Source organism: Lactuca virosa, chromosome 8 (assembly GCF_052849685.1).
Source record: "Lactuca virosa cultivar CGN04683 chromosome 8, Lactuca_virosa_CGN04683_v6, whole genome shotgun sequence".
NCBI lineage: Eukaryota > Viridiplantae > Streptophyta > Magnoliopsida > Asterales > Asteraceae > Lactuca > Lactuca virosa.
Window position 1 is genome coordinate 17,785,553 of NC_136433.1, and position 72,089 is coordinate 17,857,641.

The window sequence follows — 72,089 nt, forward strand, 5'->3', positions numbered from 1 at the left end:
TAATACCGTAATTAAACGTTTAGAAACCTGAGCGCATAAAATTTCCAGATCCGGTCGGCAACAGACCATAGATCGGATCATACATTTAGCATCATAAATCATTTAGCACATAAAAGCATGTTAGGCATTTTCCCTAAATTAGCTAGTGCTTGTGTCTATTCAGGTGTATTACCTAAATTTTATTAGACACACTCCTCACAATCATTGCTTAACATTCTAAGTTTAAGTCTAGAAATAAATCCATATTCCTAGTTCGCTAAAACTAATGCTCTGATACCAACTGTGACATCCCCATTTTCACGGCTAGAAAAGACCGATTTTGTTTATGCTTTATAAAAATCAGAGTACCTCTTTTAATAAAAATTTTGCGGAATTTGTTCCCAGTAAAACATGATAAATACGTTATCAAGGCATTTCCGAAGAAAAGTATTTTTTTTTTCATTTTAAAACATTTGGGATGTCATCGTCAATACAGAAACATAAGCATAAACAGAACTTACATTCATTATCACTAGGGATTTATATCTCCTTAATCTTTGAGTGTAATGTAACTTCATATCGACACCTGTGATAGAAATGAGCTGGAGTGGGTCAGGTTGGGAAACTTGGTGAGTACATAGGGTTTTCAACCCACAATAATATAATTATTATGTTTAAACATCAAACAATCAACCCAATTACCCATCCCCATTATCTTCTTTACTCTTAAGGATCTACCCTAAGAATCAACTATTCCTCATTCATTGATTCCTAAGGATCATCCTAAGGAATCGACACGAAGTCCATCGTTGCCATGATTTACTCAATAGGCACTAAGTCTCATAGTCGCCAGGGTTATTCTCTTTTATCGATTCCGAGACTCCTCTCACAACACATGTCAAGGGGTTTAGGCACTACGTTGCATAGTCGCCAGGGTTAATCTCGTCTATCGACAATGTCGTTTCTGAGAATCCTCTCACAACACATGTCAATGGGTTTTTAGAGTACAGCTGGTGAGCACACAGTTCAAAACACCTACAGGTTGCGAGCCTGCTAGTGTCCACTGGATTGTCTAGAATAGTTCGTGGTTGTCATCCATACTCTGCTAGATGACGGGGCCAACACTTAGGTAAAAGGCTTCTCTCATGGTTCACCTCTCACCCTTATCTCATGGTCTATATCACCTCTCACCCTTATATCATGGTCTATATCACCTCTCATCATTTTGTTTTTGTCACACAACAACTATTTCATCTACCCATATTTTACCCAACACATTTTGTAGATATAAAATACATATACATTTTAAATCATTTAAAACATCTATAAAAATCTTTCACCCAACATAGACGGCAAGTATACACACAATATGCACACATAGCATGTAATTTACATTAAATACTTCATATCTATGTGTAAGATGAAAGTAACTATGCACTCACTTGATAAGGTGGTGACTCGGTACTCGGACATCACTTCGTTATCTCAAAACAATTTTCCCTTGACAAAACCTAGTATCAATACCACTAGGGTTTAGTCTAACGTTAACCGCGACTAATTAATAGTCTAACTATTATTACTATTATATAAGCGTTAAGCAACACTCTTATATAACTCATAATAATAGCCCAAATAATTATTTTAAGGTCCTAATAATGTTAGTATAATTAATTAGAAGCTATATTAAAAATAGCGTAGGCGTAGCTCACTTACATCGGGTTTTCTCGAAAACCGGGCTTTGCTTAGAGTAGCATTTCCGAACCGAAAGACCCTTTTTCTCAGGACTACGGGAGCCTCGGGGCTTCCTTCGGGTGCTAGGGGGTTTACCTAGGGTTTAGGGGGGGCGGGTTTGGGATCCTAGAGAGAGAAACTAGTGAGAGAAAGAGGTGGATTTGGAGTGAAGAAGTCGGCAACCCTCGCTGCCCTTTTATAGGCGCGAGCCTCCTCGGAACGCTGGGCATTCAACAGCTCTACGTGGGGCGTAGCTCGGATAAGACTGCCAGGTGTCGAGGCTTCGGTGGGGCGACGTGGCTTGTTCTCGGACCGCATGAAGGATACGAGTACGTGCAGCGTTCCCTTCCGACGCGAGGCGTTCTTCGCACGCTGGGTGTTCTACTTGTACGCGCTGCATTTGCGAGCCAGGTGTCCGAATCTGAAGGCTGAGCCGTGATCAGCAAGCGACAGCCCAGATGCTGCCACGTCATCCAGTTCGCATCAGGTTTCACAAATTGCACACTCGACTTCTAAAATTCGTAACTTTCGCATACGAGCTCCGTTTTCGACGTTCTTTATATCCATGCGTAGGCGGGAATGTACTCTACAACTTTCGTTTAGACTCCTTCGGCTAATTTTGAATTTATTTTAAATTTATATTTTTAACAGGCCGGGACAGGATTGGTCCGTTAAAAATTCATAACTTCTTCATCCGACATCCGTTTTCATCTGTCTTTTTATTGTTACGCTACTATTAACGAGATCTTAGATTCTCGTTTAGGTTATGTCGGCTAAAAACCGCTCGATCTAATATTCGAACTTCGGGTTGTACACTGCTAAGCTGAAACTTCGAAAAATCATAACTTCCTCATACGAAGTCAGATTTGGGCGTTTTTTTTATGGATGCTCTCGGTTTAACATATTCTACGACTTTCGTTTAGATCGCTAAGTTTAAAAATCGCTCTATCGTAAGTTCACTATTTACGCTTCCCGCTGCCGTGCCGGTTCCGTCGCGAAACTTCGACGGGTCATAACTTCTTCGTTATAATTCGGATTTCGGCGTTCTTTATATGTACGGAACCCTTGAGACATATTCTACAACTTGGTTAAGATTATTTATTCTAAATAATCTTTTGTCGAAAAGTCGTTTTCGACCCCTATTATCACTAAATTGACTAACCCGGATCTACGGGCGTTACAATTATCTCCCCCTTAGGATGATTACGTCCCGGAATCATCAATAAAACAGGGCTCACATGATGACTCCATACGTTATCTCTTCATCCTAAGTAATAACCGTAACTTTGATGTTTCTTCGTACGAGTATCTAACTCTAAGACTTCCTGACTGCAGGCGGTGCCCGATCTTGGACCCGCTCTCTATCTCATGTTAGACTTTCAATGATGATATTCATGTCACAGTTTCGATCTTTATTGGAGACTCCTTCTTTAACAAACTTGATATAAGTTTCTTCCTTCGATTATTATAATAGACCGATGGGTCATGCTCTAATGACCTATCATCGTATGATGCATTGCTTGGACTCAGGTCTTTTAGAGTCAAATTCCAGAACAGAATATACCTTCCTTCATGTTCTAATCATATCTTAAATGGTAGCATTTCTAGCTACAAGCAACTATTGCAATACCTCTACCGATCGCTTTGATTATCTTTTATTTCAATCTTCCGGCTTAAGTCAGATGTTACATCAAACTTGGTTCTCCGAACCACGTAACATACTCCTCGTAGTCGGACTCAATTCGATATGACCACTAGGGTCGGAATAACAACAATCTTCTTAGTCATTACCGAAACAATGGTAACGACATACTTGAATAAAATGGTATCAATTACTAGCTTCTTGGTAACCTTGTGACTTTCCCTGATCCAAGCGTGAGTCCTGTGCTTCCGGTAGTATAGGCCTCTACTACCATTCACACCTACTCATACTCGTCCCAAGTATTGTCTCGCAGTTTTCCAAGTCACCATACAAGAAAATCACTTAACAACTTAACACATCAGATAGCAAAACGAAGGTTTTATATTATTCCTTGAAATGATTACATATGTGTCCAAGTTCACCCCATACTATGCCTTTAGTAGGCTACATCATACGATACTATGGCTACTGCATAACTCGATCTTCGGATATGAACTCCTCATCCTCGATTCCTCGCGTCGTTTTCTGCCTCGTCGAGGATCATGGGGAATGCCCTTGGCCTTGGGGGTGTGTTTGGCCTCGCTGCCTCGTTTTTCTTTGGGCAATCTCTAGAAATATGCCCTTCTTTGTTACATTCGTAGCACACCTTCTTGTTGGACGCGCAGTTGTTGGCATAATGCCCTGTCTTTCTATATTTGTAGCAAGTCATCTCCTCGCTACACTTCCCAAAATGTTTCTTCTTGCACTTCTCGCACCACTTAGCCTCACATCCTCCTCCAAATTTTGAGAATTTGCTTTCTTTGTTGGTCTTTGGAGATCCCTCGTGCTTCTTTTTCTTGCCAACTTCGACCTTGTTGGCGGCTCTACTCTTGATCATATCTTCTACAGACTTAGCAGCCCAGATAGCCGCCTCAAGAGTAGGTGCCTGGCGTACTGGCACCGCATACTCCCATGGAAGTCCCTTGGCGTACTTGTCGATTTTCGTCAGCTCATCTGGGACAAGACGCAAGGCAAACTCCATCTTATCGGTGAAGTTGTTGGTGTATTCATCAATCGACACGCTTCCTTTCTTCAAGGTTACGAATTGGTTCTCTAGCTCGAGCAGGTTTTGGGCTGAGCAGTACTTGCGTTTAAATTGCACCAAAAACTCTGCCCATGTCAGTTGCAGGGGCTCATTGGGGCTCAGAGTCTTCCCCAGGGTGTTCCACCAACGAACCGCGCCTCCTCGGAACCGACGCACTGCAAACGTGGTTTGTAGCTTTCCTTTGCAACCACATGTCATGAAGGCTAATTCCATCTCCGAGATCCAATCCATAACTCCGATCGGATCTTCCTTCCCAGTGAAAGTCGATGGCTTGCAAGTTAGAAAATCTTTGTACTTGCATCCATTCCTCTTGACTCCATCGTCTTGGTTGTTCCTCCTAATCATCGGCGGATCAGCTTGACCAACGGTCCTGCTGTAGTTTCCCTCCTCAGACTGCCCATCATTCAATTCAGGCTCTTCAACAGGCATCGTAGGTTCATCCCTCTCTTGTAGCAGTAACGGCCTTGTTTCCTCCATTTGACGATCCAACATCATCTGGATCATCGCTTGTACCCCGGCCATCGTGATTGGCTCAGGAGCGGCTACTACAACGGGTATTTGCTCAATCACTGGTGGTTGATTCCTGTTTCCATTCGCATTCCCGACTCCACTACGGGTTCTTGCCATTTCGATCTATACACCAATTCAGACGTTCGATGCGAAACGACGAGAATTAAGATAGGAAAGATTTTACGATCGACGTGTAAATCTCCCAATTACTCCGAAAAGTTACATGCCAGTTCTAATACCGTAATTAAACGTTTAGAAACCTGAGCGCATAAAATTTCCAGATCCGGTCGGCAACAGACCATAGATCGGATCATACATTTAGCATCATAAATCATTTAGCACATAAAAGCATGTTAGGCATTTTCCCTAAATTAGCTAGTGCTTGTGTCTATTCAGGTGTATTACCTAAATTTTATTAGACACACTCCTCACAATCATTGCTTAGAATTCTAAGTTTAAGTCTAGAAATAAATCCATATTCCTAGTTCGCTTAAACTAATGCTCTGATACCAACTGTGACATCCCCATTTTCACGGCTAGAAAAGACCGATTTTGTTTATACTTTATAAAAATCAGAGTACCTCTTTTAATAAAAATGTTGCGGAATTTATTCCCAGTAAAACATGATAAATACGTTATCAATGCATTTCCGAAGAAAAGTATTTTTTTTCATTTTAAAACATTTGGTATGTCATCATCAATACATAAACATAAGCATAAACAGAACTTACATTCATTATCACTAGGGATTTATATCTCCTTAATCTCTGAGTGTAATGTAACTTCATATCGATACCTGTGATAGAAATGAGCTGGAGTGGGTCAGGTTGGGAAACCTGGTGAGTACATAGGGTTTTCAACCCACAATAATATAATTATTATGTTTAAACATCAAACAATCAACCCAATTACCCATCCCCATTATCTTCTTTACTCTTAAGGATCTACCCTAAGAATCAACTATTCCTCGTTCATTCATTCCTAAGGATCATCCTAAGGAATCGGCACGAAGTCCATCGTTGCCATGGTTTACTCAATAGGCACTAAGTCTCATAGTCGCCAGGGTTATTCTCTTTTATCGATTCCGAGACTCCTCTCACAACACATGTCAAGGGGTTTAGGCACTACGTTGCATAGTCGCCAAGGTTAATCTTGTCTATCGACAATGTCGTTTCCGAGACTCCTCTCACAACACATGTCAAGGGGTTTTTAGAGTACAGCTGGTGAGCACATAGTTCAAAACACCTACAGGTTGCGAGTCTGCTAGTGTCCACTGGACTGTCTAGAATAGTCCGTGGCTGTCATCCATACTCTGCTAGATGACGGGGCCAACACTTGGGTAAAAGGCTTCTCTCATGGTTCACCTCTCACCCTTATCTCATGGTCTATATCACCTCTCACCCTTATCTCATGGTCTATATCACCTCTCATCATTTTGTTTTTGTCACACAACAACTATTTCATCTACCCATGTTTTACCCAACACATTTTGTAGATATAAAATACATATACAGTTTAAATCATTTAAAACATGTATAAAAATCTTTCACCCAACATAGACGGCAAGTATACACACAATATGCACACATAGCATGTAATTTACATTAAATACTTCATATCTATGTGTAAGATGAAAGTAACTATGCACTCACTTGATAAGGTGGTGACTCGGTACTCGGACAGCACTTCGTTATCTCAAAACAATTTTCCCTTGATAAAAACCTAGTATCAATACCACTAGGGTTTAGTCTAACGTTAACCGTGACTAATTAATAGTCTAACTATTATTACTATTATATAAGCGTTAAGCAACACTCTTATCTAACTCATAATAATAGCCCAAATAATTATTTTAAGGACCTAATAATGTTAGTATAATTAATTAGAAGCTATATTAAAAATAGCGTAGGCGTAGCTCACTTACAACGGGTTTTCTCGAAAACCGGGCTTTGCTGGAGCAGCGTTTCCGAACCGAAAGACCCTTTTTCTCGGGACTCCGGGAGCCTCGGGGCTTCCTTCGGGTGCTAGGGGGTTTACCTAGGGTTTAGGGGGGGTTTGGGATCCTAGAGAGAGAAACTAGTGAGAGAAAGATGTGGATTTGGAGTGAAGAAGTCGGCAACCCTCGCTGCCCTTTTATAGGCGCGAGCCTCCTCGGAACGCTAGGCGTTCAGCAGCTCTACGCGGGGCGTAGCTTGTTGGATTAGTGTCTAAGTCCATAACTATAATTGGTATATACTTGACCCGACCCAGCATGGTCCATTTGGGTTGCATGGCATCAGAACAATTGGATAGACCATTTAATGAGAAAAAGATATTTGTGACATATTAATATATTATAAGTTCTAAGATATTAATATGAATTCATATTATTTAATTAGTATTGATCTAGAATTAATTTGGAATTAATTTAGTGATCAAAAAGAGACTAAATAAATATATGGGGATTGATTGTGTAAATCATAGATTCTTATATATATGGGCTCATGATCCATGATTCCTTATGTTGGGTTTAACCCATGTGGTGGCCCATGGATACTCCATGGAGGTTAAAACCCATGGAGCATAAGGAATGGGTTAAGTCATGGGTTACATGGTGTAACCCTAATGTGCACACTATATAAAGACCCCATTGTTGGTGAAATCGGCACTAGTGTATTACATAGAGGGCAAGCCGATTTCATAGAGATATAAGACTAATATCTTCTCTCATAGTTATTCTAAAATGTTCATGGTGTTGTGTGAACCATTTGAGGTGTCACACTTGGGGCGCTAGGCTCTTGAGCTCCATGGAATCAAGCACCAAACAAGAGGTATGTAATTCTACTAGATTTTATATCATATGTACTTTATATTATGCTAGTTAGAACAATACCTTGGAAAATTGATATTTGCATGTATAATAGAGAAAACATAGATCCAAGGTATTTAGGGTTGCATGTACACCATAGGAGTGTTAGAATGCTCAAAACCCAACAGTGGTATCAGAGCCTAGGCTTGTTTTCACTTATACTTGATGTAAACTGCTTAAAAAACGAAGTTTTGTGCTGTCTGAACAGGGGACTCGACGAGTCCATTAAGGGACTCGACGAGTCCAAGACAAAATGCATCCAACTCGCCGAGTTGGTTCGTGCACTCGACGAGTTGGACCCCCAAACAACATATCTTCGAGTTTTGGTGCTGGAATTGGTCTAGAATCATTACCTTTGATTGTTTTGATCTTATGAAACCTGTTTTTAATGTGGTAATGATTATGTTAAACCAATTTCAATGCTATAATCAAAGTTTCAAGTTTTATATATGTTTATGTGATTCTTGAAAAATTGTTGATTATGAATGTTCATGCTTATGAGTTTTGGTAGATCATAGGAATTATGTGCAAATTGTTTGTTAGTATAATTCTTGATCTCAATGAAATTGTATGGACTTCATAACTTGTCCTCAAGTTATGGATTACCAAAAGTTTTTTATGTTTCCTTGATTTATGAGTTAGTTTAGATTAATGAAAAAAATTGTGTTTTAGTTGTTTTTGATCCAAATTAATCTAAAAGGAGTTCATAAAATATGTTTTTGTAACTTGTCTTCAAGTCACATGAAAAGTCATATTTATGAATCTTAAAACTCATAAAAGTGCCATAGGTTACACAAAAAATGAAGAGTCTTTCATTAAATTGTTTTATGACTCCATAACTTGTCCTCAAGTTATGGATGTTTAAGAGTCATTTCTTTAAAAGTGTTATTAAAGAATAAGAGGTTACATAAAAATGAAGAGTCTTCATTTTAATGAGCCATTAAACTCATAAGTTATGAAATGAAAAGTCTTGAATAGTTTCAAAACTTGCCCTCAAGTTTTGGAATTTGTAAAGTTACTCTTCATGTATACTTTAATTCCAAATTAAACCCTTAGAATTTTAAAAGCTAAAATTCAAACTTTATGGACTTCATTAAATTAATTAAAGTGTTTAATTAAAAGAGTTAATAATTCCATAAAGACATGGTTTAAGTTTAATTAAATTAAGAGTATAGTTTAATTAATAGATTAAACCACCAAGTATTTTAAATGTTTAAAATACACCCTTATATTATTATTATAATTTTAATTATATAGATATGTATAAGATAAAGTCAATCTTACCATTAGTAGGCCTCATTCACGAAGCCGGTCTATAAGGGGGGTATAAGGTTACTGCCTATAAAATGGCAGTTTAATGGGTGTCCACTCTCACCCACCGCTTCCTTGACTGGTCGAGGGTCGTTAGTCGAACGGGTAGGAAAGGACTATAATTCTCCCTTCATTAAAAGTATAATGAAAAATACTAAGTAACTAAACACTTATAAATTCCCAATCTTAGTTACTTAGGAAAATGTGAAATAGGTGCTAACCCATGAAATTACACTTTGTACCTTACCAAGTCGTTAATGGAGCGTGTGTGGTTAACCGACACACTAATAAGGACTAGTAAGAGTGGCAAAGGGTAACTTGACTTTATTATAGATCGGTGGAGCGTGTGTGGTTAACCGGCACATCGATTAGGTGATAAAATTAAGGGTACCAAGTCAATTTGCATGGTTATTCACACCTTGTTTGTGATCCTCGGAATCCCAGTCACAAACTTGAGAGGGCACAATCGAGATTCAAACATGCCATTGAAAGTTCAATGTATCTCAAAAGATCTAGGAGTTTCAAATCCAATTAAAACTTAATTATATTTCGTTTTTTATGGTGGAAATTGGTAAATCGTCATTTACCTACCTTCAACTATTTTATAATTTGGATTACGGCATCCCTCTTCCAATTATAAATAGGTTGTTGGATCCTAGCCTTAATATTTCATATTGGGTGTTATATTAAGGACTTTAAATCAACTAACTTAAATTTCTCCCTTATAGATGTCTCCTTCAGACAACTATGGTCTTCCCAAATCTTTAGGAACAAGCTATCCTAATGAAGATGATATCCCAAATGGCAATCAAGGTGAAAGATCAATCCCTTTGTTGTGCATTAGTGGGACTAGAAATCATACTTCACTTCCTCCATCTCCTCCAATAAATCTCTCTATCCCACAAGTTTCAAGACTTGATAAGTTCTAAGTCACTCAATCCCTATTGGCAAACAAAGTCTATATGTGCTTAGGTCTTGGAGATTAAGTCACATATGTTGGGTTTTGAGCATTCTAACACTCCTATGGTGTACATGCAACCCTATAAACCTTGGATCTATGTTTTCTCTATTATACATGCAAATATTAACTATTCCAAGGTTTCATCCTAACTAGCATATTATGAAGCACCTATACTACAAAGTTCTAGTTAGATGACATACCTTTTGATGTAGCTTGATGTCTTCAAGCTTTAAGAGCTTAGCCCCAATAGTGTGGAAGCCTCAAATGGAATCACAAATCACCAAAACACCTTGGAAGAACTTGAGAGAATATGTATGCACACTAAAATCAGCCCACTCTTATTTTCACACACTTGTGCCAATTTTGTGAGCCAAGGACCCCTTTATATATTATGGAGGATTAAGGTTACATCCATGTAAACCCTAATACCCATGACCTTTCATTTACATAGGATCCATGGGTTAAAAGCTCCATGGACCATCCATGAAAGCTTAGCCCAACCTAAATGAACTTGGCCCATTCCATATATATAAGAGTCCATATTTAATTAGTTCTTTTTGATCACTTAATTAATTCTAAATTAATTCTTGATCAATACTAATTAAATAATATGATTCCATATTAATATATTAGAACTTATAATATATTAATATAAATCATAAATATACTATTCTCAAAAGACTATTTATATAAATTGTGCCGGTGAAGTGCAACCCAAATGGACCATGCCGGGTCGGGTCAAGTAGATACCAAATATAGTTATGGACTTAGACATTAATCCAACAGTCTCCCACTTGGATAAGTCTAAAACTATTATTGAGTATGACTTCAAAACCTAACTGGCAATCGTAGCTCTTAAAGCCGCTGTCGAACTCTGACCTTGTCAATGACTTGTCCATTAGATAAGGGATCATATATTTCTCCATTCTAGATATCATATGGACTGAGACATGGATTATAATCATTCTCTCTGTCCATTTGTTGTTTCCCGATTTTCGATTTATGATGACTGACTGACTGAACAAATCAAATCAGTCCTGGCTTGGCCAAGCACTCACATGTGTCATCGCTAAATCATCGAGGGGCCCACATATATCGCTTTTATCCTGAAGGTAAAAGGAATGGATAAACTTCGACTCATATGGCTTGTTCTACTACTTGTTGAATCATACACAAAGGCACGTTTTATAACATCGAGTTACCAAATGCGTTTTCGTGCAATCAATGTACAACCAACTCATAGTAACAACTCATATCTCTAGGTTTGAAGAATATAAGATATTATCGTCTCATGATCACTCGTGGTAAAATCCATGAAGTGATTCAAATGAGCGCGGGTTGAATCCAATACTCAGAACTTATGAGCACTCATGAGTGTTGTAGCAACCACTGCTATGTCTAATGCACATTAGACAAATCATACAAGCCAAATTCATGACAGTCTTAAATCAATACCTACTTCCAAAGTATGACTGACTGTGGAGAGTTTGAATAAATTAGTCATTCGGAAGAATGACCTAGTTATTCTGGAAGAATGACCTAGTTTGAATAAATTTATTCATTCAGAGAGTTTGAATAAATTAGCCATACAAGATTAGTATTATAACTAGGTCATTCTTCCGAATGACTAATTTATTCAAACTCTCCACAGTCAGTCATACTTTGGAAGTAGGTATTGATTTAAGACTGTCATGAATTTGGCTTGTATGATTTGTCTAATGTGCATTAGACATAGCAGTGGTTGCTACAACATTCATGAGTGCTCATAAGTTCTGAGTATTGGATTCAACCCACGCTCATTTGAATCACTTCATGGATTTTATCACGAGTGAATCATGAGACGATAATATCTTATATTCTTCAAACCTAGAGATATGAGTTGTTGACTATGAGTTGGTTATACATTGATTGCACGTAAACGCATTGGTAACTCGATGTTATAAAACGTGCCTTTGTGTATGATTCAACAAGTAGTCAGTACAAGCATATGAGTCGAAGTTTATCCATTCCTTTTACCCTCAAAGGGATAAAAGCGATATATGTGGGCCCCTCGATGATTTAGTGATGACAAAACGTAAGTGCTCGGTCGGGCCTGGACTGATTTGATTTGTTCAATTAGTCAGTCATCATAAAATCAGAAATCGGGAAACAACAAATGGACAGAGAGAATGATTATAATCCATGTCTCAGTCCATATGACATCTAGAATGGAGGAATATATGATCACTTATCTAATGGACGCGTCATTGATTTGTTCAGAGTTCGGCAGCAGCTTTTAAGAGCTACGATTGTTGGTCGGGTTGTGAAGGCGTACTTGCAATAATAGTTATTAGACTTATCCAAGTGGGAGACTGTTGGATTAGTGTCTAAGTCCATAACTATAATTGGTATATACTTGACCCGACCCGGCATGGTCCATTTGGGTTGCATGGCATCAGAACAATTGGATAGACCTTTTAATGAGAAGAAGATATTTGTAACATATTAATATATTATAAGTTCTAATATATTAATATGAAATCATATTATTTAATTAGTATTGATCTAGAATTAATTTGGAATTAATTTAGTGATCAAAAAGAGACTAAATAAATATATGGGGATTGATTGTGTAAATCATAGATTCTTATATATGTGGGCTCATGATCCATGATTCCTTATGTTGGGTTTAACCCATGTGGTGGCCCATGGATACTCCATGGAAGTTAAAACCCATGGAGCATAAGGAATGGGTTAAGTCATGGGTTACATGGTGTAACCCTAATGTGCACACTATATAAAGACCCCATTGTTGGTGAAATCGGCACTAGTGTATTACATAGAGGGCAAGCCGATTTCATAGAGATATAAGACTAATATCTTCTCTCATGGTTATTCCAAAATGTTCATGGTGTTGTGTGAACCAGTTGAGGTGTCACACTTGGGGCACTAGGCTCTTGATCTCCATGGAATCAAGCACCAAACAAGAGGTATGTAATTCTACTAGATTTTATATCATATGTACTTTATATTATGCTAGTTAGAACAATACCTTGGAAAATTGATATTTGCATGTATAATAGAGAAAACATAGATCCAAGGTATTTAGGGTTGCATGTACACCATAGGAGTGTTAGAATGCTCAAAACCCAACATAGCTCGGATAAGACTGCTAGGTGTCGAGGCTTCGGTGGGGCGACATGGCTTGTTCTCGGACCGCATGAAGGATACGAGTACACACAACGTTCCCTTCCGACGCGAGGCGTTCTTCGGACGCTGGGCGTTCTACTTGTACGTGCTGCGTTTGCGAGCCAGGTGTCCGAATCTGAAGGCTGAGCCGTGATCAGCAAGCGACGGCCCAGATGCTGCCACGTCATCCAGTTCGCATCAGGTTTCGCAAATTGCACACTCGACTTCTAAAATTCGTAACTTTCGCATACGAGCTCCGTTTTCGACGTTCTTTATATCCACACGTAGGTGGGAATGTACTCTACAACTTTCGTTTAGAATTCGTCGGCTAATTTGAATTTATTTTAAATTTATATTTTTAACAGGCCGGGACAGGATTGGTCCGTTAAAAATTCATAACTTCTTCATCCGACATCCGTTTTCGTCTGTCTTTTTATCGTTGCGCTACTATTAACGAGATCTTCAATTCTCTTTTAGGTTATGTCGGCTAAAAACCGCTCGATCTAATATTCGAACTTCGGGCTGTACACTGCTAAGCTGAAACTTCGAAAAATCATAACTTCCTCATACGAAGTCAGATTTGGGCGTTCTTTTTATGGATTCTATCGGTTTAACATATTCTACAAATTTCGTTTAGATCACTAAGTCTAAAAATCGCTCTATCGTAAATTCCCTATTTACGCTTCCCGGTGCCGTGCCGGTTCCGTCGCGAAACTTCGACGAGTCATAACCTCTTCGTTATAACTCGGATTTTTGCGTTCTTTATATGTACGGAACCCTTGAGACATATTATACAACTTGGTTAAGATTATTTATTCTAAATAATCTTTTGTCGAAAAGTCGTTTTCGACCCCTATTATCTCTAAATTGACTAGCCCGGATCTACGGGCGTTACAATAATCATTAAGATGATTATAAAACATGATACTAAAGTACTCTCCCATCTTTTCATATTCGAGAAACTTTTATCTTTCTGTCTAATTTTATTCTTCTCATCCTTCCTGCCATACACTGAAACTTTTCCAATGTTTCAGAATTACACTTAAACTTGTAAGTGTAACCATATTTACTAACTTTTAGTAAATCATGACGAATAGCCTTATCGATCTTTGTGGTGGACCTGACCAGCGCACAACCAAGTGTACCCGGTCCCTTTGTCCTTCACTTGACTCACATATACATGTGAACAAGGAATTAGTCTTAATTTTCCAAAGATGAAAATTCTCATTCATCATAGAATACAACTTGCATGATTCCAAGTTTCGGTCCAATTGAAAACTTGGGTGATGAGAATATTTCCTTATTTGGTAAATTTAGACACTACCACAAAAGAGTCAAATTCATATTACCATTATCGCTAGAAACATGTAAACATCAATTTTCCATAAATGCCATTGCAAGGAGATATAAAATAAAACAAAATTTTATTTATTTATAAAATGCGGAAAAAAACTTCTTCCTTACAATGCAACTTTAAATGAAAACTATGTTATTACATATTTCCTAGCAATCTATCATAACTCCTAAGCAGCAACTCAAAAATCCGATCTTCAAATCATGCGATTAAAATCCATCTTCGCGATCAGATTCTACATACTCTTCCTTTAAGTTTCCTTCCCTTTGCTTGATCCTGTCATACATCAAAATGTAATCTAGTCACATCATGTATTAAGAATAAACAATTAGGAACTGAACAGAGTTAGATAGTGGACTTACCTGAAGCAGAGTCAAACTTTTTGATTCTTCCTTCTCTCAGATGTTTCAGGTAGTTAGGGCAGCTTCGCAACCAATGCCCCTTCCTTTGGCAATAGAAACATATGGACCCTTTGGGAATGGTACACGGGACTATCTCAGACTTAGCCTTTCTCTTTACCATTTGGTCAACCGAGTTACTATGGCTGATCCCTTTCCATTGGGAAGAGAAAGCTTTTCTGGATTTCCAATGTTATTATTATCAATGTCCATGGAAGTTTGGAAAGTCGATCTTCCAATCATATTTGCTTTACAGGTGCTCCAAATCATTGTTGATTCAGCAGCATCAAGCAAATAGGTAAGATCATTAAGGGTCATGTCATGGTCTGTCATATAGTAGTCCTAAAGGAACTCACTATGTGACTTAGAAAGTGATTGAAGAACCTAGTCAACAACCAACTTCCTCAAGACTTTGACACCCAACTCTCCCGGCTTGTCAATATGTGACTTCATCTCCAAGATGTGAGCCCACATAGACTTTGCTTGCCAATAGGGCTTGAGTGACCTTGAACTATTCAAGAACTTGTGGGTTGGGGAGAATAATTGGAGGAGGAGGAGGAAGAGAAGTATGATTTCCATGAACCAACCACGGGCCATCATCTTCATTAGGAAAACTTGTTTCAAGAGATTTGGGAAGATCATAGTTGTCTGAACAAGACATCTAATATGGGAGATATTCAAGTTAGTTGATTTAAGTCCTTAATATAACACCCAATATGAAATATTAAGGCTAGGACCCAACACAATATTTTATAACTTGGAAGAGGGATGTCGTAATCCAAGCTACAAAATATTTGAAGGTAAGTGAATGACGATTCACCAATTTCCACCATGAAAAACGAAATAGATATTAGGTTTTAATTGGATTGAAACTCCTAGATCTTTTGAGATTCAATGAACTTTTCAATGGCATGTTTAAATCTCGATTGTGCCCTCTCAGGTTTGTGACTGGGATGCCGAGGATCAAAAACAAGGTGTGAATAACCATGCAAATTAACTTGGTACCCTTAATCTTTATCACCTAATCGATGTGCCGGTTACCCACACGCGCTCCACCGATCTATGATAAACATTAAGTCACCCTTTGCCACTCTTACTAGTCCAGGTTAGTGTGTCGGGTACCCACACACGCTCCACCAACGACTTGGTAAGGTACAAAGTGTAATTTCATGGGTTAGCACCAAATTCACATTTTCCTAAAGTAACTAAGATTGGGAATTTATAAAAGGTTTAGTTACTTTATATTTATCATTATACTTATAATGAGAGTTATAGTCCTTGTCCTACCCGTTCGGCTAACGACCCTCCACCAGTCAAGGAAGCGGTGGGTGAGAGTGGACACCCATTAAGCTGCCATTTTATAGGCAACAACCTTATACCCCCCTTATAGACCTGCTTCGTGAATGAGGCCTACTAACGGTAAGACTGACTTTGTTCTTATACATATATATAACTATTAACTATTAATATTATAATAGTATAAGGGTTGAATTTTAACTTTTAAAACTCTAAGGTTTGGAATTAAAGTGTGTGTGAGACTTTACAAATTCCAAAACTTAAGGGAAAGTTTTGAAACTATTCAAAAACTTTTCATTTCTATAACATATGAGTTTAATATGGCTTTTAATGGCAAGACTCTTGGACATCAATAACTTGAGGACAAGTTATGGAGCTCATAAAATAATTTATTGGAAGAGACTCTTCAAGTTCATAACCTAAGACTCTTTAATAGTTCTTTTAAAGAAAAACTTTTGGTTTTCCATAACTTGAGGACAAGTTATGTAATCCATTAAAGGCCATTTAGATAATCAAATAAACAAACAAACATGTCAAGAAAAAACTATGATCTAGATTAAACTCATATGAACAAGACAATTCAAATCAAACAATTTTCATGTAATTAGCCTAACCATTAAACTAATACAAAACATGAATCTATTGACAATTATCTTTGGAATTAGATTAGAATGATCATTACCACATCAAAAACAGATTTATAGGTTCAAAAACAGCTTAGGGTAATGATTCTAGTCCAATTGAAGCCTTAAAAGTCGAAAAAATGCTGTCAGGGGCTCCTACTCGTTGAGTGTATGAACCTAATCGACGAGTAGGATGAATTTCTTCATGGACTCGGCAAGTCCATCAGTGGACTTGGCGAGTCCACAGCCCAGACAGCCAGAAAATCGATTTTTTCAGCAATTTGCATCAAGTATAATTGAAAACAAGCCTAGGCTCTGATACCACTGATGGTTTTTGAGCATTCTAACACTCTTATGGTGTACATGCAACCCTATAAACCTTGGATCTATGTTTTCTCTATTATACATGCAAATATTCAATATTCCAAGGTTTCATCCTAACTAGCATAATATGGAGCAACTATACTACAAAAGCCTAGTTAGATGACATACCTTTTGATGGAACTTGAAGTCTTGGTCTCTAAGAGCTTAGCCCCAATAGTGTGGAAGCCTCAAGTGGAATCACAAATCACCAAAACACCTTTGCAAACTTGAGAGAATAGAATGCACACTAGAAATCGGCCCACTCTTGTATCCTCACACACTAGTGCCATTTCATGTGCCAAAGACCTCTTTATATAGTATGGAGGATTAGGGTTACATTCATGTAAACCCTAATACCCATGACCTTTCATTTCCATAGGATCCATGGGTTGAAAACTCCATGGACTATCCATGCAAGCTTAGCCCATCCTAAATGAACTTGGCCCATGCTATATATCTAAGAGTCCATATTTAATTAGTTTCTTTTGATCACTAAATTAATTCTTGATCAATACTAATTAAATAATATGATTTCATATTAATATATTACAACTTATAATATATTAATAAACCATAGACATACTATTCTCAAAAGACTATCCATACGAATTGTTCCGGTGAAGTGCAACCCAAATGGACCATGCTACTCTCGGTTCGAGTACATACCAATAATAGTTATGGGCTTAGACATCTAATCCTACAGAAGCTGCCTGAAGCATCTACAGGACATTAAAGATGGCAAGGTGAAGCCATCTTCAGCAGGTATTTACACTATTTCTTCTAATAACTCATTATCTTCTCGTTCTTGGGTCCTTGATACATGATGTGGTTTTCACATCCGTTCTGATTTGCAGGGGCTAAAAGAAAGTGAGGAGGTGGAGCGAGGGAGGATAATCTTGATCATGGGAAACATAAAGTCTTCACCAGTAACCAAGATCGGAGTTTATCAACTTTTGCTTAATAATGATGTTAGATTAGATTTATTGAATTGTTGCTATTCGTCGGAGATGACGAGAAACATTATTTCATTTCATGCATTGTTCAAACAAGGTTTTAAGTATTCTTTTAATGATTTTAATGGTTCAATTTCTGTTTTTAAGAATGGCAATTTTGTGTTTGAAGCTTTACCTTGTGATGGTGTGTATGAAACAGTGACTCGTGTTGATAGCTTAGGTAATAGTGTGTTTAATATTGACTTGCCTAATAATGTAGACAAGGCATGCTTGTGGAATTGTCGTCTTGGACACATTAACAAGAAACACATAGCCCAATTCCAAAAGGATGGAGTGTTAGAATCATTTGACCTAAAATCAGATGATATGTGTGAATCTTGTCTTTTGGGAAAGACGACAAAGTCACCTTTCACAGGATCATGTGAAAGAGGTGAAGGTTTGTTGGATCTCATACATACTGACGTGTGTGGACCCTTCAGATCAACCACAATGGATGCTAAGCGATTCTATGTGACTTTCACTGATGATTATAGTAGATATGGCTATATCTACTTAATCAAGCATAAGTCATAAACCTTTGAAAAGTTCAAATAGTTTAAACATGAAGTCGAGAATCAATTGGGCAGGAAGATAAAGATACTTAGATCTGATAGAGGCGGAGAGTATCTTAGTATCGAGTTCAACGACTATCTAAAAGAATGTGGAATAGTTTCACATTTAACTCTTCCTAGGACACCACAGTTAAATGGTGTGGATGAGAGGCGTAATCGAACCTTGTTTGACATGGTTCATTCTATGATGAGTCGTGCTTCACTTCCTATTCATTTATGGGGGTACGCCTTAGAGACAGTCACCCACATCCTCAATCTTGTCCCTACAAAGAAGGTTGCCAAAACACCTCACGAAATGTGGACAGGGAAAGTTCCCTCGTTAGCACATATTAAAGTTTGGGGTTGTGAAGCTTTCGTAAGACGAGAGACTCGCGACAAGCTAGCAACTAGAAGTGAGAAATGTGTTAATCATTGGTTACCCAAAACAGTCTTTTGGATATTTGTTCTATAGACCTAGTGAAAATGTGGTCTTTGTAGCACGAAGATGAGTCTTTCTAGAAAGAGAGCTCATATTCAAAGAGGACAGTGGGAGTACCATTAACCTTAAAGAAATTCAAGATTTAGCCAATTAAGGAACCTTAGATGACACTAGCACTCAACCAGAGGAAACAGTTCCTGTTGAACCAGTTGATAACTCATTACCTCTTCGAAAATCCAGTAGGGTGAGTGTGCCATCTGAGTTATATGTTTTCACATTACTTCAGACGGTGACACATTTATCAGTGATAAGACATTGGTAAATTTAGATGAACCAGTTACTTACAAGGAAGCAATGGCAGGCCCAAAGGCTTCCAAGTGGAAAGAGGCAACGGAAAGCGAGATAAAATCCATGTATGACAACGAAGTTTGGAATATGGTTGATAATGCACCAGGTCGTACGACAGTTGGGTGCAAATGGATCTTCAAAAAGAAGACATACATGGATGGAAATGTGCACACATTTAAGGCTCGACTGGTTGCAAAAGGATTCACTCAAACCCCGTGGGTTGACTATGATGAGACCTTCTCGCCAGTAACTAAGATTAAATCTATTAGGATATTGCTCGTCATAGCTGTCTTTCATGACTATGAAATCTGGCAGATGGATGTCAAGACTGCTTTCCTTAATGGGAAGTTGGTTGAGGATGTTTACATGAATCAGCCAGAGGGTTTTGTTGATGCAAAGTTTCCCAATAGAGTGTGCAAGCTGGAGAAATCCATTTATGGGTTGAAACAAGCATCTCGCAGCTGGAATCTTTGCTTCCATGAGAAAGTCAAATAGTTTGGTTTCTCTAGGAGTGAAGATGAGTTATGCGTGTATATAAAGGCTAGTGGGAGTATAGTAAATTTTCTGGTGTTATATGTCGATGACAAATTACTCATTGGTAACGGCGTTTCAACCTTGAAAGATTTTAAGTCTTGGCTTGGAAAGTGTTTTGCCATGAAAGACCTTGGAGAGGCTGCCTATATTCTTGGGATTAGAATATTGAGAGATAGAAAGAAGAGACTAATTGGACTTAGTCAGAGCACATACTTGGACAAGGTACTAAAGAGGTTTAGTATGGAAAATTCCAAGAATGGAGAGCCACCTATCCAGAGCAATACCAAATTGAGTAAGACTCAATGCCTGAGTACAGATGACGAAATAGCTGACATGAGTCGTGTACCTTATGCTTCCGCTGTCGGATCGATCATGTACGCTATGACATGTACTCGCCCTGATGTGGCTTTTTCTTTGAGCATGGTAAGACGTTATCAGGGCAATCTGGGTAGAGCTCATTGGATAGCGGTTAAGAATATACTCAAGTATTTGCGAAGGACAAAGGATTGGGTCCTTGTACTTGGTGGCAATGATACTTTGAGATTAGATGGTTACAGTGATGCCAGCTTTCAAACGGATAGAGACAACTTTCGCTCTCAATCTGGCTGGGTATTCTACTGAACGAAGGAGTAGTTACTTGGAAAAGTTCCAAGCAAGATACAGTGGCTGATTCTACTTGTGAATCAGAATACATAGCAGCGAGTGAAGCGTCGAAAGAAGCAGCTTGGTTGAGGAACTTCATCGGAAATCTCGGAGCTGTTCCAACCATTCAGGAGCCTATAGAACTGTTCTGCGATAATGAAGGAGCGATTGTCTTAACAAAGGAACCCAGAGATCATGGTAAAACCAAACATATCGACAGAAAGTACCATTTCATCATACATAGAGTAGAAGAAGACCATCTTGTCGTAAAGAGGGTATCATCTGAGGATAACCCAACAGACACCCTCACAAAGGGTTTGAGTAGGGTTAAGCATATTCAGCATACTCGGAGCATAGGACTGAGAGATGATATTAGTTTTAGCAGTTAGATTAGTTTGTTCTGAAATTTGTAACAAAGTAAAGGTAATTGACTTTTAGTGATTAAATGATAAAGTATTATTTAAGAGTTTGATTATTGCCTTTTGTCAATTGTTTATTATTGTGTTTCATATTTTGCATGTTTTACTTCCCGAATAATATGATTATTCAAACTCCACAGTCGCTCGTACTTTTGGAAGTAAGTAGTGAATTAAGACTGTCATGAATTGGATTGCAGATCGTCTAAGGGAGTTAGACTTAGCAATAGAATTGCTGCAATGTTCATGAGTACTCAGAAATGGAGATTTGAGTATTGGATAAACCCTCACTCAGAGTATTACTTCATGGAATTCATCACGAGTAATACTGAGATGATAATATCTTATAATCTTGAAACAGAGAAATATGAGTTGTAATTTCCAAGTCGGCTATGTATTGGTGATACGAAAACGCGTCAGTAACTTGGTGTTATAAAACGTATTGTCATGTATTGTTTGATGAGTAAAATATGCAAGCATATGAGTCAAAGTTTATTCATTCCTTTTGTCCTAACGGGAAAAACGATATCTGTGGGCCCCTCGATGATTTGGTGTTGGCTTATGTGTTGGGCCCAGCTAGGACTAAATTGATGTGTTCAATTAGAAGTCCTATATCATCACGAATCAGAAATCGGGAAACATAGATTCTGGATAGAGAGATTGACTGCATTCCATGTCTTATGTCTAAGGATATCTTGTATAACGAAGGACTATATGATCACTTATCTTAGGACACGTAACTGACTGGGTCAGAGTTCGGCAACAGCTTTTGAAAGCTACAATTTGCTGGTCGATTTAGAGGTCATACTAGCAATTATAGTTACATACTTATCCAAGTGGGAGACTGTTGGATTAGGTGTCTAAGTTCATAAATATAATTGGTATGTACTTGAATTGATAGCAGCACAGTCCTTTTGGGTTGCCCTCAAACCTAGCAACTGGACAAGGAAATTATGAAAGGAGAGAGATTAATTTATTATAAGATTAATAAATTAATAAATGATTTATTAATATGTTATGGAAATAATATATTAATTAGAAATCATAATATTTAATTAATAGTTAGCCAGAAATTAATTGGAATTGATTTTGGGGTTAATTGTATTAATTATAAAGTACATGGACTAGTTTGCAATTACTGAATAGTAGGAAAATATGTTCTGGAATCTCCTTGGAGGACGTGGACGAAATTCTTAGGGGAAACCCTAATAATTTTGTCCAAGGGCTTTAGATAAGGCCTATGGATTAGCTTGGGCCTCAAGCAAAGGAACATTAGGGTTTCCCTTAAACCCTAGGTGCCTCAACTATAAAAGCAGCCTTCTGGCTCTCAAAATCGGCACTCATTCTCTTGAAGAAACCTTAGGCCGAAATTTGCATACTCCTCCTCTCTCTCTATACTTTCCTTCTTGCTAGTTCTTGGGTGTGACTCCATTAGAGGCATTATAATTGTGGTGTTAGGCTTCCAATAAGATCAAGATCAAGGATTACCAATTGTTTACTATAACAATTGAAAGGTATGTGATTCTAAAACCCTAATTTGTTATTTTCGAAAATAGCCTCTTCCTTTAGGGTTCTTGTTTTGCAATTCAAAGTTATATGTTCAATAGTTAAAACATAGATCCAAAGTAGGAGTCACACGAATCTCATGAGGCCCGTATCATGATCATAACACCAGTAAGAATATTAGACAATAGTTAGACAACACATAAAGAACAATTGATACCCTTGAAAACATTCATATGCTTATGTAGATAATAAAAAATGCCAGCCTTGCACATTCCCAAGGGATTGTGATTCATAACATTTGGCCATCTTGTTTTTTCGTGTCATCATTTAGTCATGTATCGTTTATAGAATCTACATCCATGCCGGCTTGGTGTTCTTTATGTGTTGTCCATCACGAATCATAACATTTTGTATTTCATATCAAAAAACAATCGGCCTTTGAAATTATACTCTACTATTAGCAACTTCTTTGGCATGCTCAATAAGTGCTTAATTTAATTATTTTTATGGCAAGATTAGACAAAAGTCATTCAATTTTGGATAACTATCACAAAAGTCATTATATTTTTTTGTTCAATTTTGACACATAATGTGATGCCACAAAATAGTGACACGCGATCATATCATGTCAGTTTGCAACCAGAAAATGATCAATATTTAACAAAACTGAAAAACACAATATTCATATCGGAAAAAATTTGGTGTCTTTTGTGTTATTATTATTATTTTTTCAATAATCGAGAGTTACAACTTACAAAAGTTTAGCAAATATATTATTATAGACAACATTAACTGTTTTCTACTGAAAAGTTGTAATTACGAAATATTAAACAAGTTATTAGTGTGTATTTAATCCTCCATGAGGATATAAACTTTTGCCATATTATAAAAGAAATAATATATATCCCATGCAACTAAAAAGTTAAATTATTAAATTGTGTGTGATTAATATATACATATTACATGCATACATATAAAAGAACGTTGTTTTTTTATGTTTTTTTGTCTTTTTAAAAGCATAAGGCGACACTCGAATGCCACCTAAAACTGCCATGATCAAGGCTATGTATGGTAGCCGAGAATTGACAATGAAATTTACAAACAAATACGATACTTTAAAAAGAAAATGAAAAGCCTTTTACATGTTATAAGAGAAATATCAATACTTTCTATTAACACTTACCCTCATGTTTTAATGTTAATACTTTTTATTGGCTTTGCACTTGTGTGACGTTTATTTAGTTCAATAACTTCAACACCTAATGATTATGTTTTTCAAGAAGTGGTTGATTCTTTTTTACCTCTATAATAACCAAAGAAAAACTTAACCATTTATTGAAAAACTTAATTCTTAAGTCATAGGTTCTAACTTCTAATTATTTATCTATTATTTATGATATAACGTACAGCTCTTATCTTATTGACTTTGAATAGTTCCTTTTGAAACCTTTAAAAAAATAGAAAAACTTTAAATTTTTAAAGTTATTTTTTTTGTTAATGGATATATTGCTTAATTATTTGGTTGATTTGTTTTGAATTTAAACATAATTCTCATTGAGTTTTGAAATGTGGTGGTTTTCGAAGATGATAGTGGTGGTGGTGGTAATGAGACTTTGATATTGTTCCTGGCAAATAATGATCCCATTTAATTTAACTTTATTTAAATATACATAATAAATTTTAGGATGCAAACTTTAAAATAAAAACAAACTGTCTTTTTTATACATACTGTAAATTCCTGACGCATAGGTATTACATACAATAGAAAAGACTATAAATACAATAACCATTAGAAAACAAACATCACAGCAGATTCATAAGCCCTTTAGTATTCTATAAAATGGTAACTAGGATTACACAATGGTAATTTTAATAAAACTTTCAATAATAAAAGAAAAAAAGGGTTTAGAATAACATGATAGTGATTATTGCATGACTTTTGGCAATTAACATTTAACATGCATATATCGTACGATTCACATGATATTGTATATAAACTCAAAAGAAGATTTAGATATTCCAAAAGGTACAAAAGAAACCGTGTTCGATGAAAATGATGGATCACATATTGGCAATGGTCTTCTCTTCTATTGGATAAAATTGATACCTTGTGTTGGGTTGCTTGGAGTATTTTTCCTTTCTATTTTTTTTTTTTTTTTGTAATTTTGCTTTTTTTTTTCTTTTCTTTGTTGTCTCTATGCGTACTCATTTCCTTTAGCTAGCCTCTGGCTCCTCTTGTTATTATAATGTTGTTTTTTTTACTTGAAAAAAAAATCTAAAAGGTTAAGATTAAAATGGAATAATATCATATGTTCACAATTGTTTTTATGTCATCAATGTTTAATTTAAAACTTATATGGTTATTACCTATTATTGATAAAAGAAACTCATGGGGACGCGTAAGGAGAGACAAAGTGGGCAGCTGTACATGACCTAATTTTTTGGAGGACAATTTTTTTTATTATGTTATATATGTATATATATTTATTTAAAAATAAAAAACTTATAATTTCGATAAGAACTTTTTTTTCTGATTCGTCCAAAACATTTGAAGATATTTAAATCATCATAACCGGCCATGAAGAAACTTATATCTTACTAGCAAAAAATATCTAATCGTGTTCTAGGTGAAATATAAACTATATTTTACAAAATTATTGATATCATAAAAAAATATAAGTATGTTTGTATTATGATGAAAGAAATATAAATAAAAGTATAAATATGATAGTATTATAAAAAATCTGAGTATATTATCTATATTTATATCTATATCATATCATATCATACTATACTTATAAATAAGACATTTTTCCTATCACCTCATGCATTTTAAAACCCCACAAAAATTTCCAAGCACCTCATGCATTTGAAACTCCCACACATTTTCACCTTCAAAGTCATTAATCACACATCATGAAATGTTTTATAGCTTATATAATATGTTTAATAAGCAATTAATGGATATGTACTATAAAAATTCAATTCTCTTTGAGTAGACACACAAATACAAATCACATACAAAATTCACAAAGAAAACAAGTTTAAAGATTTTGTGTTGGTTTGAGGGCTTTGGACCATTTTTCGAGCCATGTTATTATGTTAAAATTTTTAATTTGTAAGTTTGTTATATACTAATTCATTTTTAAATTTTTCTTGGTTTAAATATTTTTTTAAGACAATCATTGTATGTTGTGGTTGAAACTTTAATGTAAATTAGATTAGATTCATGTTATCGATCATATGTTATGGAAAGTGATATAGATAATATTTAATTAAATATTATATATATGTTTGTATGTTTGTATTGCTTAATAATTAATTAAAAATCATAGATATGCAATATTATCCATAGTATCCATGTAAGTCTTTTTTAAAATGCAAATTGTCTATCTTATCACTTTATATTTTAATATATGTTTAACATTTTAATTATAATAATAAGTGTCTTTTAAAAGTTTTCTTTCGTTTATTAATAATAATAAGTGGTTTTAAAACTAATGAACAATAATTATAAATAATAAAATCAAAATTTAAAAATCATGGATATGTCATATTATCCATACAAGTCTTTTTAAAATGCAAATTATCTATCTTATCAGTTTATTATTTAGTGTATGTTTCACATTTTAATAGTAATATTAAGTGTTTTTCTTAAAAGTCTTCTTTAACTTATTAATAATAATAAGTGGTTTAAAACTAAAAAACAATAATTTTAAATGATAATAACATTAATTTATAAATTACATAACGTTAACAACAAATAAATGGTATTTTAAATGAACATCATTATTGAAATTAGAAAATAATCGTATAAGTAAAAATTTAAATTAATCAATCATAACAATTGTTAAAAATAATATTAAATATATAATTATATTTAATTTTATTATTGAGGAATGTGGATTGATGTCAATGAATAATATTGTTTAAAATATTATGTCAAAGTTAATGTCAATAACATAACAATTTTAAACATATATTTTAACATTTTAAAAATATATTTTTAACCTACGCTGCGCAACGCGCGAGAATTCATCTAGTATACTTATAAAGGAGACATTTTTACTTGCACCACATTCATTTGAAACTTCCATGATTTTTCAATTTCTTTTTAATAATTATTATAAATTGGTTAATTATGTTAAATTAATATAAAAACTAAATTCTAATCATAAATTAAGCAAACTATAATATTAAAATATCATATTTTACTTCTATATATAAAATTATGACTTTAACTTTTAACATATTATAGTTAACTTATTAGTTTAAATATGTTGTCTTATGTTAGCAATTGTCATTTTAAAGTCATAAATTTTGTATAATTTATGATTTTATGCAAAATAGCTAAATTATTTATTTTAATATAATCTTAAAATGGTTAACTTAAATAAAAAATTCTGTTAAACTTAAAAAAAAATCGAAAGACTATTTTATAAATAGTTAAAAGTTATAAATTATATTGTTAAACCTAAATTATAATCCTTAATTAACCACGAAACTATTTTTTATAATCATTAAGAAATTTCAAATTAGTAGCTTAAAAATAACTTACAATAAGAATAGTTAAAAGTAAAATTATATAAAAAATTATAATGTTATCTTTAAAAACAAAAATAATATTTGTTGTTTTAAATAATTACAATAAAAAAACAAATAATATTCATCAAATTAATTATAAAAAAGTTGAATTTCTAAAACCAAAATAAAATAATTAAGAGTTTCCAAATAATTTATTTTAAAAAAATTACAACAAGAATAATTAAAAGTAATATTATATACAGAATTTATATTGTTACCTTTAGAAACAAAAATAATGTTTGATATTTTAAATAATTACAATGATAGAAATTAAAATCTTAAGCAAATAAACTTTTTAAAATTAATTAATCATAACAATAATTATAAATATCATTAAACCATATATTGTATTTAATTTTATTCATAAGTAACTTGCAGTTAGAACCCATATAAACAATTGAAATTATAAAATTTTAAAAGGTGTCACATTATTTATTATATAAGAGCAAACAACAACGTTATTAAAATATATATTTGTTTTATTTTACGCAACGCTTGGGAATTCGCATAGTCATTACATATAAGAAGGTAAGTTATATATAGGAAGTTAGAGTTTATTCGACTGAAGATAAGCATGTGGCGGGGTGGATTGGCTTAGGAGATTTTGCAATGGCTTCAACTAGAGCTCTTATAAACAATGGCATATTGTTGGTTGGTAACGATTCAATCATTTGGAAGGAGCTCGTCCCCATTAGATAAGTCTTTTTTTTTCGTTTTGGAGAATTATACTGAACTAAGTGTATAAAAATCAAATCGACAAAAGAAGGATTGACATCGGTTCCCTTTTATGTACTAATTGTGGCTCAAACATTGAAACCACCAATCATGTTTTGATCACTTGCCCTTTAGCTATGATGATTTGTTCGCTTTTGCTTATTGTGTGATGATGGGATTGCGATGCCCCCTCAAAACTCATAGTTGCAAATTAGTTAACTTTGCATGCTCTTAACCTTCTAATGTGGCGCATGAAGCAAATTGGTTAATTTTGCATGCTATTCGCCTTCTAATGTGGTGCATGAAGCGTGCTTTGAGGAGGCGATCCTTGCTTTAGATGTTGAACTACAAAAAAACTTGTAAATGTATGTGGGACCTTATGTTAACTCTTCAAAAAGAGTTCTTGTGGAGCGAAGGGGGACTCCAACATATATAGCCATTTATATTACCGTGTCGTACCGATGTAGGATGCATTACAAAACTATTTTATTTAGAACTGTCAAACCAAGGAAAATGATTTTTTTGGCAGGATTTGATTTTCTACATTTTTTGGATTTTTAATAAAAGCAATAAGTTGAAACTTAATTGGGTTAAATAACTTTAAAATTCAACTCTTGTTATTTCCGTCTTGTAATGTGTTTTATTTTTCTAGCACCTTGTTAATTGATAAAATTCCAATGGTTCCAAAAAATAAGTTATATTTAGGACAGAAGAGCATAATGCAATTGATCTAAAAAATTTCTTTCAAATCCATGAAACAAGAAACGGTTTGAAAGTAAAGGATGGTCAATTGAGTTTGTTTAAATTTGTGGGATTTTGGGTCTTAATTTGAAAGGAAATCTCTATAAAAATCTCAAAATTTTGAATCAGTTTATGATATAGTCGTAAATTAAATTTCATTAACAAAAAAGTCAATAGTCAGATTTTTTTTTTGTTAATGAAAATTAATTTAGGACTACATCATAAATTGATCCAAAACTTTAGTAAATTGAATCTCAAACTTATATGTTTCCTAGTAAATTATATAAAAAAATACAAATAATAACTAAGTGATAAATATATCTCCTTATTTGTAAAAATACTTAGTAATATAAACACATACTATAAATTTTGTTGTCCACTTGCCGGTGAGTTGAACCACATTATTATATATAGATATTAAAGTTGTGGAAGAAATGAATAGTGAAGTTAGCATACTTTGTCCAGGTTTGGTCCCTTGATTTACATATCCGGTCCCTATACTTCTTTAATTAATTTATTCATGTCTTTTTGTTTGTGTTCCATTCAACTTCCCATTTTTTTGGCAGAATTGGTCTCTGTATTATTGTTGGAAGTTAGGAATACTAAATTTGGATGTTTTTTGGCAACTTTGTTCATTATTCTTTACCCATTTTGACACTTTTGGTCCTTGCAATCAATATTTTTACACTTTTTTGGAACCTTTTAATATTTAAAGTTTGGCCACAAAACTTTAACGGTTTGACAACTTTGATCCCTTTTCTAAGAAGTTGCTAATTCCTACCCCTTTAATTCTTTAGCCATTTTCACACTTCTGGTCCTTGCAGTCAAAACTTTTACATTTTTTGTCCGGGGCAAAGCCCGGACTTTTCATCCTTGCACTTTCTATGTCTGTCATATTTATCAATTCGGAAACAACATTGAAAGCTTCTGGCCTCCGCGTAGCGGGGGTAACCTTTCTAGTAAATAATAATAATAATACAATACAGTGTTGTCATTTAGCCAAAATTTGAAGCATTAGTTTTCATATGATTAAATTCGAAAATTGACATTGCTTTTAAAAAAAATGACATTGCTTTGATGATTCCTTTAATATTTAGGCAACAATTAAGAGGGTGGATTGAAATTTTCCATATTTATTACCATCTTATACCAATTTTAAATTTTTTCTAGATATATACCAGGAGTTATGAGTTTTGAAAATAGTATTTCTAGATATTTTTAGGATATTCTTTATAGTAATGGGTAAAAGTTGCAACGATTTCCCTCGGGTTTTGTATCAATTCAATTCTACCCTAATCTTTTTAGAACTGGAAGAATCCACCTTTACCTTTCGAGTTTTTTTTTTTTTCATTTTCATAACTTTGAGTTACAAGTTAACCTTCTTTGACCCTAGCCAATACCATCTCATCCATAACGTCAAGTCTAATATTATCAAATATTGCAGAACAAAAGCAAATAACTTCTATACACAATAAAATGCACACGTGTGTGTATATATATATATATATATATATATATATATATATATATATATATATATATATATATATATATATATATATATATATATATATATATGTTTTACTCAAAACACATTCAAACTCAAATCAAAAAGAGAAAAAGGAGCATCATCATTGACCTAGCTATCATTCTTTATAACAAAATTTTAGTTATAGGGTTGAGATTACCTAAGAAATGTAGATGTTATTGAGAGCTCACCACCAACCCATTATCAAGAACAACCGAATCATATTAACATGTCGATAGAAGTATGCAAAAGCCTACACAATTTTTTCTTTTAAAATGACAGACCCCCCCCCCCCCCCCCCCCACACACACACACACAACCCCTCTAATCTACATAACTTGAAGCTGTTTAAGGAAACTGTTTACATCATTTATCGTTTTTGTAGGATCAATTGCCCGTCGACCAGTGAGTCAATTGGGTTGATCCTCAACTGAGTTCAAATTCTTGGTCAACTGACTTTTAAAGATCATTGGTTGGCTGACTCATTGCTCTTATTTTTGTTCCACATAATCCCTCGTTTGAATTGCACTATAAGGCAAATGTATGTTTGTATAGTTATACGACCAAAAACACAGTTTAACATTTTTTTGTTCTTGGAACAATTTTGGCGGAATGCTAATTAACCCAATGAATCACAAGAAGAAAAACAGTAAGACATCTTCAATATATTATAAAGATATGATGTTTAGAGATCTTAAATCACCAATCTAAAGAGACAACGACTATGTAGTCTTAGCATGATAACAATATTTTTTTCACACAACCCTTAATCTACTTCTAATTCTACATTTTTATCAATAAGTAAGACTTGAACCCTTAACTTATTGGTTGGGTGAAGGAAATATCAAATATTTGTCATTATTGTAAACTTCAGGGTCTTATGGTGTAACTTACATTCTTACATGAAGTCAGCCATTTGACCAAATCCCATCATGCTAACAAGTTAAATGTTCGATTTCCGTTTTGTAGAAGAAAAGCTTTGACAGTTGGAAGGCAGCAGTCCCCCCACCTCTTCACACCACAAACACACACAAATCGTTTTCCGAGGCTACACTTCTCTATGTGCGTACATATATAGACTTCCCAAAATAAATCAAATTCCCAATAGCATAAATAATAGCTCATCTATATTTTAGCCAACTCTTTCGTAAACGTCTGTGAGTAATAATCTTTCACAGGTCTTATCGCCGCTTCGATACAAGAATCTTCCTTTCCTTATTCCTTAAGAGTCCACGCACTCTGTTTTTTTATTCACATGCTCTGTTTCTGAAATCGAACATCAATGGGGTTTCTTGGCATTTTCTTGGGAATCATTGGTGTCGGAATTGGGATTGTTATTGGTCTTGTTCTTGGGTTTTACTTGTTTATCTATTCCGACCCCCAAAACGAACCCTTCGAGGTAATCTTTCATCTTTAATTTCTGCAATTTCTTGCTTGCATGTCTCTACCGAATGTTGGATGTTTCAAGAAAAGTTTGAATTTGTGTCATTTGGGTTGTTCATCGTTTTGATTAGTTTGTCCCGATTCTTGATTCAATTTTGATGCATTTAATTAATCAAATGGGTACATTTGATTTTGTGCTAGTCTTAATAGCAGTTTCTTGTTCCCTGATTGTTGCTGCGATGATTTAAATACTAATAAATTAATTAATATTTTATTATGGAAGAACTGTGAACTGCGAAGAGCAAACGGTGAATGATTTAAAGATTTGTGTTAATTAAATTTTCACCTGTAATTCCTTTTTTTAATCTTATTTCATGATTTTTTTCTTGAAACTTACAGTGGATGTAATTGATAGATAGTGACAAATTAGTAGTTGTTATCTAGGTTTTCTCTTTTGGGGGTTTTCTCGATAATCTTTGAATTTTTGTTCAATGCTCATATGTTACAATCTTTAATTTTAAATTTTATTGATTTGATACTTTGTTAGGTTTATGCTATTATGGTATATTTATCTGATAATTAGCTTTTTTTTTTTTGGTTTTTTGTTGATAATCTTTTGATGTAAGCACACAAAAGCTAACGATTCTTTGAAATTCTCTGGTCTTTTTTGGGACGTATTTAAGCTTTATTTTATGTAAAGTGGTCACCTTTATTTACTTTTGAACTTTTGTTTATCCTTTCTGTTCTTTTATGTGATTCTCATTAAATCATTATTTTAATCTTTGATATAATATTTATTGATTTAGTAACTATTGGTGTTGTGATAACTTGTAGGCTTCTAAGAAGTAACACTTGTTTTCCTTGTTAAAAAGCTGTCTTATTAGCTGTTTTGTTTTTTTTCCAACCTAACATTTTTCATAATTTCATGTTTTATGGTTTGACTTATGCTTAATATATCCAACACAAAGTTCAAATTAACTAATTATAATGCATTTTTAATGATTTTGCTACTTCAGGATCCAATTGTGAAGCCAATTTCTGAGCTTGATACAACTAGTTTACAAGATTTAGTACCCGAGATTCCTCTATGGTTGAAGAATCCCGATTATGATCATGTACGTATTTCAAAAACTATCTTTCTTGATTCTTCAATTTATTCTTCTAGCAACCCCTGAAGTGATCAATACACCCCAAAGCATAATGTGAGATTCAAATCAAGTACACTATGGAGTGTGGACCCACTGTCTACAAGGAGTCCAATCCATATTCAAACAATAACCCTTGACTATTTTTGTCGGTATATCGTTTCTTGTTTCTTTAACTTGCCTTGTTTACAGGTTGATTGGCTGAACACATTTCTTTTGAACATGTGGCCTTATCTTGACAAGGTACATCGTAAGAAAACAAAAAATCTATAAAGTTTTTTTTACATTTTTTTTTATTATTTCGGGGAGAAAAGCGTCCAAAATGTTAAATTTCAGGCAATTTGTGCTGCGATAAGGCAAACAACAGAACCAATAGTTGCTGATTATGTTGGGCAAGGGCATCGACCTATAGAGGCAATTACTTTTGAGACCTTAAGCCTTGGGACCCTTCCTCCTATATTTCAAGGTGAGTCAAGTGGACTACATTGTAAATTCTTGATCTGATTGTGAATTCATGATGTGGTAAATGACGATTATGCCCCACGTATATTATTTGCTGTGCTAGGTATTAAAGTTTATGAGACCAATGAGAACCAACTAGTAATGGAACCGGCGATTAAATGGGCTGGAAATCCGAATATAGTCATAGTTGTGAAGATATCGTTTTTGCGCATCAAGATTCAGGTATGACAATGTGGTAAGTGACAATTATGCCCCTTTTGGTTATACAATTCTGATTGTTAATTTGTGGTTGGTTTTTAGTTGGTGGATCTACAAGTGTTTGCAGTTCCAAGGGTGACTTTGAAGCCTCTTGTCTCGGCTTTTCCATGCTTCGCTAATGTCGTTGTATCTTTGTTGGAGAAGGTACAGTTTGGGTAGTGTTTGGTATGATTGAATTTGTTATGATTGAATCAGTGTAGAATGGAATGGAATGGTTCATTCCATTTTGCGTGATGGAATGGAATAGACCATTTCATTCCATGGGCGACGGTGTCTTTTAGTTCATCATGTGGAATGGAATGGAATGATTTTTTTTTAAATATAATCTATGTTTATATATAAAATTTATAACAAGACATGTCCTTGATTTTAGTCAAATTTATACTTATATATATATATATATATATATATATATATATATATATATATTTGACTAAAATCAAGGACATGTCTTGTTATAAATTTTATATATAAACATAGGTTATATATATATATATATATATATATATATATATATATATATATATATATATATATATATATATAACCTATGTTTATATATAAAATTTATAACATGGTTATATATAAAATTTATAACAAGACATGTCCTTGATTTTAGTCAATATATATATATATATATATATATATATATATATATATATATTAAATTATCTAGAAAATATTTTATTATTATAATCTCATATATAAATTTGACTAAAATCAAGGACATGTCTTGTTATAAATTTTATATATAAACATAGGTTATATATATATATATATATATATATATATATTAAATTATCTAGAAAATATTTTATTATTATAATCTCATTTGGGTTTTTATTGAGCTTTTCTTATGTTTCATTTTAAAGTTTTGTAAAAATATAAATTCTACAGTTATAACTAAATAAATAATATGTAAATGGTGTTAAAAGTTAAAACTATACCTTGTATATTAAATAATTTTTTATATGAAAAAGTTAGTTTCTTTTCTACAGATCAACCAAATATGATCAGGAAATATATATAATACATCTTTCGTGTCATTCCTTTCATTAGTCATTAGTCATTACATTCCATTTAACAAAATAGACTCTCAATAATTTGATACTTACAGTTATTTTATCACCTTATTTTATTGGATTTATGTATCTAATCCTTTTTTTGAACTTTTTAAAGCCACATGTGGACTTTGGGCTGAAGGTACTCGGAGGAGATGTTATGTCCATCCCTGGCCTATATCCACTGGTTCAGGTTTATATTTTGTCCATTTCTCTTCCAATTAATGCTTAATTAAACTTAAAAGATTAAACAATCTCAAAATTTTATCTGGTTTTTCAGGATATTATTAAAAAAGAAGTCGCAAAACTCTACCTTTGGCCACAAACTCTTCAAATACCCATTCTTGATTCTTCACTGTAAGTCCATCAAACGTTTTAATCTTTGACCAGTTGTTAAATACCTAAACTACCCTTCAAAGAAAGACAAACAAAGGGGCAAATTGGTAAAATTCTCACAATATTTTCTGGTCAGTGGTGCTGTGAAAAAGCCTGTTGGAGTGTTACATGTGAAAGTGATACGGGCAACGAAGTTGATAAAGATGGACATATTGGGACTTTCCGATCCATATGTAAAGCTTAAATTAAGTGGAGAAATGTTACCTTCGAAAAAAACAACAATCAAGAAAAAGACATTAAATCCAGTGTGGAATGAGACCTTCAAGCTTGTAGTCAAGGACCCTCAAGCTCAAACCCTTCAAGTTAATGTCTTTGATTGGGACAAGGTAAAATGACCAAAACACCCTTGGGTAGAAATGCAACTCTTTGTTAGAAATGTGATGATATCTGTGCTTTGTTCTTTAGGTAGGGAGCCATGATAGGTTGGGGATGCAAGTAGTGCCATTGAAGATACTACAACCAAACGAGACAAAAGAACTAACCCTTGATCTATTGAAGAACACCAACGTAACAGATCCACTGAAGAAACAACAGAGAGGGCAGATTATGTTGGAGATGACTTATGCGCCATTCAGGGAGGATAGTGATGTAGTAGTAACCGGGACCCTCAATACGCCGACTAAGAAAGAGAATGGTGCAGGGTTCGGCGGCGAAACCCCAATTGGTGCCGGCGTACTTTTGGTGACTGTGCAAGGGGCTGAAGATGTTGAAGGAGAGCATCACAACAATCCATACGCCGTGATTATATTTAGAGGAGAAACAAAGAAAACAAAGGTCAATTCAGAGTTCTTTCATACCAATTCTGAAGTTGAAATCGCATTCTTTGACCTAATGATAGTAATGATCTTCAACTTTTCATAACAGATTATTAGAAAAACTCGAGATCCGAAGTGGAATGAAGAGTTCCAGTTTATGCTTGAAGAGCCTCCGATACATGACAAGATCCACATCCAGATTATGAGCAAGAGAACGCGAATGAGTTTCTATGCAAAGGTTTTCTGCTCTTAATTTACTAATTTCATGAATTTCATGGTTTTAAAGTACCGATTTGAATGATGTGCAGGAATCACTAGGACATGTGGTGATAAACCTTGCTGATGTAGTGTACAATGCGCGGATTAACAATAAGTTTCATCTCATAGATTCGAAGAACGGCCTGGTACATGTCGAGCTCCGGTGGAGAGAAACTTGATGTTACTCGATGATGGCGGAGTCAAAATCGGGAGTGGTATAGTCAACGTGATGTACTTTTGAGCTTTTTTGAAATAGTGTTTATGTTGATGAGATGTGAATTAGTTCTATACTTCTATACATATTGGAAAAAGAAAAAATACATAAATATATATAATTGGAATTTGGTTAAGATCTGAAATTCTGAATTCATTTATCGATATACTTAGATTCATTGTGCTAATTTTCCAAAAAATAAAGATAAACTGTAATTTATTTTTTTGGAACGGCAGCAAACTTTTTGACATGGGCCACAAATTGGAGGGTATCGGAGGGATGTTTCTCTCGTTTTTTGTGGGCCACATCAATTTTTCCTCATTTTTCTTTCCCTCACCTAAAACCCAAGGAATGGGTGGAAAGCTTCCCTCACTATTTTTTTTAAATATATTTCATACATATATTATACTCATTTTGTAGGGAATTAAAAACCATGAATTTATATAATTTTATAAATATTAAAAAAGATAAAAAAAAAAGAACTGACCAATAGAACGAGGAGAGAGAGTGCGGCACCCCCTTCTCCCACCTCTTTCCTGAGGGCTGCTTCCCTCACCCACGGTACGGTGTTCCAATGGGAGGGAAGCTTCCCGCTTCCATTCCTTTCGGCCTTAGAATTAAGTAAATAAAAAAAAAAAACCCAAATCTATTTGGGTTACGAGGTGTGTGTGGGTTGGTGTTTGGTGGGGATGAGGATAGGGTGTGTTGAGTGTTTGATGTGGTTTGAGTTAGGGTGTGGGTGGGATGGAGGTGAATAGGTAGGGGTACGGGTATAGGTCGATGCGTGTGGTTTGTAACTTTGTATATTTTTGAAAACTTTTGGAATTGAAATATAAAAAAATCATAATTATTAGTTTTTTAAGTCCTTTGTAATTTTGAAAAACATAACAAACATGTTTTTAAGAAAAGAATTTAGCAAGTGCGTTTTCAAAATTTCACTTTTCTTAAAAAAAAATTCCAAAAATAACTATAGTGTTTTATACAACCAAACACAACTTTAGATCTCTATATACCCTCAATTCTCTCTATTAGATGTTTCGTAGGTTTTGAGTTTTCATCTTCAAATCTAGATGATAAAATTGTGTTTGTTTTGATTTCGAAAAACCAAGATGGCATTGTTTCATGCATTTTGGTTCTCAGATGAAGACTAAAATCGATTAATCGTCGATTTCATATTTTTCATCACAACAAAAACATGGTGAGATAGTGGGATTAGGTCCATTTAGGTTTTGATTTCTTATAGGTTTGGTTTGTTTGATAATAGAGTGATAAAGGAATAGAAGGATTACAACATTACACATGATCATGTTATATAATAGAATGTTTCATTGATAAATGATAAACAGTGAAGTTAAACCTCATATAAATAGGGATACATAAGAGACCTAATCTAAACCCTAAAGGGCTTGGGCCAAAACCCTAATCACTAACATCCCCCTGCATTTTGATCGGGAGGGGACGATTAAACTGGAAAAAAGAAACAAAAGAACGAAACATAAAAATTAGATGAATACAACGGCAACGACAGAATCAGAACTCTAATGATGACGGCTAACAACTGCTGCTTGTCGGAGAATAAGTGGCATTTAGAGGCGGTTATGTTGTAGAAGAAGAGAAGAGTGACAACAACGACGATCATGGAACTGACAGCAGAGGAGTCCGGAGAAAGGCAGCGAGAAAGAAAGAGGGCTCGAGATGCGACACGATTACAGTGTTAATAGAGAGAGACAAATGCATATCATAGGTTGACTTGGAAAATAGATCTGAAGAAGACGTGGCCAACCGAGGAGGAGATAGAAGGGTCGGAGGCAGGGGCCATCAAAGGACAAGGCAATAGAAGAAGCCGATGAAGAAGCTCTGTTTGGTACCAGTAGTTGTTTTATTATTTAGGAGGAGAAGAGAAGAAAGTAAATAATATGAAACAGAATGAAGGCACCTCCGACGACTATTAGAGAAATGTCACCGGAGGTGGAAGGCGGCGGTTGGGGGTTGTGATCAGTAAGGTTTTAACCGAGAGCTGTGATACCATATTATATAATAGAATGTTTCATTGATAAATAGTGAGATTAAACCTCATATAAATAAGGATACATAAGAGACCTACTCTAAACCTTATAGGGTTTGAGCCAAAACCCTAATCACTAACAGATCGATCAAAATGTGGTGGTGCAGAGCCTTTACGAGGCAGGGGGTAGATATAGAGATAAAGAAAGGTTTGGTTCTTTCACCAATCTCAAAATTTTACTCGTGGTTTGTTCTTGTTTGATTTTACAAAGTGTTGGATAGTAAGTTTCTGAGTTTCAGTAGAGAAAATAAAAGAAGTAAAAAGAAAGTAAGGAGAGAAAGGAAGATAAAGGAAATAAAAAGAAATTTGTTTTTTATGTTTCCGAGTTGGAGAGAAATGAAAGTAAAATTAAACATTTTGTTCTTTCTCTTCAGATCCTTCCAAATTGGAAGGAAAGTTAGGAGGAAAAATGATCATTTTATTTCCTTCCACTTGCATCCTATAATAAAACTCGGTAACACTAATTTTTTTTTTTTTTTTTACTTTCTTTTCATTTCCACCTATTTCTTTTTTTTTTCTCTCGTTAAGCTGAACTCGAGAACGAGTTGTAAATAAATAAAGATGAAAAGAGTATGGATGAGTTAGGTGTGGTCTCATCTTGTTTTTAATTAAATATTTTTTTTAAATGAAACATGTCTATAGTTTTTTAAGATATTTTTTGAGGACGACCAAATTTGCAAAATTATTTAGTAGATGATTCAAAACTAATCGATAGTAGGAAGTTGATAATTAGTAGTTGAAAACAAGGTTGTTAAAATCTCAATTTTGATCTTAAAATCTTATGATTTTAAGATCCTACAACTAAAAAACGATCTCGATCACATTACGATCCCGATCTCACCTCTTTAGTTATAATATATTGTCGAGTATCAAAAAAATAGTATATTCAACTTTAAATCAAGCACCGCAAGTTGCAAGAAATCTTGAAGATAATCAAAATTTCATCAATTCATCTCAAATTAGGCATGACACACTCATAAAAATCTATTTGTGATCTTATGTTTTTAGTTGTATATGATCAAAATGATATATATATATATATATATATATATATATATATATATATAATTAAGTTGTTTTTTTTTAAAATTTTACGGTTTGTAACAACAAAAAATATGGTTCATTTAAAGTTGATTCCATATACTATATACTTCACACGAAATATCTTATGAGTAAATTTAAATATGATTTAGGATCTTTCGATCCCGATCCTAATCCCATATTATGATTCTGAAGAACCTTGGTTGAAAGTTTCTTTTCAATAGTATCTACGTACCTTAAAATAATATTTTTAAAACTCATTTTTCAACTAAAATTCAAAATAACTAGAAACTTTCTTTTCTTTGAAAATATCTTAAAGTCCTCAGAAACTTTCTTTGAAAATCTGCTAAAACCTCTCCTTTAAAGTCAAATAACCTTTATTAATTATTATATACCCCCAACGACCTCAACACTGGTCTCGATCAAATCGACTACTTTTCTCCACAACCTGAACTCACATTCATCCATATCAAGATCCGAACGAATTACAAGATTATTCACTCAAAATGATAATCGATATAGTGATGCAAGTTGCTCTAATTCTCATCACCCTCTTCATGTTCCTATGGATGCAAAAGATTCCTCAAAATCTCTTCACCAAATTCCGTTACAGAAACCGATCCAGTTACTCCGCCAAGCGTCACTTCATCATCGGCGCTCAGCTCTTGGCTAAATCCAGATCTACCAAAGACCGATCATCCGCCATTAAACTAGCCAAAACCGCCGCCGAAGAAGCTGACAAATCCATCGCTCTCGATCCAAAGGACGCCGCGTCACACATACTCAAAGCCCTAGCTCTCGATGTGCAAGGTTTTGGCACATCGGCTTTGGAAGCGCTTGATGTCGCGCTGTCGCCATTGACGTCGAAGTCGTTGAGCAGCGAAGAGAGAGGAGATGCGTTGTTGAAGAGGGCAGAGATCAAAATTAAGGGTAGTAAGAGAGGGCTAGTTGACTCAGCGATTGATGATCTGCAGCAATCAGTGAAGTTGAAAGGGGATAAAGCGACGGCGTTTCGGTTGTTGGGAGAGTGTTATGAGAAGAAAGAAATGAAGGAGGAAGCGGTGGAGGCGTATGAAGGTGCACTCAAGGTTGACCCCAAGTGTACTCCGGCTCAAGATGCATTGAATCGATTGGGTTCAAGTTCAATTTCAACACAGTGAGATCTAACAAGTAGGGAGAAAAATTCGTACTTTTATCTTCCATTTTATTATATAAATGCTTCTTTTTCTTTTCAATCAAATGACAGCCGAAAGAACACACAATATTCAGCCACGAATCTCATCTTTTCGTGCACTCTATCTATGTTAATTCCTTTGCTATTGAGTACTCTTGAAAATCTTTCTTTAAGACCTAACATATATGAATAGTGAGATGAAAGAGCAAAAGGGTGATAACTGATAAAGGAGTAGGATTCTTATATATATACATTTGGGAAATGGTAATTGAAGAATAGTTGTTAATTGAACTGATTTAGGCAGTTGTCATAGTTTTTTTTTTTTATGGATTTTTGAGAAATAGTCTCTTGCATGTTTGTTACAATATGTATTCATTATAATCAATTAACATTTTGTTTACAAAACATGTGTATAGATGGAGGCATCAACTCGTATCTTATCATATTTAATATACATGAAATTATATTACAAATGATTCTAATTTCTATCATTTAATTTTCATCATTCTATCTTCTGAAATTCTTGGGGATTGATTGATTCCAAAAAAAAAATTACGAAATCAAGCATATTAGAGTAAAAACCAGTTTTAAAAAACGGATCCAATTAGAACTATGACATATCAACTCATTCAGCGATAGGTTATTAAGAAGTTAATGCTTCAATAGAAAGGACCTTTGATAGCCACAAATAAAATTGCGCTGCTTCGTCAGATAGGAATATTGAAAATGTATCGGTAGGATCAGTAATTGTTGCAGATAGCTTGTGGCTGTAAATGTTGAAATGTTTGTTGGAGAAATGTGTATTTTGCAATCAGATATCAAAAACACACCCTTTACTATAAAACACATTTTAGTCAAATAGCATCATTATACTAATAATTAAAAATACCTTTTAATAATCAAATAATAATTACTTCATTTACTTTTACTTAATATATTTTTAATTATTCATTTACTTTCACTTAATATATATTAATAAATATCTATAATTCTATACTATTATTTAATAAAAGTAATTGAAAATAACTTGAAACCCATCCCATTTTTTCTTTTAACCCTTAAAACCCTAGCAAAGTTTAAAAACTATATTTTTCTATCTTTTCTCTTTTGAGAGAGCATCACATCACCATCAAATACCACTCAACCATCAGACCATTGTGGTCATCAGTCCACCATTGTCATTAGACTGTCGGAACACCTGTTGGATTAGGTGTCTAAGCCATAACTATATTTGGTATGTACTTGACCCGGTTGTAACATGATTCTTTTGGGTTGCCTTCACTGGAGCAACTTGACTGAATGAATAATGGAGAAAGAGGTTATTATGGTTTATTAATATATTATATGAATAATATATTAAAAGAGAAATCATATTTGTTTAATTAATATTGGTCAAAAATTAATTTAGAATTAATTTTGTGGTCAAAAGAGATTAAGTGAATTAAAGGGACTGAACTTGTAATTATTGGATAATTGCAAGATGGGCTGAGGAACCCTTGGAAAGGGGTTGGACGAAATCCTTATGGATAGCCCATAAGATTTCGTCCAAGGAGGGATTCTGAAAGATTCTTATGGGCTGCTTAGAGCCTAAGCAACCGGATAAGTGTTTGACTGAAACCCTAATTCTTCGCCTATATAAAGGATCCATAGGCTTCATAATTTTGGCGACACCAACCCTAAGAAGAGTTCCAAGAGCCGAAATTACCTTCCCCTCTCTCTCTAAGATTCTCCAATTTGCTTCGGTGTTTGTGATCTATTAGAGGCACAACATTTAAGGTGCTAAGGTTCTCAAAAGCTCAAGATCTTCAAGCTACAATCAAAGGTAACTTTCTAACTTGTTTATTAGATATGATTTTCGATTTTTATTGTATGCTAGACTAGGGTTTGTAAGTCTTGGACAATTATTGCATGTACAAAGTAGAAAAACTAGATCCAAGCATTAGGGTTTGCACGAACACCATATGAATGTTGTTTTGCTCATAACCCAACAGTAGTATCAGAGCCTATGATGTTTTTCTATTGTATTTGATGCCTTGTTAATTGTTCATAGCTGAAATAAGAAAAAATTCATTTTTTTGGTTTCTGACTCGACTCACGACGTGACACAATGCATGTCACGACGTGAGTTCTGTAATATGCTGAATCTCGAATTTTCTGCCCTAATTTTGGTTAGATAATTACCATATATTGTTTTTCAAATTTAAAAATCAGATTTTCTGTTAATTAATATCTTAATCAAATAAATGGATAATTGTCAATTTAAGATAATTACTTGTTTTATAAGATAAAGATTAATTATTTGTATTTTAATTTGAATTATCTTGTCAAGAAAAAGGATTAGGTCATATTATGTGATAATTATTGATTATATGATATTTAATTATTTTTCAAATTTGATCTAAAAGATGTTTTGAAAAGTTCAAAATATGCCCTCAAGTTTTGGAATTTAAATTTTTGATTAATAGTTTTAATTTTGAAATATTTAAATTCTAAACCCTAGAGTTTTAAAAGTTAAAATTCAACCCTTATACTATTATAATATTAAAAGAGTAATAATATATATATATATATATATATATATATATATATATATATATATATATATATATATATATATATATATATAAGATAAAGCTAGTCTTACCGTTAGTAGGCCTCATTTATGAAGTCGATCTATAAGGGGGTATAAAGTTGATGTCTATAAAATGACAGTTTAATGGGTGTCCACTCTCACCCACCGCTTCCTTGATTGGTGGATGGTCGTTAGCCGAACGGGTAGGATAGACAACCAATTCCTCATTAATAAGTATAATGATTATAATAAAGTAACTAAATGTTTTTATAAAATTCCAAATCTTAGTTACTTTAGGAAAAATGTGAAAATGTATGTTATTCCATGAAATTACACTTTGCACATTGCCAAGTCGTTAGTGGAGCGTGTGTGGTTAACCGGCACACTAATTCAGGACTAGCAAAGGTGGCAAAGGGTAACTTGATGTTTATCATAGATCAATGGAGCGTGTGTGGTTAACCGACACATTGATTAGGTGGTAAATGACATCGAGAGTACCAAGTACATTTGCATGGTTATTCACACCTTGTTTTTGATCCTCGGTATCCCAGTCACAAACTTGAAGGGCATAATCGAGATTTAAATATGCCATTGAAAAGTTCAATGAATCTCAAAAGAATCTAGGAATTTCAATTCATTTAAAACTTAAAGTCCTTTTTCGTTTTTCATGGTGGAAATTGGTAAATCGTCATTTACCTACCTTCATGTTATTTGCAATTAGATTACAGCATCTCTTTTCTGAATTGTAAATAATCATGTTGGATCCTAGCCCTAATTTCTCATTTGGGTGTTTAATTGGGGATCATTATCTAATCTAAACTTTGTTCCTTTTCTATTTCAGATGTCTACTCAAAACAACAACAACGCTTCTGGCTCGACCCCTTCTGGCCCATTCTCACTCATGAACTTGTGTGGGAGGGTGATATTCGATGGGACCAACTTCAATGATTGGATCCGCAACATTCGCATGGTCACCCGCTACGATGACAAAGAGTATGTTCTCTACAAGGAGCTGAAAGAGGTCAACGTCAACACTCCTACTCCTGAAGAAATTGTTGCTTACGAAACTTATGAGCGAGATGATACGAAGGTTCATTGCATCATGCTCGCAACAATGACTGCTGAACTCCAAAAGTCCTACGAGGACTACTATCCCTACGAGATGCACCAAGATTTGATGGAACGTTACCATCAAAGTGCCAGGTAGGAGAGGTATGAGATCATCGCCTCGATGATCACTACCAAAATGAAGGATGGAGAGTCCATCACGGCCCACTTGCAGAAAATGCAGAGATTCGTGGACCGTTTGTTGAAGTTGAATGTGAACTTTGACGAGGAGCTGGCCATAAATATCTTTCTTCACTCATTGCCTCCTTGTTATGATCAGTTTCGTATGACCTATCATATGAACAAGGAGGAGGTCACTCTGAGCAAACTTCAAGGCCTGCTAAGGACTGCTGAGTGTAGTCTGAAAGGCAAATCTACTGCATCTACTCCTACTACTGCTGCCCATGTCTTGGCTATTGGGCAAGGGAAAGGAAAGGAGATGAAGGCTCCTTCTAAGAGCCACAAAGGGTAAACCCCATGATGGATCCTCTTCTAGTGGGACCAAAGCTGGTTCTGCTACCCCCTCTTTCAACCCAAAAGAAGCAGAGTGCTTATATTGTCACGACAAAGGGCATTGGAAACGAAGCTGCCCGAAGTATCTGCAGGACATCAAGGATGGGAAGATAAAGCCATCATTCGTAGGTATTTATAATATTCAATCTAACAACTCATCACATGCTATTTCTTGGGTCCTTGATACAGGATGTGGTTTTCACATTTGTTCTGATTTGCAGGGTCTAAGAAGAAGTAGGGATGTGGAGCATGGGAAAATGAACCTGATCATGGGGAATAGGAAAACGTCGCCTGTCACAAAGATTGGAGTTTACTCTTTAGTGCTTAGTAGTGGGTTAGGATTAGATTTAAATGATTGTTGCTACTCGTCAGAAATGGCGAGAAACATTATTTCTTTTCATGGTTTGTACAGACAAAGTTTTAGATTTTCGTTTAATAATGAAATTGGTTCTATTAAAGCTTTCTTGAATGGTACTTTCTATTTTGAAACATTGCCTTGTAATGGAGTATATGAAACTATGAATGTTGTAGATAACTTAGGAGATAATGTGTTGCATATCGATTCGTCCAATGGTTTGGACAAAGCATGCTTGTGGCATTGTCTTCTTGGACATGTCAACAAGAAACGCATAGCCCAACTCCAAAAGGATGGAGTGTTGGAGTCATTCGACCTCAAATCGGATGATACATGCGAATCTTGTTTACTTGGAAAGATAACCAAGTCACCCTTCACTGGTACTTGTGAAAGGGGTGCGGGTTTATTAGATCTCATACATACAGATGTATGTGGACCTTTTAGATCCACCACAAGGGAAGCGAACCACTTCTATGTGACTTTTACTGATGATTATAGCAGATATGGGTATATCTACTTAATCAAGCACAAGTCAGAAACCTTTGAAAAGTTCAAGAGTTTCAGTAAGAAGTGGAGAATCAGCTGGGCAGGAAAATTAAGATGCTCTGATCCGATCGAGGAGGTGAGTACATTAGTATTGAATTCCACGACTACCTCAAGGAATGCGGAATCGTTTCGCAATTGATGCCACCTAGGACACCGCAGTTGAATGGTGTGGCTGAGAGGCGCAATCGAACCTTGTTGGACATGGTGTACGCCTTAGAGACTGCCGCCCATATCCTTAATCTAGTCCCACCTAAGAAGGTTGCCAAAACACCTCGCGAGGTGTGGACATAGAAAGTTCCCTCGTTGGCACATATTAAGGTTTGGGGTTGCGAGGCTTTCGTAATACGAGAGACTCACGACAAGATCGAACCTCGTAGTGAGCGGTGTATTTTCATCGGCTATCCACATAAGTCCTTTGGATATCTCTTCTATAGACCGAGTGACAATGTTGTCTTCGTTGCGAGGAGAGGGGTTTTCCGAGAACGAGAACTCATATACCAAGAGGACAGTGCGAGGCAAATTGATCTTGAAGAGCTTCAAGAGTCAAGCGATGAAGGAACCTATAACACTGGCGTTCAACCCGAGGAGGAAACTCCTGTTGAACCGATTGACGAGTCCCTACCTCTCAGACGTTCTAGTAGAGTTAGTGTTCCACCTGAGTTTTATGGTTTCCATATTACTACTGAAGGTGATACGTTTATCAGTGATAGCACACTGATAAATTTAGATGAACCTAACAACTACAAGGAAGCCATGGCAGGCCCGGAGTTTGCAAAATGGAAAGAGTCTATGGACAGCGAGATTCAGTCCATGTATAACAATCAAGTTTGGAACTTGGTTGACAATGTGCCAGGTCGTAAGACGGTCGGGTGCAAATGGATCTTCAAGAAGAAGACCGACATGGATGGGAAAGTGCACACATATAAGGCGCGATTGGTTGCGAAGGGCTTTACTCAAACTCCTGGAGTTGACTATGATGAGACTTTGTCACCAGTAGCGAAGATTAAGTCTATAAGGGTTATGCTAGCCATAGCTACGTTTGATGATTATGAAATATGGCAGATAGATGTCAAAACCGCTTTCCTTAATGGGAAGTTGGCTGAAGATGTTTACATGAGTCAGCCAGAGGGTTTTGTCGATGCGAAGCACCCTAATAGAGTGTGTAAGCTTGAGAAATCCATCTATGGATTGAAACAAGCGTCTCGCAGATGGAATCTTTGTTTTGATGAGAAAGTCAAAGAGTTTGGTTTCTCGAGAAGAGAGGATGAGTCATGTGTATATGTCAAAGCCAGTGGGAGTATATTTAGCTTTCTCGTTTTGTATGTGGATGACATACTACTCATAGGAAACGACGTCCCAACCTTGCAGGAGGTTAAGTCCTGGCTTGTGAAGTGCTTCACTATGAAGGACCTCAGAGAAGCTGCTTATATTCTAGGGATAAGGATTTTGAGAAATAGGAGTAAGAGGTTAATAGGACTTAGTCAAAGTACTTACTTGGATAAAGTGTTGAAACGTTTCAGCATGGAAAATTCCAAGAAATGGGAGTTACCAATCCAAAGCAATACCAAGTTGAGTAAGACTCAGAATCCGAGTACTGATGTCGAGATAGCAGAGATGAGCTGAGTACCTTATGCTTCCGTAGTTGGCTCAATCATGTATGCTATGACATGTACTCTCCCTGATGTGGCATTCGCTCTGAGCATGGTCATCTAATATCAAGGGAACCCTGGTAGAGCACATTGGATCGCAGTAAAGAATATTCTTAAGTACATTCGGAGGACTAAGGAATGGTTTCTTATCCTCAGTGGGAGTGATGACTTGAGAGTGCGAGGATATAATGACGCCAGTTTTCAGACTGACCGGGATAATTTCCGATCTCATTCAGGTTGGGTCTTTACCCTAAATGGAGGAGCAGTGACATGGAAAAGTTCCAAGCAGGAGACCGTAGCTGATTTAACGTGTGAATCAGAGTACATAGCAGCGAGCGAAGCGTCGAAGGAGGCAATATGGCTAAAGAACTTCATCGGAGACCTTGGAGTTGTACCGGCCATAAAGGAGCCTATGGAGATTTTCTGCGATAACGAAGGTGCAGTTGCCTTAACCAAGGAACCGAGGGATCATGGCAGATCCAAGCATATCGACAGGAAATATCATTTCATTAGACATCGGGTAGAAGAGGGACTCCTCGTAGTAAAGAGGGTATCGTCAGAGGATAACCCAGCAGATCCCCTTACGAAGGGACTGAGTAGGGTTAAGCACTTGCAGCACGCTAGGAGCATTGGGCTGAAGGACAATATTAGTTTTAGTGATTAGATAGATTTTAGAAACTTGTAATAGTTAAATTGTAATTAGCATTTGATGATTAAATAAAAGAGTATTATTTATAAGTAAAGTTACTGTCTTGTGTTAATTATTTACTATTGTTTCACTTTGCATGTTTTGACTTCCTGAATAATAAGATTATTTAAACCATCCACAATTGATAATACATTGGAAGTAAGTATGAAAGAAAACTGTCATGAATTGGATTGTAGATTGTCTAAGCGTTTAGACATAGCAAAGGTTTGCTGCAACTTTCATGAGTGCTTATGAAATATGATTTGAGTATTGGATAAACCCACGCTCACATGAATCACTTCATGGAGTTTAATCACGAGTGATTATGAGACGATAATATCATATAGTCTTTAAACCTAGATATATGAGTTGTTGTTTATGAGTCGGTTGTGCATTGATAATGTGTAAACGCATCAGTAACTTGATGTTATAAAACACATTGTTGTGTACGATTTGATGAGTAAATAGTACAAGCATATGAGTCGAAGTTTATCTGTTCCTTTTATCCTACAAGGCTAAAAGCGATATCTTGGGCCCCTCGATGATTTTGTTTTGACTTATGTGTCGGGCCCGATCAGGACTGAATCGATGTGTTCAATTAAGTTCTATGTCAGACGAATCAGAGATCGAGAAACAAACTGCTGGACAATAAGTATGACTATGTTCCATGTAATTGTCCACACGATATCTTGAGAACGGAGGACTATATGATCCCTTATCTATAGGACGTGTCAGAGTTCGACAACGGCTTTTGAGAGCTACGATTGCTAATCGGATTTTGAAGTCGTACCTGCATTTATAGTTATTAGACTTATCCAAGTGGGAGACTGTTGGATTAGGTGTCTAAGCCATAACTATATTTGGTATGTACTTGACCCGGTTGTAGCATGATCCTTTTGGGTTGCCTTCACCAGAACAACTTGACTGAATGAATAATGGAGAAAGAGGTTATTATGGTTTATTAATATATTATATGAATAATATATTAAAAGAGAAATCATATTTGTTTAATTAATATTGGTCAAAAATTAAATTAGAATTAATTTTGTGGTCAAAAGAGATTAATTGAATTAAAGGGACTGAACTTGTAATTATTGAATAATTGCAAGATGGGCTGAGGAACCCTTGGAAAGGGGTTGGACGAAATCCTTATGGATAGCCCATAAGATTTCGTCCAAGGAGGGATTCTGGAAGATTCTTATGGGCTGCTTAGAGCCTAAGCAACCGGATAAATGTTCGACTGAAACCCTAATTCTTCACCGATATAAAGGATCCATAGGCTTCATAATTTTGGCGACACCAACCCTAAGAAGAGTTCCAAGAGCCAAAATTACCTTCCCCTCTCTCTCTCTCTCTAAGATTCTCCAATTTGCTTCAGTGTTTGTGATATATTTGAGGCACAACATTTGAGGTGCTAAGGTTCTCAAAAGCTCAAGATCTTCAAGCTACAATCAAAGGTAACTTTCTAACTTGTTTATTAGATATGGTTTTCGATTTTTATTTAATGCTAGACTAGGGTTTGTAAGTCTTGGACAATTATTGCATGTACAAAGTAGAAAAACTAGATCCAAGCATTAGGGTTTGCATGAACACCATAGGAATGTTGTTTTGCTCATAACCCAACAACACCAACGTATTGGACCAACGTCGTCACTGTCATCAGATTGTCGAAACTCCAACGTCACTGGACCAATGCCGCCACCGGAGAAGACCAGACCATGCAACTCAAGCCACTCGTCGGCGTTTGGTTTCGTGTTATCTTACTCTCTCTCTGTCTCTAGATCTTACTCTCTTTCTATTTCTGGTGGTTACCGGGTATAGGTTTCTGACGACGGTGATGGTGTACGTCGGGTGGATGGTTGAAGTCGACTATCTCTCTCTCTTTTTCTCATGGTAATTTTTGGCAGTTTGATTTCGACGACGATGATTGTTGTTGTCGATGGTGATTGTGTCCGTCGGTTGTGATGGTTAACGCTGGTGGTAATGGATGTCTTTTGGGATAACTGAACTCTAATGTATAATGCGGTTCTGATGTAAACAAAAAATATTAAGTGAATTTAAAATATTATAAGATTTAAGGAAAAAACAATTCATATTTACAATGATTTTAGTTTTCAATGTTATACGTTTTTCAAGATGTGAGAGTTAAAAATAGGGTGTTTTTTTTGGTAGAAAAGAGTTGACTTAAAAAAGAGGTGTTAATGGGGTGTTTATATAGTAGCATCCTAGATTAAAACGTTTTTTTTTTTTTTTTTTTTTTTTTTTTTTTTTACATAGATAGATTTACATACACATGAGTCACTATACGCTAAGTCCAACCCATCAGATTCTCTTCAACTATTAGCAAACCCACACGTAAGTGGTGTTTTACCAAAACTTAGATCTCTCACAACTGAATCTAAACAACTATTTTCTTTGAAAATTGCATTATACATGTTCTCTATATGAACAATTAGTACTTGCACAGCTGGATGACGTTCGTGTATTCAAAAATTTAGAATACTCTATGCCGCTTCATGAAGGCAAATGTAACGATTGTCTACGGAATTTTGAATTTCATTTACATGGGCTGCAATTGTAGAACTACTGCATTGAACATTTTTCTCTTATTTATGAATAACAAATGTTCTACATTCTACACCTTTCAAAATGTATTTAAACAAGTATTTGATCGTCATGTTCCAACTGCAATAGTAGGTCAAATTCAAATGTGAATGCTAAGAAATGAAATATTTACATTTCAAATTCACATTGTGAATCTGGTCAGATCAAATTGAATTTTTTTATATCAATATTGATGTCTATTTATAGAAGACAAAAAGTTGAACATTTTTGTATATTTAGTTTTTTTTCTTGGATAAAAAAATAAACCTAAATATTGAAAAAAAACAACATAAGCAAGTGAGGTTTTTTTTTTAAAAAAATTGTTTTTTTATATATCAATATGGATATCTATAGAAAGATGATAAAAATTATGAATTTTGGTATATTTGGTATTTTTTTCGATAAAAAACATGACCTAAAAAAATAAACGAAAAAACGAAGTGAGTTTTTTTGGTATAAGGTGCATTCGTGTCCAATATATAAATCTACATCCCTTCTCTTGGGCATTGATCGTCATAACTTTTTATGTTCACGATTGGTTCCTTGTTAATAATGATTTTCTATTGAACCTCATATATATATATATATATATATATATATATATATATATATATATATATATACACACACACATACATACATACATACATACGTATGTACGTACGTACGTACGTACATACATACGTACATACATACACACACACGTACGTACGTACGTACGTACTACATACGTATATACATACATACATACATGTTGTGAAAAACGCTCGACGTTAGCTAGTCGGTGGATTAGGGTTAAGGGATAAATCGGTTAGGCGAGGACCCTAAATTGTTAATTCGTTGATTTTTAAAAAATTAAATATGACTTAATATTATAACAAAGTTCGTAAATGTCACACCCCCAAACCGGTAATACGGCGGAAACATTCGTGGGCGGATGACTTCATGTATAGTATCACAACAATTGCATAATAGTAATCAAAGTACAACAACCATGATATTGATAAAATATAGTTTTACATTCGTGTTCAAATCAATGTTTACTTGACACCAAAATGTATAGTGAAAACAAAAAGATGCAAATCAATGAATCTCCGTCTTCTCAAAACCTGTGGATACCTGTTTACTGATTCCCTGAGAATACAAGTAGTTTTGAAAAGAGTGTCAACAATTAAGTTGGTGAGTTGATAAGCATATTTATAAATTATATGAGAAATCTGTTATTTGTTCCTTGAAAATGTAAGTGTGTTCTTCCAGAAAATCCTATATTTTCTGTTGTGAATGAATTGTAGTCTTAATACTGTAAGACCAAAACGTGTAAATGTTGTTGTACTCTGAAATAGTATGATGTAGTTCTAATTCACGTAAAACCATAAAATGAATGTTTCAAGAAATGTACGTTTCTCTGTAATGGAAAATAGTATACTGTAATTGTATTTGTATGAAATTCTGTAAATGTATGTGCCTGAATCCACCAGCTGTACTGTAAAATAATGTATTATAGTTCTATATTTAATAAAACTATATAAAGTTGTTTACGTATTCGTACACTAATCGTATTGTTCAATACCCAATTGTGAGTTATTATAACCATACTTGATGACCTAAGATGGCCTGAACATGACGTTCTTCAGACGTCGGAAACGGTACGACATTTGTCACCCCAGGCCTGCCGGCCTAACTGTAGCTAACAGTTTAGGTGCAAGATTGTCAATCCCGTATAGATCTATATACAAGTGTCTCGCTCTCTCTCCAAGAAACTCTGATTATAATTTCAGGGCTTGGATGGTACTTAGATAAGTACTTGAAGTATATCTCACAAAGCTATATTGACAGTTACGTGTAGAATAAAGAAAAGCTATTTTGTATTAATAAAATCATATGTATGACTCATAAACTATACCTATTATAGTTTATATATTTGTATTGAATCCCGAACTAGTAAAGTAGTATGTATATTTTAGTAAAAACGACAAATGAAATTATTTGAATAGTTTTGATATTAACACAAGATTTCCTTGTGTTTTACTTGTATTCCCCCCCTTAAAATATGGAAAATAGTGAAAAAGTAGGGGTATGAACTCACTTGATTTGACAAAACCGCGAGTTTTTGCTGAAAACCAGGTTCTGCGTGGGCAGAGTTTCAAACCGAAAAACTCTTTTCTCGGGGGCTTCGGGTGTTCCGGGCCTTTCTTCTAATGTTAGGGAGGTTCCCCAAGCTTCGGGGGGGGGGGGGGGGGGTTAGAGTGAAGAAATGAGCTTCAATCTTTCATGCATGCCACAAATCCATACCAACTTTCAGATCGGAACAATATTATGATATAGGGACTCTTAGAATCCATAAAGTTGCCAAGTTGATAGATTTACTCCACTCAAACATGCAATAACATAAATAAGATGGACAAAACTCAAGATCTATCCATGATAAGCAATAAAGTTGGAGCCTTTGATACTTACAAAGGTCCAAAAGCAGGAAAAGACGGTGATGATGATGATACTTTGTCCACACCACTACTAGAGTACTTCTTTCTTCTTCTTCTTCTTCTTCTTCAAGCTAGAAATGCACCCAAATGACAAAGGATCTTAAGGAGAAATAAGATTAGGGTTTCTAGAGGTTTAGAGAGTGAGAGTGTAACATCCGGATTTCCAGGTATCATAATTTAAATATTTGTTTTGAGATGAGAAGAGGGACTCGACGAGTTTACGCCTAAACTCGTCGAGTAGGATCACGACTGATGACTCGGATTAATGAATGGACTCGACGAGTCGGTGAGTCGACTCGACGAGTCCACGCTGTGGATAGAAACCCTAAATCTTTGGGCATGTGCCCTATTTAAGGGTCCTTATGGCCTTCATTTGCGGCCACACGCACACCTGAGAAACCCTATCTAACCAGAGAGCATAGAGAGTGAGAGAAGGAGCTAACTACATCACCATTAGTGCATTCTTGCAAGAAAGAAGGAGGGGATTCAAGCTAGGCTGGTTGAGGGGCTCAGATCTGCTATCATTCCAACAATGGTTGCTGCTAGAGGTATGAATCCATGCCTAATTTCGTGTATATAGTAGATCTCATGAACCTAGGGTTTCTTTACCCCTTCTTTAGTTGAGTTATGGAGCACGTGGAGTCCCTTTGAGGAATAGAAATTAGATCTGGACCTTGAGAGGTCCAGAGAGTCCCAAAAACCAAGCTTTATGCTGTTACATGAGAATATTGAGCCTAGGGCACCATTTTGAGGGTTATTTCATCAAATAGAGCTAGATGTGTGGTGCATGGACATAAAGATTGGACTTTTACGTGACTTTTGGGTGCTAGAAGGTCAGATCTATAAGTTAGAGAAACATATCTGACCTCAGAAGGTCAAATGAGTGCTGCCATGGAGGAAAATCGTCGAGTCCATGAGAGGACTCGACGAGTCGGATCGGGTTGCCCCGCGATTCGTGATCAGTGGTAACCCGTCGAGTGAAAGGTTAACTCGACGAGTCGAGTGAGGCCTTAGGAGGATTCAGAGGACACGCATGGACTCGCAGAGTCAACTGAGTGCACTCGGCAAGTCTGGTCAAAGTTGGACCGTTGACTGGAGTTGACTTCAGTTGACCTCAGGGTTTGGTCAAACTGATTCAAGAGAGGCCATGGAGGGGTAGAATGATCTTCTACCCATTCTTTAAAGATGAGAACATAAGAGAGTACTGATTAGAGATATTATCATTTTGATAGGCGGAGGCTAGATCGGGGATATCGAGCACGAGAGTTTACTAGACATCATACGAGGTGAGTCTTCTCACTATACATTACCTAGAGTGGTATCTATGTGCAGACCGGAGGGTCTTATGTGTTATATGTATGTTTGAGATTATGTGCATGTGATATATGTATGCTATGTGTTGTATAGACCGGACCGGAAGGTCCAACGACTTATGAGGCCAGAGGGTCCTCGATTAGACCGGACCGGAGGGTCCAAAGATTTAGACCGGACCGGAGGGTCCAACGATTTAGACCGGACCGGAGGGTCCAACGAGCTAGACCGGACCGAAGGGTCCAACGAGCTACGGGACTGGAGGGTCCCGCTGAAACACATCGACCCAAGGGTCGTACCGAGTTATAGCCTCGAGTGGTGTATGTGCTGTATGTGGTATTTTGGGGAACTCACTAAGCATTTATGCTTACCGTGTTATGTGATATGTGTTTCAGGTACCAGCGAGGATCGCGGGAAGGTGCCGGCATGATCTGTACACACTAAAAGAGTATTATGTATTATGTATTTGAGATTCTGGGATATGTTTTACTGAGAGAACATTTGATACATTGGAGTTTTGAGATTACTTTATGAGATATGTTATGTTTTAAACATGAAAAATTGTTCTGAAAATTCACGTCGTTACAAGTTGGTATCAGAGCCTTGGTTTGAGGGATTCGGATGCACCTTCGGGCGTATCTGAACTCAAACTGAGGATTTGAGGAAATTTTTCATAAAAGAAACAATTTTTCTAAAAGAGTAAAAGGTTTTGAGGAAAGTAGAGCGGAGCAGTGTGTACGATCAGCCAACGCCCAAACGGTGATTTCCCAAAATACCCTTACATTATGTGTTATGAGATATTATGTGATGTGTTATGCATGCTAGAGTAGGCTAGGTATTCATATTTAGGACTAGAGTAGCCTGATTTGTGATGCCTTAGCCTAGGAGATTACTGCTACTATGAGATATTTCGAGAGTGAGTAAGTAGCAGCGAGGAGCTTATGAGTGGTCTACTGGAGGGTAGCCTGTGTTTAGCGAGATATAGAGTACTTGTGATCTGGGATCCTAGGAGGAGGACTTGGGGTGAATATCGATGCTTTGTGGAAGGTAGTATAGGGCCCGTACTACTGGAAACATCAGATCAGTGAGTAGTCCAAGTAAGACTCCTTAGGGTACTAAGGAATGAGTAGGGTTCGAGTTATCGAGTGCGAGTATACTCGAGCGAGTCTCTGATTTCTTTGTGTTGTGTTTCAGAGACATCATGGTTGGGACACGCCACACACCAGAGGGCAGCGGCGTTAGCGACGAGGAGATTCGTCGAATGATTCATGATGAGGTGGACGCGGCGATCCGGGAGGCTATTCCGGAGATGTTTGGGTCTATCAAGACCACGCTGATTGAGACGTTTGACGAGAGATATGCTGTTGTTACTGAGGCGGCTGCTGCTGCAGCCACTGCAACTGTCGCTGCCTCAAGGCCACAGGGGGGTGAGTCGTTGCTGTACCGAGAGTTCAGCAACACGAAGCCACCAGAGTTTGATGGGACTCAGGATCCGATAGCCGCGATGAGGTGGATCTCTGACATTGAGGGATGTTTCTACACATGTTCATGTCCGGAGCATCTGAGGGTACGGTTCGCTCTGAACCAGCTTCGCTTGGGAGCGAAGGACTGGTGGAAGTTTGTGACGACTGACTTCACTCCTGCACAGATTACAGCGGTGACTTGGGAGAGGTTCACCACCATGTTCCGAGATGAGTATCTTCCGCGGTGGAGAGGGAACAGTTGGCGCAGGAGTTCTTGTCCCTCAAGCAAGAGACGGAGTCCGTGACTGTGATTACACAGATGTTTCACGAGAGGGCGTTGTTTTGCCCTGAGCACGTGTCTACTGAGCAGGCACGCATGAGCCGATATATGAGCATACTGAGGAGAGACATTCGTGAGTTCGTGGCAAACTCGACATACCATACATTTGCCGAGCTCCAGGCAAATGCTCGGAAGAGGGAGATCGAGCTAGAGACTCAGGCCAGGGAGGAGGCCGGGTCTCAGAGGAGGGATAGACGGCCGACTCAGTCTCAGCCGACAGCCAAGCGGGCAAAGCCCGCTGATTCGAGATCTGGAGGTCCGAGGGGCCGCACTTGCTTGAAGTGCGGCAAGAGCCATGAGGGAGTGTGTAGAGCAGGGGTGTGCTACAAGTGTGGCAAGGAGGGGCATTTCGCGAGGGATTGCCCCAAGGGGTTTGCAGTTTGCTTTCACTGCAACCAGACTGGCCATCGGAAGGCCGAGTGCCCACAGCTGCTTCAGGGATCAACACAGGGATCTGCACCTGCTGCTACTAGAGCCACCGAGGCCCGGCTAGCGAAGGCCGAGGCACCGAAGGCTCGCGGGAGAGCCTTTCAGTTGACAGCGGAGGAGGTCCGCGCAGCGCCCGATGTCGTGGCTGGTATGTATTTTTTTATTTACGTATACTGAGTATGAGATATTGTGCTTATATTATGGTGCACATAGGTACTTTTATTGTGAGTTCTGTGCCTGCTTTGGTGTTATTTGACTCGGGTGCGAGTCGATCTTTCGTGTCATTAGCGTTTAGCCAACACATCAGTATCCGACGAGAGGCGTTGAGTCGACCTCTACGAGTTTCTATAGCTGACGAGCGAGCGGTGTATGCTACTGATGTGATTCGAGGATGTGTACTCGAGATTTTCGGTGTTGAGTTCCCGATAGATCTGGTACCGATTGCGATGAGGGATGTCTGTGTCATCGTGGGCATGGACTGGTTGAGCCGATTCGGAGCTGTTAACGACTGCGAGCGTCGGTTGGTGACCATACGAGACCCTAATGGGGGAGTACTTACGGTGTATGACGAGGGTACCCGATCTGGGTCAACATTTTGTTCGGCTGCTAGAGCGAGACAGAGTCTACAGCAGGGCTATAGAGGGTTTGTAGCCTATGTGATGGACACACGAGTTGCCGCAGAGAGGCCGAGTTCTGTCGGTGAGGTACCGATAGTGCGAGAGTTTCCAGATGTTTTCCCCGAGGAGTTGCCGGGTGTGCCTCCCGAGAGGCAGGTGGAGTTTCGCATCGATTTGATTCTGGGGGCAGCGCCAATTGCCAAGGCACCCTATCGCCTTGCGCCACCGGAGATGCAGGAGTTATCCTCACAACTTCATGAGCTGTTGGGGAAGGGATTTATCCGACCGAGTAGCTCGCCGTGGGGAGCGCCGATCCTTTTCGTCAAGAAAAAGGATGGTTCACACCGGATGTGCATTGATTACTGGGAGTTGAACAAGTTAACGGTCAAGAACCGTTATCCATTACCGAGGATCGACGATCTGTTCGATCAGTTGCAGGGTGCGTCTTGGTTTTCCAAGATAGACTTGAGGTCTGGATATCACCAGATGAGGGTGCGTGACGAGGATATCCAGAAGACGGCGTTCAGGACTCGTTATGGGCATTACGAGTTCGTGGTGATGCCTTTTGGGCTCACCAATGCACCAGCAGCGTTCATGGACCTCATGAACCGAGTGTGCAAGCCGATGTTGGATCGATCGGTGATTGTGTTCATCGACGATATTCTAGTGTATTCGAGATCCAGAGAGCAGCATGATGAGCATCTGAGGGAGATCCTTGGAGTGTTGAGATCGGAGAGGCTTTATGCCAAATTCTCCAAGTGTGATTTCTGGTTACGAGAGGTCCAGTTCTTGGGACATCTCGTTAATTAGAATGTGATATTGGTCGATCCAGCCAAGATTGAGGCTGTTATGAGTTGGGAAGTGCCGAGATCCCCCACCGAGATCAGGAGTTTTCTGGGGTTGGCCGGCTACTATCAGAGATTTATCAGAGATTTCTCCAAGATTGTCGTTCCCCTCACCAAATTGACCCGGAAGGGCGTTGCTTTTACTTGGGATCCCGAGCAGCAGACCTCGTTTGAGACTCTTCGCCAGAGATTATGCGAAGCCCCGGTGTTAGCCCTTCCAGAGGGAATGGAGGATTTCGTGGTGTGCTGTGATGCGTCTATATCGGGGTTGGGTGCGGTGCTTATGCAAAGAGGGCACGAGATAGCATACGCATCGAGGCAGCTGAAGCCTCATGAGACGAGGTATCCCACCCACGATTTATAGTTGGGGGCAGTGGTGTTTGCCCTCAAGATATGGCGTCATTATTTGTATGGGGTTCGGTGTACCATATACACGGACCACAAGAGTTTGAAGTATCTGATGGATCAGCCCAACCTGAATATGCGCCAGAGGAGATGGTTGGATGTGGTAAAGGATTACGACTCTTGAGATCATGTACCATCCGGGCAAGGCTAACGTGGTAGCCGATGCTCTGAGCCACAGGGCGGAGAGTGCCCCGATTCATGATATATGTATGAGGATGACGGTGATGACTCCGGTGTTGGATACCATTCGAGAGGCCCAGGTAGAGGCTGTGAGACCGGAGAACCGCAAGAAAGAGCGGGTGATTGGGCAGGTATCCGAGTTTGTTACCGATAGTCGAGGGCTTATGACCTTTCATGGTCGGATTTGGGTGCCGTATACGGGCGGGGTACGTAGCACTCTGATGGAGGAGGCGCATAGATCGAGATTCTCGATGCATCCCGGGGCCACTAAGATGTATTTGGACATGAAGAGAGATTATTGGTGGCTCTGTATGAAGAGAGATGTTGCGTGGGTAGTAGAGAGGTGCTTGACCTGTCGCCGGGTTAAGGCCGAGCACCAGCGTCCGCATGGCAAGTTGCAGCCACTAGAGGTTCCCCAGTGGAAGTGGGAACATATTTCTATGGACTTCATCACCAAATTGCCGAGGACCGCGAGGGGTGTTGATGTAATTTGGGTGATTATGGATCGGCTGACGAAGAGCGCTCACTTCCTTGCTATCAGTGAGAGCTCTTCTGCGGAGAGGCTGGCAGAGATATATGTGAGAGAGGTGGTGTCGCGACATGGAGTGCCAATATCGATTGTGTCAGACCGAGATGTACGTTTCACTTCCAGGTTCTGGAAGAAGTTCCATGAGGAGTTGGGTACGAGATTACACTTCAGTCCTGCTTACCACCCACAGACGGATGGACAGAGTGAGCGGACGATACAGACGCTCGAGGACATGCTTCGGGCATGTGTTATGGACTTCGGTGGAAGTTGGGACACATACCTACCTTTGGCTGAGTGTTCTTACAACAACAGCCACCATTCGAGTATTGGTATGCCTCCCTTTGAGCTTTTATATGGGAAGAGGTGTCGAACTCCCATCTGTTGGAAAGAGGTAGGGCAACGAGTAATGGGTAGCACTGAGATAGTGATTAAGACGACTGAGCAGATACAACAGGTCAAACAGAGGTTGCTGACAGCCCAGAGCCGCCAGAAGAGTTATGCGGATAGGCGACGATCCGAGCTCGAGTTCCAGGTTGGAGATTTCGTACTCCTGAAGGTATCTCCTTGGAAAGGAGTGATCCGATTCAGGAAGAGGGGCAAGCTGGGGCCCCGATACATTGGTCCGTTCAGGGTGACCGCGAGAGTGGGTAAGGTAGCATACCGTTTAGAGCTACCTGCGGAGTTGAGCCAGATTCATGATACCTTCCACATATCCCAGTTGAGGAAGTGTATAGCCGATGAGACGGAAGTAGTGCCGCTAGAGGATATTCAGGTGGATGCGAGCCTGAATTACATTGAGAGGCCGATCGCGATCTTGGATCAGAAGATCAAGGTTCTGAGGAACAAAGAGGTGCCTCTGGTTCAGGTCCAGTGGCAACATCGGAGAGGGTCCGAGCTGACTTGGGAGCCGGAGACGGAGATGCGGGAGCAGCATCCAGAGTTGCTTGTAGAGTAAGACTTCGAGAGCGAAGTATGGTTCTAGTGGGGGAGAATTGTAACATCTGGATTTCCAGGTATCATAATTTAAATATTTGTTTTGAGATGATAATAGGGACTCGACGAGTTTACGCCTAAACTTGTCGAGTAGGATTGCGACTGATGACTCGGATTAATGAAGGGACTCGACGAGTCGGTGAGTCGACTCGAGGAGTCCGCGCTGTGGACAGAAACCCTAAATCTTTGGGCCTGTGCCCTATTTAAGGGTCCTTATGGCCTTCATTTGCGGCCACACACACCTGAGAAACCCTATCTAACCAGAGAGCATAGAGAGTGAGAGAAGGAGCTAACTACATCACCAATTAGTGCATTCTTGCAAGAAAGAAGGAGGGGATTCAAGCTAGGTTGGTTGAGGGGCTTAGATCTGCTATCATTCCATCAAAGGTTGCTGCTGGAGGTATGAATCCATGCCTAATTTCGTGTATATAGTAGATCTCATGAATCTAGGGTTTCTTTACCCCTTCTTTAGTTGAGTTATGGAGCATGTGGAGTCCCTTTGAGGAATAGACATTAGATCTGGATCTTGAGAGGTCCAGAGAGTCCCAAAAACCAAGCTTTATGCTGTTACATGAGAATATTGAGCCTAGGGCACCATTTTGAGGGTTATTTCATCAAATAGAGCTAGATGTGTGGTGCATGGACATAAAGATTGGACCTTTACGTGACTTTTGGGTGCTAGAAGGTCAGATCTATAAGTTAGAGAAACAGATCTGACCTCAGAAGGTCAAATGAGTGTTGCCATGGAGGAAACTCGCCGAGTCCATGAGAGGAATCGACGAGTCGGATCGTGTTGCCCCGCGATTCGTGATCAGTGGTAACCCGTCGAGTGAAAGGTTAACTCGACGAGTCGAGTGAGGCCTTAGGAGGATTAAGAGGACACGCATGGACTCGCCGAGTCAACTGAGTGCACTCGGCGAGTCTGGTCAAAGTTGGACCGTTGACTGGAGTTGACTTCAGTTGACCTCAGGGTTTGGTCAAACTGATTCAAGAGAGGCCATGGAGGGGTAGAATGATCTTCTACCCATTCTTTAGAGATGAGAACATAAGAGAGTATTGATTAGAGATATTATCATTTTGATAGGCGAAGGCTAGATCGGGGATATCGAGCACGAGAGTTTACTAGACATCATACGAGGTGAGTCTTCTCACTATACATTACCTAGAGTGGTAGCTATGTGCAGACCGGAGGTTCTTATGTGTTATGTGTATGTTTGAGATTATGTGCATGTGATATATGTATGCTATGTGTTGTATAGACCGGACCGGAGGGTCCAACGACTTATGAGGCCAGAGGGTCCTCGATTAGACCGGACCGGAGGGTCCAACGATTTAGACCGGATCGGAGGGTCCAACGATTTAGACCGGACCGGAGGGTCCAACGAGCTAGACCGGACCGAAGGGTCCAACGAGCTACGGGACTGGAGGGTCCCGTTGAAACACATCGATCGGAGGGTCGCACCGAGTTATAGCCTCGAGTGGCGTATGTGTTGTATGTGGTATTTTGGGGAACTCACTAAGCATTTATGCTTACCGTGTTATGTGATATGTGTTTCAGGTACCAGCGAGGATCGCGGGAAGGCGTCGGCATGATCTGTACACACTGATAGAGTATTATGTATTATGTATTTGAGATTCTGGGATATGTTTTACTGAGATAACATTTGATACATTGGAGTTTTGAGATTACTTTATGAGATATGTTATGTTTTAAAAATGAAAAATTGTTCTGAAAATTCACGTCGTTACAGAGAGAGGCTGGGGGTGGGAAACCCTAGCCCTCTCATTCCTTTAAATATCGAAAGCTTAGTGTTTTGGTCATCAGCCGCTCTCACGTCGTGAGCATTAGACTGCTCACGTCGTGAGCCTTAAAATGATGCACGGGTCCAAATCACTCCTCACGACGTGAGCAAGCATTCCTCACGTCGTGAGAAGGTCCAATGTTGAAACTTTTAACTTCACAATAATAAAGATAATGTGCAACTGATCTGAGTGTTACAATTATTCATTTTCATATACATAAGTGACTTACGGCGGCATTGCTTGGCGGCAAGTACAAACCTTGGAGCCATGGCGGAACCATGACGAGCTTTTTAGAACATTGATTATAACTATTAGTGTATTGTCTGCACAAATCTTAGTTATATCATTACCCTGCTCGTTTAAAATGGATAATAGTTATATATTATGTCGTTATCTTGCCCGTATACTATCTTTAATTATTATACGTTGTCATTACTCTTCTCGTATAATATCTTTAATTATTATATGTTGTCATTACTCTGCCCATATAATATTTATTATACACTATCGTGACTCTAAAATATTTATGATACTATGTCGTTACTCTGCCCGTCCAAATATAAACTATTTATACCTTGTCGTTACTCTGCCCATACAAACATAAACTATTTATACTATGTCGTTACTATGCTAGTTTAATTCTTGCGAAGATAATTAAATGCTATAATTATAAACTAATGTAATTATACAACACAATATTGGTATGATAACATAAACTCATAAATTTAATGTTACAACCTTTAAGAACATTTTATTCAAATGTTATGGTACCCTGAGGCATATTCATCACCTAAGTGGTAAAGCTTAGCAAAGATCTCTGACCTATAACTATTAAATCTTAAGTGAGAGAGATATGTATAGATCTATATATATTCACACCCCCACCTATGGTTGCTGGCTACAACTTTGATGGAAGAGTCACGCGGGTGATAACTCTCTAAACTATGACGACGTCCGATGAAGCGTCGTGAGGGGGGAATACTTGGTCGTGAGCTCGGTTATAGAGACTCACAGTAACAATTAAATAGCTTTAAATACATATAATCTAAAGTAATACTTATATACAGTAAAAGAAACTACTTTGTTATAAAGGTACCTTCTCAATGAACACACTTTCGGTCGAGAAAACATATATTCATCAAATTTTACTCTTAGTATAAAAGTACACGTTCAGGAAACATACTTTTGGTATAAAGTACACTATTTGTAAACATACTCTTTGATAAAAGTACACTATCAGTAAATATACTCTTGGATAAAAGTACACTCTCAATAAACACACTTATGGTATAAGAGTACACTCTCAGTAAACATACTTATGGTATAAAAGTACACTATCAGTAAACATTTTTTGGTATAAGAGTACACTCTCAGTAAACATACTCTTAGTATAAAGGTACACTCTTAGTAAACAATGTTTGGTATAAGAGTACACTCCCAATAAACATTCTTTGGTATAAGAGTACACTCTCAGTAAACATGCTTACGGTATAAATGTACACTCTCAGTAAACATTCTTTCGTATATGAGTACACTCCTAGTAAATATCCTTTGGTAAGAAAGTACACTCTCAATAAACATATTCTTGGATAAAATTACACTCTCAGTAAACATACTCTTAGTATAAAAATACACTCTTAGTAAATATACTCTTGGGTAAAAGTCCACTCTCAGTAAACATATTTTTGATATAAAAGTACATATTTAGGAAACATACTTTCGAACGAAGACACTTTCGATTTAAACACTATAAACTTGTGACCTCATCAACATTATGTTGATGTTTTTAAAATCGCATGTATTTCTAGGAAATCAAAAGATTAAAGTTTGCACTATCGGAAGACAAGAAATCACAATCACCTATAGACTAGTGATGCAGTATTATTAAGTAGCCTACTGTTTAAGGCATCAGACTATTATAATTCCGAATATCATTGTAATTTCTTTTTATTAATAATGAATTCACTATTTATGTTAAATTTTTGTAGTGTTAAATGTATGTTCAATAACTATGATCCATGACAATGTAACAGCCAAAAATCAAGGGTAAAAATTTCATTTTTCATTATGGTCTAATACAAATGTTACTTATTTCAAACATTCAAAAACATGGTTTAATTGAAACCATTTATCAGAGTCACATCCCAAAATCACATAATGCGGAAAACATGGGTGTGTACGTTGCGATCAAGCCGGGTCCTTCCTTTCCAAACCGATGATACCTAAAACCATAAACAAAACTGTAAGCACGAAGCTTAGTAGGTTTCCCATAACATACCCCACCCAAAACCACATAAACCACATAAACCATGTAAGCCATATAAGATATGCATATAAACATATAAGGATGACGCGGACTCCATCCAGGGTCTTACTCCAGGATATCGTGGGCTCCCCCCAGGGTCTTATACCAATGTGCCATGGGCTCCCTCAAGGTCTTTACCTGAAATGCCATGGACTCCCCCATATGGTCTTTACCTGTAATGCCATGGGCTCCCCACATGGTCTGACATCCAAATGCCACGGGCTCCCCCCGGGGTCTTCCATGCAAGTATCACAGAGACAACTAGCATATCACATATCAGCGTAACAACTAACATATCACATAAAAAATAATGGGTCGGCCTTGGTGCCTTCGACTCATTGGTATGGTGAGGAGACTCACCTCGAATGCAGAAACTCCCTGAACGAAATCCTTAGCTGCTGCCCATGCCGGCTTCCCGAGCTATCAATATCAATCAATGTTCCCAGTTAGCAGTTGGGTTCCATGTTATAATCCTTAATCCATATAGGGGGTAAAATGACCATTCTACCCCTGGTCTAGTATGATCCAAAACTAAGGCCCAAGCCCCAAAACAAAAGCCCAACACTATAATGTCCATAAATCCATCAATGGCCCAATTTTCTAAATTGGGCCCCAACTCCTTACGACCTTATCCTAAGCCCATAATCTCATTCATTATAAGTTGGTTTACTCCAAGCACCCCTTGGGACTAACTCGACCACAGTCAAAAGTCAATGTTAAATTCAAAGTCAAAGTCAACGCTCCGAGTTGACCCAACTCGTCGAGTTATACTTCAACTCGTCGAGTTACCCTCAAAGATAGAATCGCGATATCTCGATCCAACTCGTCGAGTTTCCTTGCAACTCGACGAGTTGCCCCCTTTTTCATTAGGATCAGGATATTCCCAAACCAACTCGTCGAGTTCTTCAGTCTGCCAGCCCACTTAGTGCATTAAGCCATTTCTATTGAATCCATGGACTCCAAACCTCATATCTTTTCCAAAATGATGTCTAGAAGGGTAAAGTTTCCAACATTACCCTCAATAATCACCCATTAAGCTTCCAACTCAAACCCTAGGTTCTCAAAAGAGGGTCTTGAACCATTAAGCCCTTAAATCCTCACTACCACGTCCCAAAACACATATCTGGTGTCCCAAGGTGGACAAATCACGTAAAGTTTCTAACTTTACGTCCATGCATACTTGAAATACTCTCTAAGATCCATTTTAGGCTTCATGATGAACATATGGCAAGCATGGGGCATGGAGGTCATAAAAGTTTGCAACTTTAAGCCTCAAGAGGTCATTTAGGGGTCAGATCTACTCCATCAACCCCTGGAAACCTCTTCATTTTGGACAACTCATCCAAGGTCCCAAAAATCAAGCTAAAAGAGATCTAGATGGATATAAGGCAAGGTGTCGACTTTATACCTCAAAGAGACTGATTCTGAAGAAGAGATTCTGGATCTACACTCCTTCTTCCAACCCAAATGCTCCTAGCCTTCAAGCTCCTTCCAAGGAATCACCAAAACCACACATTTAAGCTCACCACACTCAAGATGCAAGATGGAATACGAATCTAGGGTTTCTCTAGACAAGGAGGCTGGTAGGGAGGCCAACCCTAGAAGTTAAGTCCTTTAAATAGGGTGCAATACCCGAAAAATTAAGGTTTTCCAAACCCCGTCCAACTCGTCGAGTTGGTCTTAAAATCCGCGTGCCCAATTTATTCCAACACGTCGAGTTCTCCCCCTTGAACTCGACGAGTTGGCCTTTAAATGAATATTATTCTTTCCTTAATCGGCCTTCTAGATTCCGGGTATTACAGACAACGTTTTCTGCCGTCGTCTGGGGGCGTGACATTTAATGGGCTTGAAGGCAACATGTGCGTTGAGGGTAGCAAAAAAGGAGAAGCCCGACAATTGTGGGCTATTTGCGATGGATCTAGGGCTTAGTATAGGAAACAATAATGATGTAGAGGGTGTGGGGATGAAGGCATTGTATAGGGGAGTTTGGTGAGGTGTTTAATTATGACCAAAATGTCATGTGGACTCTCCAGCAATGGACCCCTTCATTTTGGGATATTCTCCTATTTAACCTATAATCTAAAAATTGAAGCATATAGAATACAAAAAAAAAAGATTGGGAAAATTTTGTAGGGCTAGATTAATGAGTTTTCATGTTACATCAAATGTTGCAATTTGACTTCTGTAGAAACTTTTAAAATCATATTTGGCAGATGATAATAAATCGAAACTAAACTAAAAATTCTACCGTTCATAACAAAATATGGAAGAAGACAACTGGAAGTTTATTCGGCTGAAAAGTCAAAGTTGGGACGGTAAACTTGAGAAAAACTATCAGGACAACCTGAGTTACTGGGCTGGCTCTTGCCGAATATGGAGAGGATTGTAACGCAATATCGTTTCACAAAATGCACTAAATCAGATAAGCTAATTTACATATGTCTTGAAAACATGGAAAGATGGCTACATCTAATCTCATCCCATCAAGGATTTCTATCAAAATACTTTTGATACCCAAGTCATTTACCATTCAAGATTGGTTGATTTTTTCCTCAGATCTTTTACCAAAAATGCAAAAACTACTGAACATTGACAAAAATCATAAAAATAATAGTAATAATGCAACCATTCATTTTTACTCAGATCCTATTATATTTTTTATATCACATTCGAGAATCAGATTATAGATCTTATATCGTACCGCAAGGCCGGCCCTAGGGGAGTTCAAGATGTTCGACCGAACAGGGCCCTGAAAAAAATAGGGCCCGAAAATCATGCTATTAACTAAATAAATATATATTATATATAATGTTATTCGCTTTTTTTAACATAATTGTTCTAGTCCAGTTGGTTATCGGCGCAACTCTTAAATGTTTATACACCCGTGTTCGATTCTTCTCCACGTTATTTGTTTTTTTTCTATGAGTAATTTATATTATATAAGTTAAATAGAGCACATTAAGAACCAATCCTATTATTAGTTTAGTTGGTTTTACTAATCCACCTTAGTTGGATTCCAATACTGGCCCAATTTTTTAATATGTTTTGCTACTTTAATATATTTAGGAATTTTTTATATAAACCTAATTTTAATATACATTTTTTTGTGTTTGCATAGGGCCTAAGATCTGTCACACCCCGATCCTTGTCGGAATCGATCGAGGCGTGATATATTGTTCAAAGTCTCATGACAACTATGTTATAATATGATTATATTCAATTAAGTACTAAGTATGCAAACAAGATCCACAACATACAAATACAAATCCAAATACGAACAACATTTATTACATCAAATTTAAATAGTCTTGTGGATTTCTAAGGCACAACCTATTTTTCATCAACTTCATTCTTCAAATCTGCATCATGGGTAAAAACAGGTCAACTACGAGAGTTGGTGAGTAATCTAATTTTAGTAGAGAAAATTGTGAAGTTGAAACCTTTATAATTGGAAATTTGTTTTCTTTTGAAGTCGGCAAACAATTGTATTTGATATAACGGTTTATAAATCAAAAATTGATTAACAAATGATAACAACAACAATAAGTCCTCACCCTATATATACATATGTATATATATATATATATATATATATATATATATATATATATATATATATATATATATATATATATATATATATATATATATAGGATGGAGCATCTAATCATCATACACACTCAACCACGTGCGATCAATCACCTTAGCGTCCCAATGCGGGGTGGTCAACCCAATAGCGCTATTATTGTCCATAACGTACCTCAAGAATACGGGCATAGTCATGGAGATTAGACTAAAAATGATAATGCACTACAAGTACATGTAGCGTAAACAAACAATAGTTATACAATTAACGACTCACGTATAAATGTCCCAACAATGTCTCAATTGTGATAAAACAATAAAATGAAGTTGGAACATATTAGAACCACATGATACACCCCAAAAGTATTGAAAATTATAAAGTATGGGGTAGATTACTCACTTTAGTCCCAAAACGAAATGTGTGTGTCGTACGATAGACGGTTCGGGTCAAAATGGCGTAGAACCTAATATAATTAATAGTTTTGGTTTAGGAACTGCTAAACGAGAATAGAGTACTAATACAAATAATTAGACACATATTCTTATATTAGATGAATTAACAATAATTCATTTTGATTATAATATTAAGGTATTCATTTGTTAAATGAATTTTAAATTGAATTAATTACTTTGCATAATTAATTTATATTTTCAATTTAGGCCAGATTTTAATAATTTCTTATTAAAATAATTGCCCAATTATAATTATTTACAGATTTTAACAATTATTTATATGAAATAATCATTAAAATGCATTTTTACATGCTTAAATACTTAGGAAAATGGTTTTAAATAGTACACAATATTGAAAAATTATGAAATTATTAGGAAATCATTATTTCATACAATATTAATTACTGTAAAATTTTTATATTTTTCTGAACTGTTTTAGTATTTATTTAATACTTTAATGATTAAACAACAACAAAATTCGGGAAAAATAATAAATGATTCCCAAAAATTCTGTAAAATTAACCATAGTTTTATAACATGATATAGAGCCCAGTGTATAAGTTTCGGATATTTGTGACTATGGGAAGTATTTTTTATATATTTCATTATTAATTAATCAATAAAATCATAAATAATAGTAAACAGTAATATAAATGCATGAAACTTCATAAATTATGTTTAATCAATATATTGGTCATCCCAGAATTTTTCTCAGAATTTATTGAATGCAAAAAGTATTTTATGTGAATTATTGCCCTACTTTATTGCAATAATTATAGTAATTCAATAAAAATAAGTTATTTTCTGAAAATTTCAAGAACTTCTTATTTTATTGATGGGATTCTGAGAAAAATCAAGTTTATGCATAAAATGAGTTTTAGATATTTTGGTGGATTTAATTTGTTTCTTGTATGAATTTGAAACTTTTAACAACATACCTTGATGAATGCTTCAAGAGGGATGAAGATTTGAGTATAATAGATTGTTCTTGGCTGAAATATGAGTATTTCTTAGATGAATTTCGAGATTGAGAGTGAGAGAAAGAATAGAGAAGGTTTAAGTGGTGAAGAGAATAATGTGTTGGGAGAAAAAGGAAAGGAAAGTGGATGGGAGGTGAGAGTGGGAGACCATGAGAATAATCTTTTTGCTTTTGGTGGTCTTCATAATTTCCCACTAACACAAGCATCTTTTACATAATTAATATAAGAGTTTTATAAAATTTAAAGTAAAGTTTATAAAAATAGAGTTTTATAAAATTTAATGTAAAATTTATAAAAATGGAGTTTTATAAAAGATAGGTTATGATTTGATTATAACAATCTACTTTGATTTGAAGTTTAATTATAGCATTCAAGTTTGATTCTTTTAATTTAATTAGAGCATTATACTTTGATTTGATTTTAATATGGTATCATAATTTAATTTGATTATAGTTATAACGTTGTACTATACTATGTTGCTATTAACATCAATTTATATCGTAGTGTATGGGTTTTGATCCTATTAGCGTCAAGTAATCTTGAGTAGGGTTTGAATGAGATTGAGAGAGGTTTCGTTTGTGATCTTTTTGAGTGTCCGGCTTCGCAACGCAAGGTCCATAGACCCCGTTAAGCCATGATTTAGTGTCCTACACAATCCCGATGATTGTGCAATAGTGTTGACATATCTATAAAACACACAAGAAAGAGAAACAAAAGAAACAAGCAAGAAGAAGAAAACCAAAAATGACATTTTCACAAAGGGTGACCACTCAAAATGCAGCACCAAAAATAATAAAGATTATACAATAGAAGAACCTCAGCAACAGGGAAGCAACATAGGAAGCGAACCATGCAGAGGCTATTGCTCTTTTTTCTAGTAGTGGTTGAAGCATCAAAGAAGCACCAAAAAAAAATACGAGTTGACTCAGAAACTTGACCCAGCCTCATAACTTTTCATCATTGACGCCAAAGCTTGAGGATAGAGCTTTCACCATACTTTAAGAATCAATCATTAGAGTAAACATGTGTTCCAGATCTTCATCATCAAAACTTAGCTTTAGCTTAATGATATAGACTTGTTATATATATGTAAAGAGAAAATTAAAATCCAAACTCTTTTGGAAGCTTTGCCAAAATGCGCCTTTTATTGGTTAAGTGAACTACTTACGCTTCACTTTTCATATCTAAAAGAGATCTCCGAGTTAATCAATCAGCATCATTTTTTGTATTAATTCGTTCACATTTTAACCAAAATACTACTATTAGAAAACAGAGAACTAGCAACATTTCTTGAAAAGAACTAATCCTATCAGCAATACGTTCACCCAAATGTCACAACTGCCATGGGATCGTCTATCTCCTTGATAAAGTAATCGAGTACCAAGCGGAAGCATCTTGCAGCTGTTGTTAGCAACTAATGCTGACGTTGTGGTGATGGTGGTGGAACCATCGGAGCTACTGGTGTCTGTTCAAGGGCAATCTAATCTACTTCTAAGCTAACAACACCTATTCCACCTATATCCACGACGGGACTTGAACCCTCGACCTCAAAGAGGGAGGGCACCACCTGATACCGCTGGGCTACAAGCCCTTTATAATTCCCATATAATTATATATAGTCACGTATTTACTGTCGACTTTAATTCTTGGACCCTAGACCAATTCTTTAAAACTCTATTCATTTGTGTTTATTGGCAAAAATCTGATCACGCAAAGAAGATTCACAGATGAAGCTGTATACCATTCTCCCTTGTTCAATTTTAGAAAAAAAGAATATCTTTTTTTGTTGTGCAGTGGGAATTAAACAAGGAATACTTGACTTTTATTTATTCCTCCCTCAAAAACTATATTATTCACTGCACCTTTACAAAATAAATGTCATCTCAACTTCCGCTTTAAAAAGAATTTGTTACCATACCAAAAATAATAAAAACATATGAGAAACGAACTTCAACCAGGCTGGTATATATGTCATTAATAGTGTGTGCAGAAAGAAAGAAAGAAAGAATTCTTATTCAATTACCTCCAACGGTCACCATTTGATGTTGCCTCAAAGCTCACCTCTCATATGTCTTTATGGAATATAACTTCTTTTTTCATCTCTTTTTCCCTTTGTACGTCCAATATCATGCAATGAGATACCAATCTTGATGCGTTAATTAGTAATGGCTAACTCTCAGAATCTGATTCTTTCCTCCAATTTCACGAGTAACTCCATGTTGTTTTTTTTTTTTCGAATGTTTATAAATATTGTCTCAGCCTCATAGATTTCTTCATCGGCTACAATGGCTACCCAGCAAGGAGCTCCATCCCGTCCATGGTTCCGCCTAGCAACCATGGTTCGACCACCACCAGCAGCAGCTCCCACAGCACCAACCCCACAACCTGATCAAGCCCCGCCACCACCACCACCAAGGCCAGCAGCATTCATGCGACCAGCATTTTCTCAGACATTTCGAGCACCACCAACTGTACCTCCTACACAAACCACCACAACCCCACCAGCTGTATCTCCACCACGACCTATCGCAACCTTACCTGCTGCTAATGGTGTAGCACCAACATCACCACCACAACCGCCAGCAGCCAGAGCTTCACCACCACCGTCACCTAAGGTGACTTCATCTTCAACCTCTAGCACTTCACCAATGCAACAATCTCGATCTCCCTCACCGGTGCCAACTCCCCATGTATCACCTCCACCTCCACCGCCTCAGCCATCATATTCACCACCACCCATCCCTCGTTCATCAACGCCTACATACTCCCCTCCAAAATCCGGCAAACCACTACAAAAAAACTCGCTTCCATCTCCTCCAAATCCAATCAACCCTGTTTCTCACCCTCCGTCTCCTTTGG

General features: G+C 36.6%; 2 protein-coding genes across 2 annotated transcripts; both read left to right on the forward strand.

Moving 5' to 3' along the window:
- Nucleotides 1-31,221: 31,221 nt before the first annotated feature.
- Nucleotides 31,222-36,331, forward strand: SYTC (Calcium-dependent lipid-binding (CaLB domain) family protein). Its single transcript, XM_079068396.1, has 12 exons — nucleotides 31,222-31,662; nucleotides 32,663-32,761; nucleotides 32,984-33,034; nucleotides 33,128-33,257; nucleotides 33,357-33,475; nucleotides 33,554-33,655; nucleotides 34,691-34,765; nucleotides 34,853-34,929; nucleotides 35,045-35,294; nucleotides 35,374-35,742; nucleotides 35,833-35,961; nucleotides 36,032-36,331. The coding sequence occupies exons 1-12, from the start codon at nucleotides 31,546-31,548 to the stop codon at nucleotides 36,158-36,160; spliced, it is 1,647 nt and encodes a 548-aa protein (XP_078924522.1). The 5' UTR covers nucleotides 31,222-31,545; the 3' UTR covers nucleotides 36,161-36,331.
- Nucleotides 36,332-39,657: 3,326 nt separating this feature from the next.
- On the forward strand, nucleotides 39,658-40,620 carry LOC145134936 (Tetratricopeptide repeat (TPR)-like superfamily protein). The gene has a single exon (XM_079069741.1). The coding sequence runs from the start codon at nucleotides 39,808-39,810 to the stop codon at nucleotides 40,459-40,461; it is 654 nt and encodes a 217-aa protein (XP_078925867.1). The 5' UTR covers nucleotides 39,658-39,807; the 3' UTR covers nucleotides 40,462-40,620.
- Nucleotides 40,621-72,089: the final 31,469 nt, after the last annotated feature.

Bases quoted from the DNA above. Each gene is read 5' to 3' on its own strand.
- SYTC (XM_079068396.1), top strand. From the start codon at position 31,546: ATGGGGTTTCTTGGCATTTTCTTGGGAATCATTGGTGTCGGAATTGGG. The intron at 33,656-34,690 runs GTACAGTTTGGG...AACTTTTTAAAG, and splicing joins TTGTATCTTTGTTGGAGAAG to CCACATGTGGACTTTGGGCT. The intron at 35,743-35,832 runs GTCAATTCAGAG...TTTTCATAACAG, and splicing joins GAGAAACAAAGAAAACAAAG to ATTATTAGAAAAACTCGAGA.
- LOC145134936 (XM_079069741.1), top strand. From the start codon at position 39,808: ATGATAATCGATATAGTGATGCAAGTTGCTCTAATTCTCATCACCCTC.